The sequence below is a fragment of the Pocillopora verrucosa genome, chromosome 8 (genome assembly GCF_036669915.1).
Source record: "Pocillopora verrucosa isolate sample1 chromosome 8, ASM3666991v2, whole genome shotgun sequence".
NCBI classification, from domain to species: domain Eukaryota; kingdom Metazoa; phylum Cnidaria; class Anthozoa; order Scleractinia; family Pocilloporidae; genus Pocillopora; species Pocillopora verrucosa.
The window spans coordinates 8,856,314-8,918,972 of NC_089319.1; the positions used below are offsets into that span (position 1 = coordinate 8,856,314).

Genomic DNA, 62,659 nt, shown 5'->3' on the forward strand with positions numbered 1-62,659 from the left:
GTAGGAACCAAGCTCTAATAAATTGCTATTTTTTCTTGATATCCACTTTTAGATTTTTTACACGGAACTGGAGTAACTTTCGATGAAGCAAATGTCGGAGTCATCCACTACATAATGACAGAGAGGGGTTTTGTAATGCATTCTGCGTGTACCTTTGGACAGATGTTATGGAGTGTGATCTTTCCTTTGACTGATAGCTTCTCAAGAGATATATAACCTAGACTAAACATGTTTCCAAGAAGAGCTACCTTGCAATATTGTTAGTACATATTGGAAAGTAGACAGGATGGAAATGGGAACAAATTTTTATTCTCCTATTCCACCAGTCTCTTTGAGCGGAATCAATTTTTTCACCTAATCCTATGAAGTAATCGTGGGGAATGGGAAGGATACTTTTGAAAATAGATAACTGGGACTAACTGAAGTGAAAGATGACGTTAGTCAGTGAATAACACAGGTATACTTGGTGAAAAGAACTCCGATTGCTTCCGCAAGGAGTTAAACCTACGACGTTCGGATTAGCATTTCAGACTTGGGACAGGTTAGCTCGTTACGTTTAACCAGGTTCATGGTAACAAACCTCCTGAAATCTGCTGTGATATGTGATGCTTCTGCGCAATGATGATGAATAAAACAGAAGGTAAATGCTTGAACCTGGTGATTTCTAAAAAAAAGATGGTGTTATCCATTGAATGGCACAATCATATTCAGAGGAAAAGAACTGTGAGCGCTCTCATTAGGAGTTAAACCTACGTCCTTCTGTCTCAGGAATTGTAAAATCTGAAATCTCAGGGTGAAGAGGAAATGCGGCGGGTGAAGACTTCGTTTCCAGGGCCTCATCGGAAAAAGTATTTAAACAACATGGCGGCTGTACTGTACTGTACGGCGTGCTCTTACTGTGAAGTAGCTGCTTTTGAGTGCTGAATATTTAAAATGAACAGAACAAAATCGAAAACGATGAACCGCAGAGCACTTATTGGAAAACATAGATTTTGATGGTGGGGTACGTTCCCTTCTCGAGCTAGCCACGGATTCATGTCAAAATCTTTATCAAACATATAGTGGAGATGCTCCAGATCTTCGTGAAATTCAAACCTATCCAGAGTGGAGGGTTCAAATGTGTTTCAGGAATTTGAAGAAGCATCACAGAAAGCGATCTCGACAGAATATAATATATATATTGTCTGTCGGCCCCTTGGCATGGAAGTGTCTCCACTTTCGAGTTGATCAGGAAATTTGTGAGTTGCTACTTTTTCGGAATGACCGTGAAATTTCTGGAAGAGATTGCCGTCACGAAGGTGAATTGTAAACAAAGATTTCATCCAGATACTGGAAAACAGCAGTTGTTAGTAACAGGTCAGAGTATATAAGGCTGTATTATTTACGTTTACTTTACAAACTGATCTTGTCACATCTCTCAGTTATGTTAATTGAAACCTTCCTCCTCTATTTCAACCCAGAGATGAAATATATATCTTACGAACAAAGTTCTAGGTCTGCAGTATAAGGTCTGGAAACTTTTTTTTTCTGCTTGGACTTATGGCCCACATGTTTTTGCTCTTAAGCCATAAATCTGAGCAAAAAAACTTGGTTCATAACAAACCTTGGGGACCTCAAACTTGGTTAGAAAATAGAGGATGGCCACCCGGAGATAAAAAATTTCCCTTCAAGGGAAATTTGGTATCGCCAAGTGGCCATGTAATATTCTAATTATTATATAAACACCAATGAAACACCAATCATTTCACTTTAATATTTTTTTTAAAACAGAACATGGAAAGGTATGTTTTTCATGTAACCATAGCAACAGTGATGTTTTCATGCCTGAAGATAACATGTTATCTTCATGTGTGAAGATATCATGTTTTGAACACATGCAAGCTCGCTTGGTATTTCATCAGTATTTATGTTAATAGAGGTATTATAGAGGTAATAATTAGGGTAAGGTAATTAATAGAGGTATTATATTATCTCCTTGACTGTATTATATATATTTTATATATATTATATATATTACATTATATTATATATATTATATATTTTATATATTGTATTATTGTATTATTATATATTTTAGAAAGTAGTATATTACCACCAACTAGGTGCATGGTCTCAGTTCCAGAATCACTGTACTTTAGGAGAAATTAAGATAAACGTTTTCCCTGTTTTACCCTACAGCTAAAATGACTGAAACTGTATTGAGATAAATAATCAATCAGTGTGTTTACACTTACTCTTAAAGAAAACTGGATACATTATAGTAAAGTCAATGATGAAAAAATTTCAAACTTTTTTTGGGATGTTTTTGTATGAAAGTGAGGCCTCCAGGCTGCAAAAAAAACAGTGGTTCTTTCCATAGAAACAAGAGTGCTACTTATAAAAAAGGCATTTTTGTGCATTCTCCTGAGTGCCTAACTGCATGCAAAATTTGAAGAAGGGTTGAAAATTTTTCATTCCAAAGGTGTTTGATTCTTACAGAATAGTTCCTAAAGTGCTAGAAGAGATGAATGGCAACAATAAAAAGATGCCCCTGTTAGTTACATTAAAATTTTTAGTACAGGTAAAAATGCAATTTCCAGTGAAATTTAAGGAGAAATTTCTAGGTTTCATCCAACTTTTTAATAAGTGCTACCCTTGGCTAAGCACCTAAGTAAGTACCATGATGCATATTCAAGTAAAAATGTTATGTTTACTCTTTTAAGCCAGGAGTGACCAGTTTGTATACATTCTTCCTACACGAAATAAATTCTCAGTCAAGTGTGGAAAGTATTCCAGGATTGCTATCTTTAAATTTCACTTTTTGTCTCTCTGTAATTAGTCTTGAAAATTGTGTGCCAAATTTTCCACCAATCAGATACAAAAACAAAGGCCAATTTCAACTTAGTTACTTGGGTTTTCCTGTACTTTGGGTAGTTTTTCTGTTTTTAGTAGGAGCTCTCAATGGCCTTTTGCGCTATTTCTTTTGATACAACATGATTGGCTTTTCTTACCACTCTGATTTTGGTTTTACAACACCTAATTGCCGATAGAATTAGGAGAAAGGGGGTTAGTATCTGAGGAAACTGTCAGTGATGCTGTGTCTGTGGCTGGTGTGGCAGGCATTTGTTCTGATGAAGAGCTAAATAAATGTAAAAAAAGTCAGCTTTAAAAACTCTTTACAGTGGCCAATTAGCAAAATCAACTCAGTTGATAAAACAAAATCATCTTGTAATGCTAGTTTTTGGCATTTACATGTATTAATGGGGGAATCTATTATTATCCAGTTAATGGGAATAATTAGCTATGATATTGTGGGTCTAAAAGGGAACAGGGCAAAAGAAAACAAAAGTTTAAATTTTGCATTAGTAGTCTATTCACTTTCAAATATAATATTAGATTATTCATTACTTATCTTTCAATGCAGTCCCTTCATTTTGAATTGCAACATTTTGATTGCTTATTGGTGATCTTCTTCAGGTGATAAAGTGGATTGCTTAATATGTACCATCTGTTGAACACATGGTTGGAGCCTTGTAACTAATCCACATCATAATTAAAGGAAAGAAGACTGCAGTAATAAGTTGAAATGTTCCAGTCCATACTGGAAGTGTCACACAGCAAGCAATAAATATTTGTCACAACTGTATCTAATCAAAATGAATGATCAAAAACCTTTTTAACTCTTATTTCAGATTTGATGCATTAATTGAAAACTAATCTCCCTGCTGATGGTTACTGTGTCATTGGTCTTACTTGGGTGGATCTTTATCCTGGTGAAGATTGGAACTTTGTTCTTGGGGAATCATCATGTGAGGAGGGTTGTGCTGTGGTCAGCTTTGGCCATTGAGCCATAGTCCTACCAGAATAGACATTTAAATGATACAACAAGTCAGAATATTGCAGGAGTGCAATGTGGCAAAGCTGATAGAACTATTTCCTCGGTCTCTTTTGAGAAGAATGGCCATCATGATGTAAGCCTTCACCTGGAAGATTTTGCAGATATAGAAAAAGGCAATGAAGAGATCATTTGGAGACTTCTCTGGGTAAGATGTTCAAAGATGAACAAGACCAACCCAACACTATTTTGAATCGTTTCGATTGTTTACATTCTGATGTGAACAACGAGTCGTGGGAGGAGTTAAGAGAAAACTTTAGAGATCGTTGCGTTACAACAAAAATATTAATAAGTGAGACGCAAATTCTTATCAAAATAAACGATATTGTCCTTCATATCACACTTCACACACATAACTTTTTATAAAAATTATGAGGTTCTGAAAGTTCCGCGGTCTGCTGATCCGCGGAGTGATAACACCCGCAGGAAAAGTATGACATATACTTCCTTATTTTACATAAGTCGTACAAAACGAAACTATTTAGGGAATCTTTGCACTTTTATCAACGTTGTTTTCTTGACTTTCTTGATTAAAATCTAGATATCTATACCTCTTGCCAAACGTGTTTGGGAAATGTTTTCAAAACGGTATTTCAGCACAAACAAGGAAAGAACTGGGACGAATGTCATCTTGCGCAACGCTCTTTGACATTTTTGACGAATGGGCTTCGACTAACATCCGTATCTTCGTTCCACAACATGTCCCTTCATCGTTAACTGAATACCGATCCCATCTGTCACTTTAAACAACCAATTCAGAGCTCGATGCAAAGTCGGGGTTGATGTTCCTCCACATTGACAATTATATGATGAAAATATTTCCTCCTTTTCCCTGGAAAGCTCCAGTGATATCTGAGAACAACTGACTCTTTACTTCCCTGGAGATGAACAAAATGACAGCAGGATACACATGCGTAACTAATTCTGCTCATAGTCACCTTTTTTGTGATTTAGTGTACATTTTTATTGATTAATGGCGGTCATATTTGGTTAAAAAATCTTTGCTTCCTCAATAACAAAAAATAACTGAAGCTTCCGATCCGGCTAAATTACCAATCACGGCCCTCTTCATGTTCGTAAGCAACCAATACTTTTATCTGCTAGAGATTACTCTGAAATTATATCGTTCACTTACACAGTCGACCGCGAGTTTTTGCTTTGATCATTTTGCAAGAACTAGGATACTTAATGAAGATATGTTAAGCGAAAACCTTATCAAGTCAAAAAAAGTTTGGCACGTACAGAGTCCGTCTGGATATTTAAATTAGGCTTGAGATTCTTGATGAACAGCATTTTAAAGACTAAACGATCAAAATTTCCCTGGCACTTCCTTAAAACTCTAACTTGGTTTTCTTTCAAGAGATGGTTGCTACCATGAGTTTCCATTAAATGTCGACCGATTTCCGAATGTTTGTGTTCAGCAATGCGTCGATCAAGATGTCGGGCTGAGAACCCGACATAATCTGCATCGCACAGCCTATTTCCTGGAGCGGATGTTGCGATTGGCAGGGTCAATGCTTGTTATGTTTGAGCTACTGTGGGCAAGTCGCCGCCTAAAGCACCTTTACACCCGTAGAAATGGCCTACGAAGTTCACATTATTTGACAGCGTCAATGTTTGTCATGTTTGAGCTTCTGTGGGCAAGTCGCCGCCTAAAGCACCTGTACACCCGTAGAAATGACCTGCGGAGCCGTAGGAGCATGTTCACATGAATTTCTTCGAGAACGACAAGCTGAATTTTCTGATTGTCATTGATGCATACACCAAATTGATTCCAATAAGCTTTATGATCAGTTAATGACAATCGTGGCGATGCTTACTTTGGAGCTTAAGCATCAATCACAATACGAACCACGTGCTCGCCTTATTTTACAACACACATGTACTTATGATGCATGTAATCCCTCTTACTTGTTTAGGGAGGATTGTAGGGGGCTTACAGACCCTTTGCAGACCCCTGGCATTTAGGGACCGTAAGTACATGTGTGTTGTAAAATAAGGCGAGCAGGTGGTTCATGTTGTGATTTGCTTAAGCTCCAAATTAGAAAGAGTTCTTTTGAAAAATGAAGTGAAAGATGATGCTATTCAGTGAATAACACAGGCATACTTATCGAGAAAGAACTCCGAGTGCTTCCAAATAGGGTCGACCCTACAACCTTCTAATTTTTACTGCTATAGGACACTCGTGGTAGGCTAGGCCGTTTAACTATTTTAACCTCCTGCACACTGTTACGATAAGACTGTCGATATGTAAAGCTTCTGCACAAGATGACGTAGATGAAGATGGTAAATAGTTTAAGCTTGGTGACTTTTAAGTGAAAGATCATGTTATTTAAAAATAAAAGCTCAGTTTTTCGTTTGTCTCACGATGTAGTCACGTACGATGTAGATCGCGACGTTTCGACTGCATACCGCTAGTCTTCTTCAGGTGATGAGGTCGACTGGTCATGTGTGATCTTATATAGCATGGTTGTTTTTCAACAGCTCTAATTGGTGCATTTCGATCCTTGCTGATCACTCAGTGATTTGCTCCCTCGGCGGTCCGCTGTCGTGCGGCTCTCCTGCTGTTGTGTTTTTCGGTTGGGCATCCACGCTTCTGGAATTTCTATTCCACAATCCCTGTTGATGTTGTTAGGGTTAAGTCTTATGTGAATTGCCTCTTTGACCCTGCGCGTGTAGAAATAAGGGTCACGATCAATAAACTTTACTTCGTTCCAGAGTGGCTCGTGTCCGGTGTTGTGGGCGTGCTCTGAAACGGCGGAGGTCTCGGTACGGGCGAGTCGAATGTCTCGATCATGCTCCTTAATTATGTCTTGCATGTGTCTTCCAGTCTCTCCGATGTATACCTTGCCACATTCACAGGGAATCCTGTACACCACGCCATCTTGTTTAGCCGGGTCGACAGCGTCTTTTGGTCGTACTTACTGAGATCTTAGCATAGTCTTCGACTTGAAAACAGCGCGTACGCCTTGTTGTTGTAGGCAACGGCGAAGCCGTTCCGACAGATCTTTGACATAAGGTAAAACCGCAGTAGCTTTAAACTTGTTGGCGGGTTCGGCACTGTTGTTTGGTTTTCCGGTCTTGGCAAGTTTCTGCAAGAAAGAAAAAGGATAACCATTAGAAACCAGAACAGATGACAGACGTTTTTTCTCTTCGGAGATGACGGAGGGTTTTGTTACAAGACGTTTGGCGCCAGTTCCCACCAAAGGCGCACGCAGAGTCGCTGAACTCGCATCCATGAGATTCCTAAGGGAACGGATCAGACTGACACAGAAGGCCAAGAGAGATACAAAGAAGGATACAGAATCCACAGCACAGAGTATAACATCCACTCTCTCGACAAACAACGCCAACAGGATACTAGAGCAGATTAAGACCAACACCCAACGAGTCTTCAACACCACCAAAGGCAGACATAAGTAGAAGTTTGAAAGACTCATTCGAGAAAAACAGGCGACTGTGTCACCGGTTGACACATCGTATGTTGACAAAGCTAACTGGGTTGTTAACTTAAGTCTTCAAGTCTTCAACACCACCAAAGACAGACATAAGTAGAAGTTTGAAAGACTCATTCGAGAAAAACATGCGACTGTGTCACCGATTGACACACCGTATGTTGACAAAGCTAACTGGGTTGTTAACTTATCTTCTAGGTCCCTTAGCGATGCCGAGAAAGCCCTACTGAAGAAAGGACTGAACTTTGCCGTAACTCCTGCGAGTATTCCTGCCACAGAGATCATCGCCAAGGTAGAAGCAGCCGTAAGACAACTCGACGCTGAACAAGCGGATACTGTCAGAAGAGCTGTTAAAGGTATCGTTCGACAGGCGGAACCACCAGAGCCTAACATCACGAAGGAGATGCGAGATGCACTTAAAAACCTGAAAGAAGAAGAGTCTATCATGGTTCTCCCAGCGGACAAAGGGCACGCTAGCGTAGTCATGGACACCGACGCCTACCGAGCTAAGATGTCTACGCTCATTGAGAACGGACCGTACCAGCTCCTCAACAAAGATCAGACAGATCGTCTGACCCGCAAGTTGTCCGAAAAGCTGCTTACCTTGAAGCGAAGCGGATATCTACCAGAGGCCGTTTACAACAAGATCAGACCCCGACACAAACAGCCGCCTAGAATCTACGTTTTACCAAAGATCCATAAGGCCGATGTACCGCTAAGACCTATCGTGTCGTGCGTAAACACCTTTGCATATGATTTATCTGCTTACTCAGCCATCCTGTCTCCTTTAACAGGAAAGTCAGAGTACACGGTGACCAATTCAGCCCACTTCGTATCCACCGTCAGCAATGAGACGATCTTGGACAACGAGATCATGGTATCTTTCGACGTAGAATCGTTGTTTACCAACGTTCCTATCGACGCCGCTGTACAAACCGCACTGCAGAAACTCGAGAACGACCCAAATCTTGCAGACCGCACCACGCTAACGCCTGCACAGATCGCCGACCTTTTGACTTTCTTATTGAGATCCACATACTTCCAGTATAACGTATCGATTAATGAGCCAAAAGACGGCGCCGCCATGGGGAGTCCGGTTTCCGCTGTTTTTGCTAACCTCTACATGGAGAGTTTCGAAGAACAGGCGATAACTACATCATCCTACAAGCCTAGGATCTGGAAACGCTACGTGAACGATACCTTTACCATCCTGGATCGTGAAAACGTAGATGACTTCTTACAGCATTTCAACAACCAGAAGCCTTCCATCCGCTTCACCATGGAGACAGAGAAAGACAACAAACTCGCCTTCCTAGACACCGCAGTTTTGAGAGAACCTGACGGCCGCCTCACCACCAGCGTATACAGGAAGCCCACGCACACCGATCAATACTTAGCGTATGACTCACACCACCCTCAATCAGTAAAACGCGGTATTGTTAAGTGCCTTCTAATGGTTATCCTTTTTCTTTCTTGCAGAAACTTGCCAAGACTTTATAAGATCACGCATGACCAGTCGACCTTATCGCCTGAAGAAGACTAACAGTATGCAGTCGAAACGTCGCGATCTACATCACACGTGACTACATCGTGAGACAAAAGAAAAACTTAGCTTTTATTGTTATTCACCACGATGAATAACCACCACCTTTTCTACGAAAATATCATGTTATTTACTGAATATTATAGGTATAGTAGGAGGAAAGATCCCCGAGTACCCCCAACAGGAGTCAAATCCACGACCTTCCGTAGTTCCGTCCCAGGAAGCGGTAAAATCTGAAATCTCGGGGTGAGAAGAAAATGCGCAGGGCTGCCTTCCGACATGAGCGCTTTCGCGCGCTGGGGACATCGTTTCCAGGGCCTCCTCGGTAAATGCTTTTAAACAAGATGGCGGCTGCACTAGCTGCATTTGAATGCTAAATATTTAAAATGAACGGATCAGAGTCGAAACCGATGAACCGCAGAGCATTTATAGGAAAACATAAATATTTTTATGATGGGGTACGTTCCCTTTTCGAGCTAGCAACGGATTCATGTCAAAATCTCTATCAAACATATAATGGAGATGCCCCAGATCTCAGTGAAATTCAAACCTATCCAGAGTGAAAGGTTCAAATGTGTTTCAGAAACTAGAGGAAGCATCAGTGAAAGCGATCTAGACAAAGGATAATATATAAATTGCCTGTCGGCCTCTTTCCAAAGGGCTTACGGATACCAATTGAGCATGGAAGTGTCCCCACTTTCGAGTTGATCAGGCGGTTTGTGAGTTGCTATTCTTTCCGAAGGACAGTCAAATTTCTGGACCAGACTGCCGTCACGGAGGTGAACTGTAAACAGAGATTTCAGATACTGGAAAACTGCAGTTGTTAGATAACAGGTCAGAGTATATGAGGTATTATTTACGTTTACCAACTGATCTTGTTTCACCTCTCAGTTAAGAAGTGCGACATACTCGGTCAATTTAGCTGACCGTATTTCGCCGTACAGTGGGGACCTCAAACTTTGTTAGTAAATAGAAGGGTAAAGTTTCCGTACAGCCCCATACTATTGTAAAACAAATCTGTTTTCCCAATGGAAATGTATTGTTTTTGTCATTGTTTTCTCTACTCAAGAACTGAATGCATAATGTAGTATGGGGCTGTGCGGAAATTTTACCAATAGTAGTTATTACATGTCCACGCGGGGAGAAGAAATTTGGTGTCTCCAAGAAGCCATGTAATATTCTATTTATTATATCAACACCAACGAAATACCAATCATTTCACTTTAGTATTTTTTTTAAAGTAAAACATGGAAAGGTGCGGTTTTTATCTGTAACCATTGCAACAGTGATCTTTTCACATATGAAGGTATCATGTTTTTGCATGTAAGCTCACTTGGTATTTCATTGGTGTTTATATAATAAGAAGTATTAATCTCCTTGACTATATTTTACATATTTAGAAACTAGAATATTACCACCAACCAGGTGCATAGTCTCAGTTCCAGAATTGTTTTACTTTTGAAGAGAAATTCAGATCAACATTTTCCCTGTTTTACCCTACAGCAAAAATGACTTAAACTGTACTGAGATAAATAATCGATTAGTGTGTTTACACAAACTCTCAGGGAATCAGAGTAAATATGAGTGATGTCACCATGTATGGTAGAAGTACCAATTAGTAATTTTTTATTGAGGGTGAGATAGTGAGATAAACATTTCAAACTTTTTAAACAATGTTTTTGTATGAAAATCAGGCCCCAGACTGCACACAAGCAGCCATTGTTATCATGAAAACAAGAGTGCAACTTATAAAAAAGGCATTTCTTTGCATCCCCCCTGAATGTGTAACTGCATGCAGAATTTAAGGGGGTTGAAAATTTTTCATTTCCCAAGATGTTTGATTCTTGCAGAGCAATTCTTAGATTGCTGGAAGAGATGAATGACAACAATCTAAAGATACCCCTGTTAGTGATGGCAACAATCAAAAGATGCCTCTGTTAGTTACAATAAAAATTTCTTGGTTCCATCCAATTTTTTAATAAGTGGTGCCTTTGAATCAGCACCTCCCTCAAATAAGTACCACACTTGAGGTAAAAAGTAGAAAATAAGTGTCACGTTACATCTTTGAGTAAAAATGTTCTGTGTACTCTTTTGACCCCAGGAAAGACCAGTTTATATACATTCTTCCTATGCGAAAGAACTTTTCAATCAAGTATGGAAAGTAATTGGGATTACTTATAGCTAATCTTCAATTTTCATCTCTCTGCAATTAGTCTTGAAAATCTTGTGCCAAATTCTCGACCAATCAGGTACAAAACCAAGCCACTTTCGACTTGGTTACTTGGGTTTTCTCATACATTGGGCAGTTTTCTTATTTTTAGTTGGAGTTCTTAATGGCCTTTTGCACTATTCCTTTTGTTATGACATGGTTGGCTGTTCTTGCCTCTCTGATTTTGGTCTTACAACACTAAATTGCAAAGTGCACTTACTTGGTTTTGACAGATAGCATTAGAAGGAAGGGGGTAAGTTTCTAAAGAAACTGTCAGTGATGCTGTGTCCATGACTGGTGTGGAAAGCATTTGCTTTGATAAAGGGCTAATGCAAAAAATGTCAGTTTAAAAACTTTACAGTGGCTAATTGACAAAATCAACTCAGTTAATAAAACAGAATCATCTTGTAACTCTAGTTCTTGGCACTTACATGTACTAATGGATCTATTGTTATCCAGTCAATGGGAATAATTAGCTCTGATATTGTGGGCTTAAAAGGGAAAGGAAAAAAAGAAAACAAAACAACATTTTGATTGCTTATTGCTGGTCCTCTTCAGGTGGTAAAGTTGATTGCTTAACCCTTTAACCCCTAAGAGTGACTAGTATCTAATTTCTCTGTACAATATCACCACTGGGACACACATTAATGTCATGAGAATGAGGGAAATGATCACCAACTAAAGAAACTCTAGATTGTTAGACAAATTCTCCTTGTCAGCACCTTAGTAAATGTACAGAGAACAGTATGGAGAATATGAATACTGATGCTAGGGTGTAAGGGGTTAACATGCACCATCTGTTGAACACATGGTAGGACCCTGGTAACTAGTCCACATCATGATTTAATTAAAGAAGACTGGTATTAAGTTGAAATGTTACAGTCCATACTGGAAGTGGCTTTGTCATGTGGCAAGCAATAAATACTTTCATAGAAAAGGTTGTGGTCATTCATCGTGATGAATAACAATAAAAGCTAAGTTTTTCGCTTGTCTCACTCAGTAATCAATTCTTTCTTGTCACAACTGTATCTAATCAAAATGAATGATCAAAAACCTTTTTAACTCTTATTTTAGATTTGATCTATTACTTGGAAACTAATCTCCCTGCTGATGGTTACTGTGTCATTGGTCTTACATGAGTGGATCTTTATCCTGGTGAAAATTGGAACTTTGTTCTTGGGAAAATCGTCATGTGAGGATGGTTTTGGTGTGGTTAGCTTTGGCCATTTTGAGCCATAGTCCTACCAGAATGGACGTTTAAATGATACAACAAATCAGAAAATTGCAGGAGTGCAATGTGGCATAGCTGATAGAACTATTTCCTCAGTCTCTTTTGAGAATAATGGCCATCATGATGTAAGCCTTCACCTGGAAGATTTTGCAGATATAGAAAAAGTCAATGAAGAGATCATTTGGAGACTTCTCAGGGTAAGATGTTCAAAGGTGAACAAACTCTGCCAGAGTTTACATTTATGAAATATAAGCAAAACTTGATTGCATCTAAACATACTTTGTTCTTCATGTTCTCAGCCTTCATTAATATTACACATAAGCAACCAAGATTCTTTGGGTCTGTGAGAGTATGGGTGGGTGAGATATGCAAGTTATGTAATATGGTACCCAGTAAAACATGAACAGTTTAGATTGATTCTGACAAGAGTTGTGTTGTAATAAGCAAGCAAAGCTTAAAATTGGATATTTCTGTTGTTGTTGGTTGTTTAGTTTGTTATGCTGGGTTGGCTTTACATGTGAGACTCAAGAGTACTCCATGAATATTTCCAGTGTTCAGGATTATCTGACTCTTTCTGTAAATCACCATATAGTTGATGGATGAGAAGTATTGATTAAAAAACATATCAAAGCTGTGAAAGCCTACTGTTGTTGTTATTGTATCAATATGGTAACCATCTTTTTAAATTCATATTTAGATGGCAAATTGGAAGGTCTTCCCCATAGGAAAGGGTAGCAAAGGGGAAAGGGGGGGGGGGAAAGGGTCCGAATCCCATATCATGTACCAATTTTATAATAATTCATGATGTGTCATGAGCACTATAAATAGTATGTAATCTCACACATCAAAAATTTAAAAGGTGAGGCTTCAAACCTCACCATACCTTGGCTTTCTGTAAAATTCACATATCTCCTATAAGTATTAGGCTTAATCACGTGGCACATAAAAACCCTTTGTCACCATCATAAAAGCCAAATTGAAATTCATTCTCAGAGAGAAAATGGAACTTTGGATTACATTTTAAGCAGTGCTGTCATCTTCTTTACCATAGTTACCAATTTTGTTTGTTTTCAGGTATCAAGCTATGAAATATGTCGTGTTTGGAATGGCTCATTGTTCATATTTTGCTTGTGCCATGAATGATAGTAAATCAGTCCTCCAAGCAGAAAACTAACCTTTATTTCTTTGTCCAGTTTGTCTGCATAAACTGTTGGCTTTGATGTCGTGGAAAGGTACACTGGCTTATGTATTCTTCTGGACTATGTCACGAAGGAAATACTTTCTAAAGATGATTATTGCCACAATGAAGACGCATCGTTACAAAACACGGAAGAATGAAAAATAAATGAAATAATGGAAATCAGTTGGTTGAAATCAGTGGTTAAGTTTATCAAGGGGAACATTGATAAAAAGCCCCACTAGAGATTAGTGCTGTATGGACAAGAATACTCAATCCAGGTCTCAGGATATTAGAAAGTTTTTCCATGAGCGCACATTGGATAAAAGATGGTAGATAGCGAACGAGATCCCTGGGGCCAAGTGGCTATAACCATCTCATATCCAACAAGCGCGAGTGGAATGATTGTTTTATGAAAAATGCTTCAAAATATAGATAAATCTTCCCGACGTTATTTCGTAAACTTTATTTTCCTATGTAGTGGTTCGTAACCCATGATGGCTAAGCCGATGAAAACTCTTGAATTGTATTATCCAATGATCCATTTTTTGATAAGTGAAAGTTCCTCCAACCCCACGGGGATGACGAAAATATGCTTTTATCTTCTCCATTTTTATTTTCCAAAGGCTTATATTTTACACGATTTTTTTCTTCATGTGAGTCATTCACATCTCTATTTATCATTATCACCCTTGCAGGTAGCTGTAATTCTCCTACAACTATTTTCATGGCTTTTTTCTCTTTGAAATGAGCCGGATATAAACTAATACAATTTTTAAAGTAGATTCAAATCAACTAAAAGTATTATCATAGGCATCAATAAATAATTTTTGAGAAACGTGACGTGGACTCTAGATTCTTGTCTTGTCTTCTATGCTATTACAAAGTTTCCAAAGAGTATATCTTAATTAATTTTATCTCGAATCGATCAGAGAGGACTGTCAAGAAAACAACTAAGTAAGCATTCCGTTAACAGTTCTTGATTCTCGCTCAAATTGTGCCGAACGTATGCGTTTGCCTTTATTTGCTTAACTCATTGGTAGTTGAATTGAGTACAAAGACGCACTCGGAGTGAGATGGCTAAAAAAACCGCCTTAGGGTGCGTCCAAAATCGAAAGTTGGTGGATTTTACAGTGAGAAAACCCTTTGTTTCAATACCACTGGTGATTTGACCATGTGTCAAGGAAGACTTCTCGGCTATCTGAGGATAAGTTAGGACCTTCGAAACTCAAACTTTGTTCCTCACACGGAGGAAAATGACTGATAATAAAGTGACATAATAATATTGCCTACTCGATATTGCTAAACTCGCTTATTTCCAGTGAGAGGAATGTTATCTTCAAAATCGCTGAGATTTTTCCAGAAAATGAAAAAAAAAAAGGAAACAGTGATTGCCAGTGTAGGAGGACCCTATGATTATCAACACGACTTTCATATTCGGCGCCTTTAAAACTTCGCCCCAGGACGTAATAATATTTCCTACTCGTTATTTGCTTTCGCATTAATGGCTACAGAAACCTTAGGTAGTTTTTAGGATATGGCTCTTTTCATAGACCGCTTCATTTCCTTCTATTTGTTTGTCTGATTGTCCTATATAGATTATGCTATACTTTTGGCAAGAGTGTTTCCGTCTGTCACCTCTAACGCAAATAAGTATATGTCAAATAAATATCACATATTAATGTTGCTTCAATGAATAATTTCCATTTCCAGAGCGCTCAATCATACGAATTTGATTAAAAATACGTTTGCTTGTAATAATAAATGTCTGTTAAAGCTTCCGATCCGGCTAAACTGCCAATGACACTCTGAATTTGCTCAAAAGCTGCTCAAAAGCTCTTTATGTTCCTAGGCAACCGATAAACTATCAATAAAGGCAGTCCACCGATTTGCTTTGATCAGGAGTGTTTAAACGAAATCATCGGGCAAGAGCTCTGTATTCTGGTAACCTCACATATTCCAAAGTAAGTTTTAGTTTAAAAACGATTGTTTTAATTTTACAATCAAGGCTTAACAATATAGACATGGCATATTGCAAATGGCGAAAATTTATTTTGCGAGAACCGAGATAATTTTAACTGATATCTCAGTTCCTGCAGAATCAATTAAATCAAGTTCAGATATGTTTTTTGAAAACCTTGGTTCAAACAACGGTCGTGGCCTGAAAATAAGTAGAGAATAAGGACACGAAATTCTTTTAGGGGGAATGCGCTCATAATCACAATCATTTGGATCGAATGCAAGAATTAACTGAGGTGAGACACATAGTTACAGCCACAGAAGGAAATAGGGAACGCAATATCATTTTCAATAAACAAAAGTTAAGGTAGGCCCGGTTATTTGAAAACCTTGGTTCAAACGACAGTCGCGGCCGGAAAATAAGTAGAGAATAAGGAAACGAAATTTTTAGGGAGTTCTGCGCTAATAATCACAATTATTTGAATCGAATTCAAGAACAAACTGGGGCGAGAAACACAGTGACAGCCACAGGAAGAAATAAGAAAAGCTTACAAGAAGCACTTTTTTGTTCATAGCATTCAAAAGGTACTTTTTTGTTGATTGAAAGAAGAGAATGGTTTCTTGTTTTGGATTCAGTTCTAATTAAGATTAGGGACCGCAGATTTTGCATTTAATTTTATTAATAAAGTTAACTTAAATTTATATAGCGAGATGATGTCTTCTTCATGATACCTCTTTCCTAATTATGTTAGTTTAATCAAAGTGCCTCACTTTTGCAAATCTTCAGTTTGAATGTGGTCAGTGTTCGCGTACTTTGACAAACCGATAGGGGTTCTTTCAATTCTTCCAACTACCTTGTTTGAAACTCGGTGTTTTCAAAAGTCGGCTCGATGGCTAAGATAGACATGAAATATAAGGCAGTGGTATTCGTTTCAAACTGAGTTTCTAGGGTTTTTATTTAGATTGTTCTTTAGTTGGGTTAAGGTCTTGTAAATCGTCACTGATAGCGTTCGCTCGAGTTTACTTTGACTTCCTTAAAACTCGGGAAAATAAATAGATCCGATCAAGCAGATTGGGGTTTTGGTATAAGTACAAGAATTTCTTACAACATAGGAGAAATGAGCGAAAGCTGTATCTCAAGCGAAATCGAATGGAGGGCTCTTACGGAGACCCTGCCTTTTAAATTGCTGATTATTCGCATTCTGATCTATGACCTAAGAGGAAGTAACAGTTGTTGAGAGTGGTCTTTCAGTGGAGGACACAAACCAAATGATAGCTATATGGGAAACGTTAAAGGAATCTCAGGGTTCCCCGCTTCAAAGGTAACAATGGAAATATCTCTGTTTCAAATCGACGCTTGTCACTTCATCACTAATAATTTATTGTCCACGAACCATTCTTTTTCTTTTATTTTAAGAGTTAGAGCATGACTTTAGCTCACGGCTGAAGGGTTTAATTGAGTTGTGACTGGAATTTTATTTTTACAGTTCTACGGTCAGAACTTGTAAAGTCAAAATATTAGGGGTAACCATAATTTTAATTCTTTTACTGGTCATAAATTTGATCAGTTGCAAATCTGTATTATACAGTATTCCCAAATATCTTATCAGTAGTCACAGATATGCAGCAGCTCACCTAGTTAAACTAACTTAAAAATATGACCTTATCACTCCTACTTACATTGGCTTTTTGTACAGTTAAAGATTAAAGGTTACAGAATTTATCTTAAGAATATTTCTTTTTATTTATTGTACCACGTGCTTACTACGTGACGTTCGTGATGTTCAGGAAAAAATGTCACTAAATAAAATCATATTTTACAAACGTATTAGCTTTCAGAGCCGCTATTTCAATGTTGAGGGAAGAAAAATTACGAAATTAGAAATGGCTCTTTTTTCAAAACGGAGTACTCACAGCATTGACGCCCTTCCAAAAAGTTTACATATTGGAGTTCTCTCGTCTTTTGGAGGTAAAGTCCTCGCGAACACGAGTAGTACTGGTAACTATGATTGTAGATTTTGCTTCGCATGCGTACAAGGGATGTATGCCTCGAGCCTCGTGTTCGGTATTCGATAGGATCATAGAAATATGAATTTTTTTCGTCGATGTTGCATAAGAATGATAAGGCAAGTAAGAATTAGTCGAAGGACAAAGAGGCACGTTGTTCGAAGGCATTTTCCGCCCGAAGCTACCGGAAGGGTGTCTATATTTAGCAATGCAAATCCACCAAACTTCTTCTTCCAAACAGCCCTAAACAAGCTAAGAGAAGGGGAACTACCAGGAGAAATCCATGGCAATTGCCTGAGATATCACATCAAGTTCGATTACATAGTGGGTAGCTCAGTAAATGGAAGTCCAAGCGAGCGTATTAGAGTCGTTTGCAAAACTGGAAAATGTTCTTGTCAAAGAACTTTACCCATAGAAATCAAAACCATTTATCCTGTTTAGAGCCCACTTTGTCATCTCACATCGAGAACGAAAGTGCTCAGAGATATTAAACTGATAAACTACTGGGTAAAGTCGTCAATAAAAAGGAGGAGAAAAGTAAGAGCATATAACTCCATCAGTGAGAACCTGTATCATGACTGAGCTGTTGGCAGAAGATTGGGAGAAAATGCAGAGTTAAACTACTTGCAATATGTGTATCAAACTATAATGAAACTTCATGGTAGCGGTGTTAGAAGGCTTCGAACAGTTCTATTGGAATCAGCTACTTTCTCGAACTGAGGTCTCTAGTGAGGTAATGCCTGCTACTAGGATTGAAACTTGGATTGTGATTAGGGCTGTGAAACAGGCTGATGAGAGCTACGACAAATGAGAATGTAAATACGATTTTCATTGCGGCAATTTCTAAAAATATAGCTGTGTTTTTAGATGCAGTTGTTCATTTGACTGCGCCTTTAAATAAATTCTGGACTGCAATTGTGTTTGTGATTCACAATACGATTGCAATTTGCATTCAGTGAATATGACGTGGAGTAATATGTAATCCACCACAACATTTTCCAAAGGAAGAAGATGATTTTTATACCAAAAAAAATTGATAGAATGGTTTTTTGAGAAACAAAATCCACAACTCCCATTTTATTTACCTCCAATCTACTCTAGTGTTCGAGATGTAAGCAAAATAACTGGATGTTCCCAAACTCAGTCGAACTCGATCATCAACAAAGTACATAACCATATCATGAATTGAGCGCAAGAAACCTCCAAACTTTCCCCTAATTTGACTGAAGTACCATGTAAATAAAGCCTAATTTCTTGTTGTACAATTTCTTCAATACCTTATGGTTTCCCATACCCCCTCTGTCGAATGGACGTAATTTTAAGCTATACGAGATAATGCAAGCTGTAATGGAGCTTAATCATAAACATGTTCATTTCTTGACATCAAGTTCATTAACAGGCATTTCCCAAACATAAACCATATGTAACCAGAGTAAAAAAATATCCTCAATGGTTTGGCCGCCCCTGTTTGAGTTATGCGAAATATGAAATGCTTTCATGGTTAAGATTTCTGATTTCTTTCATTCCTTCACAACACTGTGTGGTCTTCCCATACATGTGAGCATGGCCATTGGATGTCGTTAATAACATCCCTGTCGACAGAAATAATGAAAGAGAGACTCTCTATATGCTAAGTCCCTTTTGCCGCTCTGTACCACTCAGAGCGGTGTAGCATTGGTCTTCTTAATCCAGGGGTGTAGCCGGGATTTTTCAGAGGGGGGAGGAGGGGTCACACTGTGTCAAACAGCGGGTACTCATCGAATCGTCATGTCGACCTCCTCGCGTGAAGGGTCACGTTCACCCCAGGATTCCTCTGGCTACGCCCTTATAATCTGAATCTGTTATCCTTGGTGGTTTGGTGCGGGTTTAGTCATTTACCCGCATGGGTAAAGTCGTAATCATTCTTCCAGAAAAATTGCAGCAACTTACAACTTTAGTTGATAAAACCAATTCATCCTGCACTGCCCCCAGCGATGCAGCACCACAATTCAGAAGCTCACCTTCCCTGTACATGAATTGGTTTTCTTCATCTGAGTCAATAAACCATGATAGTTTGGCGTGGGTTTGGTTTTCTACCTTTATTTGTAAGGTCCTAATCATTCTTCTAGACAAATAGCAACATGAATCTCCAAATATTCTTACACCTTCTAGCTAGGGTCTTTTAGTCATTCACTCTCTAGTTAGCTATATATCATTCACCCATGATGCAGTTTGCCTAACTAAAAAGTAATAACCAGACTCTAATACATTGTTATTTTTTCTTGATATCCATTTTTAGATTCGTTACACGGAACTGGAATAACTCTCGATGAAGCAAATTTCGGAGTCATCCACTACATAATAACGGAGTAACATGCAGAAATGCTTGGACCGTTATTTGAAATCTTAGAGGTTTTGTAATGCATTCTGTGCATACCTTTGGAAAGATATTATGGGGCGTGATCTTTCCTTTTACTGGTAGTTTCTCAAAAAATATATATACCAGATCTAACATGTTTCCAAGAAGAGCCACGTTAATAAGATTTCCTCGCAATGCTGGTCATACATATTGGAAAGTAAATGTGATGGAAATAAGGAACAAATTTTTGTTCTCCTGGTCCAACAGTATCTTTAAGAGGAATTTATTTTTTCACCTAATCCTATGAAGGAATCGTGGAGAATGAGAAGGATACTTTGAAAATAGATAACTGGGAATAATTGAAGTGAAAGATGACGGTAGCCAGTGAATAACACAAGTATACTTAGGAAAAGAACTCTGATTGCTTCCTCAAGGAGTCAGACCTACGACGTTGGGATTAGCATTTCAGACTTGGAGCAGGCTAGTTCGTTACGTTTAACCAGGCTCATGGTAACAAAACTCCTGAAATCTGCCGCTTCTGCGCAATGATAATGAACAAAACAGATGGTAAATGCTTGAACCTGGTGATTTCTAAGAGAAAGATGATGTTATTCATTGAATGGCACAATCATATTCAGAGGAAAAGAACTGTGAGTGCTCTCATTAGGAGTTCACCCTTCGTCCCTCTGTCTCAGGAAGCTGTAAAATCTGAAATCTCGGCATGAAGAAGAATCGTGCGAGGTTGCGTTGAACAGGTGCGCTTTCGCGCGTGGAGGACATCGTTTCCAGGGCCTCATCGGAAACTGGATTTAAGCAAGATGGCGGCTGTATTGTGTGCTCTCACTGTTAAGTAGCTGTTTTTGAATGCTAAATGTTTAAAATGAACGGAACAAAAACGAAACCGATGAACCGCAGAGCACTTATTGGAAAACTTAAACACTTTGATGATGGGGTACGTTCCCTTTTCGAGCAAGCTACGGATTCATGTCAAAATCTTTATCAAACATATACTGGAGATGCCTTAGATCTTCGTGAAATTCAAACCTATCCAGAATGGAAGGTTCAAATGTGTTTCAGAAATTTGAGAAAGCATCAGAGAAAGCGATCTAGACAAAGTATAATATACATATTGCCTCTGGGCCCCTTTCCAAAGATTTTACGGATGCCAATTGAGCATGGAAGTGTCTCCACTTTCGAGTTGATCAGGAGGTTTGTGAGTTGCTACTTTTTCGGAATGACCGTGAAATTTCTGGAAGAGATTGCCGTCACGATGGTAAATTGTAAACAGAGATTTCATCCAGTTACTGGGAAACTGCAGTTGTTAGTAACAGGTCAGAGTATTTGTGGTTGTATTATTCACGTTTACAAACTGATCTTGTCTCATATCTCAGTTAGTAAGTGCGCTATGATTGGTCAATTAAGCGGACTATATTTTGCCATGCAGCTCCGCCAAATTCAAAATTTTTTCAAATTGAAATCTTCTTCCTTTCTTCGAACCCAGAGATGAAATAAATATCTTACAAACCAAGTTCCAGGTCAGCAGTGTAAGGTCTGGAAACTGGTTTTTTTTCTTCTTGGACTTATGGCCCACACGTTTTTGCACTTGGGCCGTTAAAAAATTTGAGCGATAAACTTGGTTCATAACTAACAGTGTGGACCTCAAACTTGGTTGATAAATAGAGGTTATTACATGGCCACTTAGAGATAAGAAATTTCTCTCCAAGGGAAATTTGGTATCTCCAAGTGGCCATGTAATATTCTAATTATTATGTAAACACCAATGAAATACCAATCATTTCACTTTAATATTTCTTATAAACAGAACATGGAAAGGAGTGATTTTTATATGTAACCATAGCAATGGTGATCTTTTCAGGCATGAAGATAGCATGTTATCTTTACATGTGAAGATATTGTGTTTTGAACACATGCAAGCTTACTTGGTATTTTATTGGTGTTTATATAATAAGAAGTATTTATTTCCTTGATTGTATTTTATTTATTTAGAGAGTAGAATTTTACCTCCAACTAGGTGTCTCAGTTCCAGAATCAATGTACTTTTGGAGAAACAAAGATAAACATTTTCCTTGTTTTACCCTACAGTTAAAATGACTGAAACTGTACTGAGATAAATAATTGATCAGTGTATTTACACTTACTCTGAAAGAAAACTGGATGCATCAGGGTAAGGACAATGATAAATAAACATTTCAATTTTTTTTGCAATGTTTTTGTATGAAAATGAGGCCTCCAGGCGGCAAAAAAGCTGTGGTTGTTACCATGGAAACAAGAGTGCGACCTATAAAAAAAGGCATTCTGGTGCATCCCCCCTGAGTGCCTAACTTCTTGCAAAATGTAAAAGGGGGTTGAAAATCTTTCATTTCCAAAGATGTTTGAATCTCACAGACTAGTTCTAAAAGTGCTTGAAGAGAGGAATGACAACAACCAAAAGATGCCCCTGTTATTTACAATAAAATTTTTAGTACAGGTAAAAAATACAATTTCCAGTTAAATTTTAAGAGAAATCTCTTTGTTTCATCCAACTTTTTTATAAGTGCTACCCTTGACTAAGCACCTCCCTCAAGTGCTGTGTAGCATATTTAAGTAAAAATGTTATGTTTACTCTTTTGACCCCAGTAATGACCAGTTTGTATACATTCCTTCTACACAAAAGAAATTTTCAATCAAGTATGGAAAGTAATCTGGAATCGCTCAATAGTTAACTTTAACTTTTTGTCTTTCTGTGATTAGTCTTAAAAATTGTTTGCCAAGTTTTCAACCAATCAGATACAAAAACCAAGGCCAATTTCAACTTGGTTACTTGGGTTTTCCCATACTTTGGGTAGTTTTCTTATTTTTAGTTGGAGTTTTCAATGGCCCTTTTACTATTTCCTTTGTTATAACATGATTGGCTGTTCTTACCACTCTGATTCTGGTCTTACAGCACTTAATTACGAAGTGCACTTATTTGGTTTTGACAGATAGCTTAAGAATAAAGGAAGTAAGTTTCTAAAGAAACTGTTAGCGAAGTTGTGTTTGTGGCTGGCGTGTCAAGGCCTTATAAACTCTCTACAATAGCCAATTAAAAAAATCAACACAGTTCATAAAACAAAGTTATCTTGTAACACTAGTTCTTGGCACTTACATGTACTAATGGGGGAGTCTACTGTTATTTTAAATCAATGGGAATAATTAGCTCAGATATTGTGGGCTTAAAAGAGAAAGGGGAAAAAAAAACGAAACATTTGTATAAATAGTCTATTCACTTTCAAATGTAATAATACAGTATTCATTGCTTGTCTTTCAATGCAGTCCCTTCACTGTGGATTGCAACATTTTTATTACTTGTTGCTGGTCTTCTTTAGGTGATAAAGTTGATTACTTAATATGTACCATCTGTTGAACACATGGTAGGAGCCTCATAACTAGTCCACATCATGATTTAATTAAAGAAGACATAGCATAAAGTTGAAATGTTACAGTCCATACTGGAAGTGACTTTGTTATGTGGCAAGCAATAAATCCTTTCTTGTCACAACTGTATCTAATCAAAATAAATTATCAAATATCTTTTTACTCTAATTTCAGATTTGATGCATTACTTGAAAACTAGTCTCCCTGCAGATGGTTACTGCATCATTGGTCTTACATGGGTGGATCTTTATCCTGGTGAAGATTGGAACTTTGTTCTAGGGGAATCATCATGTGAGGATGGTTGTGCTGTGGTTAGCTTTGGTCATTTTGAGCCACAGTCCTACCAGTATAAACATTTAAATGATACAACAAATCAGAACATTGCAGGAGTGCAATGTGACAAAGCTGATAGAACTATTTTCTCAGTCTCTTTTGAGAGGAATGGTCAGGATGATGTAAGCCTTTACCTGGAAGATTTTGCAGATATAGAAAAAGTCAATAAAAAGATCATTTGGAGACTTCTAAGGGTAAGATGTTCAAAGATGAACATACTCTGCTAGAGTGTACATTTATCCAATATAGGTAAAACTTGATTGCATCTAATCATACTTTGTTCTTCATGTTTCCAGCCTTCATTAATTAATATTACACATAAGCAACCAAGATTCTTTGGGTCTGTGAGAGTATGGGTGGGTGAGACATTCAAGTTACGTAATGTGGTACTCAGAAAACCATTAACAATTCAGATTGATTCTGACTACAATTGTGTCCTTAAAATTGGAAACTTAAATTTCTGTTGTTGTTAGTATTTTAGTTTCTTATGCCCAGTTGGCTTTATCCTTGAAACTCAAGAGTGCTCCATAAATATTTCCAGGATTATCTGACTCTTCTTCTTCACCGTGTAGTTCATAAATGAGAAGTATTGGTGGAAAAACATAACAAAGCTGTGGAAGCCTACTGTCATGACAAAATTTGTTGTTGTCAACATATTAAGCATTGTTTTAATTTCATGTTTAGATGGCAAATTGCAAGGCGTGCCCCATGTAAGAGGGTAGCAAAGGGGAGGGGGGGTGGGGGAGAGAGAGGTCCAGATCCCGTTTCCTGCACAAATTTTAAAACAGTTCATTTATCATGTGCTTTAAACAGTACATAATCTTGTGCATCAAGAATTTAAAAGGTGAAACTTCAAACCTCACCATACCTTGGCTTTCTATAAAATTCACACATTCTCCTTTAGTCTTAAGCTTAATCATGCTGCACATATAAACCGTTTGCCACCCTCATAAAAGCTAAATTGGGATTCAGTCTCAGAGAGAAAATGGAACTTCAGGCTATACTTTAAGCTTTGCTGTCATCTTCTTTGCCATAGATATCAATTTTGTTTGTTTTCAGGTATCAAGCCATGAAATATGTCATGTGTTTGGAATGGCTCACTGTTCATATTTTGCTTGTGCCATGAATGAGAGTAAATCAGTCCTCCAAGCAGAAAATCAACCTTTATTTCTTTGTCCAGTTTGTTTGCGTAAACTACAAAAAGCTGTTGGCTTTGATGTTATGGAAAGGTACACTGGGTTATGTATCCTTCTAGAATATGTCATGAATGAAATACTTTCTAAAGATGATTATTGCCACACCGAAGACACATCATTACAAAATACTGAAGAATGCAAATTTGTAATGGCAATCAGTTGGTTGAAATCAGTGCTTAAGTTTATCAAGAGGAACAATGATATAAACTCCACTAGCAATTAGGGCTGTTTGGACCAAAAAATTGTGTAATTCAGGTCACTGGATATTAAGCCATTTTTCCATGACTGCACACTGGATACAAGATGATGGATGACAAACGAAATCTGTAGGGCCAAGTTGGCTATAACCATCTCATATCCAACAAGCGCAAGTAGAATAATTGCTTTATGAAAAATGCCTCAAAATAGAGATAAATCTTCCTGACTTTATTTCATAAACTTTATTTTCTTATGTAATGGTTCATAATCCATGATGGCTAAGCAAATGAAAACTCTCAAATTGTATTATCCATTGATCCAGTGCTTAAAAGGAAAATATTTCCTCCAACCTCACAGGGATGACTAAACTGAAAAATAGGCTATTATCTTCTCCTTCTTTCTTTCCCATAGGCCCATGTTTTACACGATTTTTCTCTCTATTTAAGTGATTCACATTTTTATTTATCATTATCACCGTTGCAGGTAGCTGTAATTCTCTCATAACTATTTTCATGGTTTTCTTCATTTTTTAATGAGCCAGATATAATTTAATACAATTTTTTTTAAGTAGATTCAAATCAGTGTCAATTAAAAGTATTGTATTAGGATCAATAAATCCTTTTTAAGAAACGTGATGTGGGTTCCAGATCCTTGTCTCGATGCAGTCCATGCCATTCCAAAATTTCTCAAGAGTATAGCTTAATTAATTTTATCTTGAATCGATCAGAGAGGACTGTCAAGAAAACAACAAAGTAAACATCCCGTTAACAGTTCTTGATTCTCACCCAAGTCGTGCCTTACGCATGCGTTTGCCTTTATTTGCTTGATTCGTTCGTAGTTGAACTGAGCACAGAGACGCATTCGTAGCGAGATGGCTAAAAGATCGCCTTATCGTGCGTCCAAAATCGAAAGCCGGTGGATTTTACAGTGAGAAAACCCCCTTGTTTCAAGACCACTGGTGATTTGACTATGAATCCAGGCAGACTTCGCGGTTATCTATCGACGAAATCTGCCCTTTTGATAAAGGAAGGCTTTACTATGGGTAGATTATGACCTTCAAAAATCAAAAATCGTTCCTTGCATGAGGGAAAATGACTGATCTTAAAGTCTGGGTGGATGGTGTACCGCGAGTTGTGCGTGGAGCACACGAGGATACTACATGTGAAAATATTTTGTTCGCTCTAGCGAGTGCCACGGGTAAGCTTGGAAGATTTGCCTTGGTCGAAAAATGGCGAGATCTCGAAAGGATTTTGCCGCGAGAGGCGAAACCGCTCAAGTGCTTGCAGATGTGGGGAAAGCAAGCGGGCGAAGTCAAGTTTATTTTGAAATTAATGAAAGACAAATCAAAAACGAAGGAGAGCAAAGTAGGTGCTGAAGAACACTCCGAGGATGAAGAGAACTTAACGAGTGACCCTTTTCATCGCTCTTTCGAACGGAAGACTTTGGAGAGAGTCGTCGCTAATCAGACGAATAAGTTGAAACGTCTCACGCGTGACCTGGAAATCATACAGTTGCGAATTGACAGTTGTGTCGACAACGAAGAAGATTATCTTTACTTCACCGAAGAGGAAATCACCGAGGATCGTATCACTAAACTCGGACAGGTTCTGAAATTGCAAGCCAAGGAATTATCCGTGGAAGGAATTTGTGCAAACGAACTCGCGAAAGAACGAACACAGGAGGAAAGGCTCCAGTTCGAACTTGAAGATCACCGAAATAAACTTCACCACCTAGATGTTCACATCTCCGATTTAGAAAGCGTCGGTACTAAAATTTATTCCATGCGAGCTCCTCAGGACAGGAACATTGACAATGGTTCACAGCGAATCGGCGTGAGTGATCTGGAAGAACTAGCTCAAGAAATATCGATAACAAGAGAAGAGCTGTCAAAGCAAAGAGAACTCGCTGATCGACAGAGCGAGGAAGTTGAAAATATTAAAAAGTCGTTCTCGGAATTAGAACGGATCGCGCGCCAAAAAACTGTACAACTCGACTCGCTGAAAGGTGATTCATCATCAGAAATTCGCTTATCTTATTACGATTTAGACAAAAATCTACAATTAGACACCGCGAAGGACATTCCGTTAAATGGCGTGGATGATATGCTTTTATCGCCTGATAAAAGCAAATTAACTGGTTCTGTGGCTTCTCAAACACCATCCCGAAATGGGACACAAAAAGATGATTCGTCACATGGAGCTGTTTCTTCTCATAAATCTCCTGTCCGACAGAGAATTGGGGCATTTGATAGCCCTGATGATCCGGGAGTTTTTGTCTAAGAGAAACGTGGTATGTACATCTTTTCCTTTTTCCTTTTTATTTTTTTCCATCTGATTTCTGGATTTATGCTACACAACAATTACATTGATGTGTATGAGAAACAGTTTAGTGTTGTTTAGAGTTTATCGTTCCATGCATGACGTCATAGTCGTGCGGAGAGGTAAGGTACGTCTGGCAAATAAAATATAGTAATTTTCGCTCGTAGACAAACCTGTGTCTTCATCGGCTCTGTCCAAGGATACATCAATATACATATTTTTGTTTTGTATTTTTTTCTTATTCAATAATTTGTCTTTGGTTGGGCATATTTAGTTTCATTTTGTAAATTTGGGTCTGAGATTTTCTAAAAGTTTAACTTTCTTTGTCCAATCCAAAACCTTACCCCCTATTGTGCTACCTGTTGGAATGATATTCGAAACTGATAAATAAATTACTTTTATCATTATTATTATTACTGGCACTATACATACTTGGAACATCAAACAAATATAAGAAATTTTTTTTAACTTGATCCCTGTGATAATAAACTTTTTGACATCACACTCACATCTTATGAAAATCCTATATGGACTAGTTTTATATGAGAAGAGATTTTTCTGGATTGGTAAACAATGGAAATTGAATGTTTCCAAGGGTGTTTGGATTCATTGTACTGTAGATCCCACTTGAACAGTATTCAAAGTTTGGACTGTTCTGTTCATCACCAAATCTGTTAGCTGTCTGCCCTGAACCAGATATCACTATCAGGTCTTTCAGCTGCATTAATTTTAGTCCTGTATGGAACTAAGTTCAATTAAAAATTGTCCTTGAAAGAAGTATATTCACTGAGATAAAAATTATTCCAAGAACCAGAAACAGTTTGTATTCTCCAAACAAAGGCACCTTTGATTGTAATTATTTGGGGTCTCTAGTAAATACTCAGAATGATTGAAAAGGCTTCGTAAGTTTATATTTTGTTAGGAGATGAGGATTGCCTTTTTAACTATGTGAGAAGACTTGAACAAAGAAGGCCAAAAATCTGCAGATTTGCGAAAGAAATGTTTACATTACTAAACTTTCCAGATTGAAAATTGTTTGCACACCATTTAGTGGTAGACCTTAAGTTTGACCCTTTCCATGTTTAAAGAAAGATTTAGTGCAGTAAATACTTTTTTCCTTTCCAGAGTTATTGCTTGCAAAACTGAAGTTCTGTTTTGTATTCAGTTCCACAGGAGAGTTGCTTACTGCTACTTAGAACTTCACTGGGATTTTTCCTGTGTCATTGACCCAAAAAACTGATCATGCCTCCTGGGAAAAATTCTTAAAAGATTCTTCTCTTATCAACCAGAAGTAGTATTCTTCCTAATAACAACAGAGAAGTCATCTTTTTAACTAATGAATGTATCAAACACCAGAGTTATATTAATTATTTAAGAGTTGCAAGTTGATTTAAGTAGATTTTTGTGGTCCTTTTGTCCTTTCTCAAGATGAAGGAGTGTTTCCATGCCAGGATGAGGTGAGACACTTTGGACAAGCCAAGTGAAATGAATTTAAACAAAGTTTTTCTGTCTCAGAATCCTTCAAGGCTGCTAAATATTATGTAAGTAATATGTGCACTCTTTAGAGCTTGTGGTATGTCTGTTTGTTTACATGAAATGCTTGCTTAAATTTTCTTGTTTTCCTATTAATGGAAACACTGCCTTTTTTTTATGTTTGATCAGGACAGTATCTTAAGCATATTACTTTTTTAGACCAAATTGAATATGTGAACTCTTCAATCTCAAGTATCTAAAGCAAATTTGACCATATATTTCTTTGGTGGCTCTTCCTGATGTAATGCTCCAGGCTGTTATTCTAATTGTTGCAACCAAATATGCTGCAAAAGACACTAGTTTGGTAACTCTTTCTTTTTCTGGTGACTATTTTGGTGATTTCAGGTCCTGAAATTTGACTTTTGGTTGAGTGGGATTTGGAGTCCTTTTATATAATGTGTTTTTTTATGGCATTTGAAATTGTAAATCCAAGCAACATTTCTTTGTTCTCATCAGCCATCCAAGTATGTGACTGTGGATTAAACCTTATATTTGAAGGTGAACATACTCATCACAACTGTTGGTGAAATAAGATGTTCTTTCTTCCATGTCAAGAAAATGTTTTAAAGATATAGCTAAATATGTTTTGTTTTTTAAGGGTGACAGCAAAAAACTCATAAGTTGGCAGTAAGAAAATTCAGCACGAAAAAACTCAACATGGAGAGGGGAACTGGTTGTTTCAACAAGGCTTGGAGAGTGTTATAGTACATTTGATATTCCTTGAGTTTTGTGTATCTGTATTGAACAAAGACATATTTGTTGATCTTTCAGTGTGGAAGGTTTCAGATTTGGAGGAAGGAAAATAACCAATCCAGTCTTTTGACATATTTTTGACAGAACTTAGTTTGAGTTTGGATGAACAAGCAAGGATGATAATGAGTTTGCTGCTCTTGAAGATGTGTTTAATGCAAATCATATTGCCTAAAAGGTATTGTTTGTTGCAATATGAAATGATTTCACATGATTGTGATATAGTGGTGGGGGAAATGTGTATGTGTTGAAGCAACAAATGACAAATTTAGAGAAATTTACAGAAACTAGGAAATGGTTGAAGGAACTCTAAGCATTGTTATTGTGTTAAAAGAAATATATCTGCAGTTTTAATTTGATAAAGGCTAAAGTAATATCATGAGCAAGAGAATTAATTATTATATTATGATTCCTTTTAAAAGTTGTAAGAGGGAGAAACATTTTTTTTGTCAATAAGATTTATTTAAATTTATTTATGGGAGGAAGTTGAGTGAATTTTACAATAAATTATTACCTCAAATCAGTCATTTAAAAATTTTCCGTAATTATAGCTTATCTTGATACTCACTGTGTGAGCTTTTGTTAACTGAATTTAAATTTCTGAAATAAAGAAATATGTTTATCTAAATTTAATAAATATATTTAGACTGTAGAAAGTGTTAATCATGTATGGATTGGTGGGATGGGGTACCCAACAGTCTGGTGCCTGGAGTGATATTATCTAATGAAATGTAGCAATCATGGAGCATATTGCCAGCTTCCATTGGTGATGATGGCCAGAACTATTTGTTCTTTGCATCTCTTGCCTATATAGTTCCAATACCCAGCTCTTCTCTCTATCACTAAGGGGAATCTGCAAAGTGTCTGGGAAGTACTTCACTGGGTTAAAAGAAAGGAAAAAGAACTGAATAATACTACATAAATGATAAAGAAACAGAAGAAATCATGCATTTTTTCTGAAATAATAAAGTGGTGCTCCTCATTGAATTTCAATTGTCATGTGTCCAACAAGAAATGGAAAGGAGACAGAATTTTTGAATTAGTCATTCGTTATCTGCAGCCAGTACCCAGGTAGCACCCCATCCTACCCTTCAAGGGACTGTCCATTATTTAGAGGTTGTGGAGGCTTGGTGTGAATGGAAAGAGCTCATGCCCAAATCCTCTTGACCTTATCTTTTGTGAAGCATAATTACTCCTGACTATTCCCAGCACATGCCTACCAATTCATGGTTTTGATCAAATATTCATACCCAATATGAATGCATGAATTTGGCTCTCTCTCTTTTTTACCAACATAGAAGTCAGCGCATGATCCTGTCTTATGTAAAAAAGCTGTCCCATTTGCTAGAGAGAATCTTGATGGCTTAAAGCATTGTGGCTAAAGAAAGTTTCATGTGTCAGCAATAACTGTAGATTGGTGCTAGCATAGAAAAACAATTGCATGTTTGAGATCATGGATTTTGGTTCCTGTAGTCAGAGGTGGTGTTTTTAATTTAAACATCGAATCGCAGATATCATAGCACACTGGAAGTGCTTGTCAGTCATTCAATCATCATCTCTCCTAGTGGAAACTCTTTGAGCTCAAAGAATGCCAATGAAACCTTCACAGGGTCGTAAATCGTCCATCATTTCACCAACAACGCCACTTAATTACACACTGTGAAGTAATTTTTTGAAGTTCTTTCTTTAAATCATTGTTCCAAAATAATATGTTAGATTCATTAGAAGACAATAGCGTCGCGCATGGCTGCCTTTGTATGAAACTTACACCCTGCCTCGAAGCCGTGCTCTGATTGGTCATGCAAATATGAATGTTTTGTGTGTCTGTCTCTTGAGAACAGCTCCCATGTGCTCTTGCAGTCATTGCCTAGATACGGTTTCGACGCTAAGTAAAAAAAAACACAAGAGAGTTTGTAACGATTGGCGATCGATCCTCTTCTGATGGAAGACCACTGCATGGAATCACAGTGAAATCTTCCTTCCGTTGGCGCGTGCGTTGGGAGTAGTTTTTTTCGTGAGAGGTTCGAATTCCATCACTTGTTATTCCCTAAGAGTCCGCGAACACTTGGGCAGACAACTTGTAATGTACTTACAACTTGAACTTTAGTGCCCTACGATCGAGGAACTCAGCTCTACAGACGAAAAATAACTTTGATTTTCGTAATCTCGTCGGGATATCAACGACTTGTTGGCTTTTCGGTGAAAGTAACTGCAAAAGTCAACGTTTTGTTTAACTTTGACTCTCCCTAGCGACAACATTTTGTTACAAATTGCGGAGGAATCTGATTTGTGTGTACTCATCCTATTTACGGCTCGTGTTCTTCTCGGTGAGCTACACAGTAATATGCGAAATCGGCTTTTCGAATAATTGAGAGAACTGTCGAAACTACTTCTAAATTGTGGTCGACAGGATATTAAAAACATTCAGTTATCGCGGCAGGGATTCCGCAGTTGTTAACATTCGTCTTTAATTATTAAATTTGTTTGCTTGGAAGGTCTAGTTTACTTAGCGACTTGAGGACTTGACCATTTAGTTGCCAAGACACCAACGAGGAAAGATGACTACTCGGGGTTCGCCGATTCTTGTGCCTCGTTACATGGAGAAAGATTATCTCCAGAGTTTAAACGATCGCTTTGCTTCGTACATATCTCGCGTGCGACAAATGCGCGAGCAAAGCGGCCGTATGGAAACAGTAAATCTTACAAACACGACCAAGATTCTAGAGGATGAGATGGTGGCTCTGAAGGGCATGTACGAACGTCAACTAGAGGAACTGAGGAACAGACTCGAAGAAATGGCTCGAGAAAGAACACAGCACCAATTGGCTGCAGCGAAGAATTCTGCCTTAGTGGCAGAGCTTCAGGACAAGTAGGTCTAAAACTTAAGTTTGATTGTAATAAAAAAGTAAACAATAGTTTCTCCCCACATTTTCCGGTTTGATACGCTCACCAAAAGGTAACTGATTTTTTTTTAATTCAATAATTTATTGACCCAATCAATCAGTTACTTTTGATCTTTTAGGGGATGTGATGAAAATGCCAAAATATAAAATTTCAGGATGGGTGGGGACAAAACAGCTCTCTGCTGACCTCTTCCCTTGCTCCTAATATGCTTAGGATGGGAAAAATTTCATCATAAGTTAAACCGTTTTTTGGTCAATCTAATCATTTATTTTCCTATTCATTTAGTTACTTATAATGTTTTTGGGATTTGGTGAACTTGCTAAAGAAAACTATACATGGACTGTGGGGAGGGGTGGGAACAAAATAGGTCCTTACCTCCCCCATTCCTTTAGCCCTCTAAATGGTGTTCCTAGGATGGGAGAAAACAGAATCAGTTAATGAAAAAAAAAAAAAGAAGTAGATATCCTTAATTAGTGCTCTTGGACTTAGAGCCCCTCAGCACATCTTATCTGTGCACCATTTTATCTAACAAATTAAATCTCTTGCTAGGGTGTGCTTTAGCAGGCAATGTAAGTAATATACAGATTGTTGCAATTTTGAATATTCTTTTGTCTGAATCAGATTAGGGGAAGAGACCAGTGCCCGCCAAAAGTTAGAAAATGCTCTAGCAGATGCCCAGCGAGTTATTGCAGAAAAGGAGGCACTGTTACAGGATGCTAGAGTCACCACCACTCAACATCAGAATGCCCACATGGATACAAAACGAGATAGAGATGGGCTTCAAACTGCCTTGACACAAACTCAGCAAGCCCTAGATACTGAGGTAGCAGCAAGAGCTGATCTCCAGACTTTGGCCAATCAGCTCAGGGATAAACTCAACTTTCAGCAGCAGCTTCATGAAAAGGTGAGAACCAATTATAAAATTATCATTGATTTTTCATCGATAATTATCTGTTAGATACCATGTTTCACCTTAAGCAACAAGATGCAAATTAGTGTGCTTGTCTTTTAGGAGCTGCACGAAATGCGTTGTCGTCTGGATGATGCTGAAAGGACTATCTTGTTGGCTGAGGAAAGATTGCATGAGCACAACATTATTGATGAAAACTTGTCAGCTATGTTGGCCAAAGTGAAGCTGCACAGTGATGCAGAGTTACGAAGATTCAAAGAAGAGGCAGAAATCTCCTATCACAATGGGGTAAGTACAAAAAATCCTTCAATGTTAACTTTTATATCACCTACATCACTCTTAGTGGGCTAATGTATTTGTTTAGTACAAATAATACTCCACCCTTATGTTGAGAAGAGTTGATGAAGTGTCCCACCTGGAGAATTCAGTTTAGTTGAACTATCTTAAATTTGTAATTTATTTTTAAATTATATGACTGAAACCTCACCCCATACCACTGTGATATCTTGTGTAAAAGAGCTGAGTCCAACTGAACATAACCAAATTTCATGTTAGCCATAAGAGATTGAAACTGAGAAATATTTTACTACTTTAACGGCAGGCCTCCTAAAGTTCATGCCATATACATGTAAAAAAAATTTAACTTGGAAAAGGCATCAGTAGCAATATTTCAACACTGATGTTATCAAGCACTTGCAGAAGGTCTTTTTGTGACCTAAAATTCTAAAAAGTTTCTAGAAAAATTTAGTCACAAAAATGGTGAAAAAATATTAAGGAAATTTTGTGAAACATTACATATATTTTTGTGCCAGTGTTTGTCTCACTTTAATTTTAGACTTTCAAAACACTTCCTCTGAAACTGGTATCTTTTAGCTGCATATGCCGTCAACAAATTTTTTTCCACTCACCATGATTAAAAATGGTTTCAGCTTGGAGTTTGATGCAGGTACCATTAATTTTGATGTATACAAAATTTTTTCCGCTTCGTGCAGATGAACCAGATCCGAGCACAGTTGGATAATGAAAGCAGAAACCTTGCAGCTGCCACAGACGACAACATCCATTTGAAGGCTCAAGTTGAGTCTCTGCATTCTAAGAACATCAACCTTGAAGCTAAGGTATCTATAGTAAATATCACAAATACCCTGTACCTTGAACTTCCTTCATTACCATTAATCAATAATTGGCTGAAATTTTCTCAGTAATTTTTTCAATCAAACAGATAACAAAGATTATCTAGTAAGTGAAAGAGTCTGTGAATACATACTTGTAGGTCCTCCCCATTAGTGCTTTGGCATGAGTTTGCCCTCTAAGATATGAGGTCCTGAGTAACATAAACCAGTGAGAGGTTTGCAAGGAGTCAACTCTTTAACTCCCAAGATCTCATCAGTAATTCTCTCTTCTGTTTGCCATACAATTCTTATGATGTTAGTTTGAAGAATTTGGTATTGGATCAACTAATAATCCCCTAAATAATCTTTTCTTTATTTTCATCGCTTGTGTCCTTGATATTGTAAGCATAGGATATTGTGAGGTGAAATTCTATCTTGGTCACTCATGGGATTTAAAGGGTTAAGCACTGCTATTAGTGCCAAACCCTCAGTGGCCAACCTCTCCTCAACTCTGGTGACTCATCTCAGATCATCCCACTGGTGACAAAGCAGGCACCCTGCAGCACAAGTAATAAGAGCTTGCTCTGAAGCTTTGAAAGAGACTTCTCATTTGTTTGCTGTGGTGACATCGCTGTTTATGTTCAGCAAGAAATTTAAAAGCTCCATTGTTATAAATTTCTGACATGTGCTTTTAGATATGCCCTGTCAAAAAATATTTGATTCTTAAATGATAAACAATGAAAATAACTAATTGAACTCATTTTCTAGTGTTCCAGTTTGGAAGCCCAAAATGCTGGCCTTATTCAAAACCTGGAAATGGAGCGCCAGCAGGCTGCAAACACTATAAAGAATCTGGAGGCTAAGTTGCGAGAGCTGCAAGAAGTCCTAATGGCCAAGGTGCGGGAGCTGGGGCTGGCATACAATGCCCATCTACCACTTGACTTAGAACTGGACGCATTTGCCACTTTACTGGAGGCTGAGGAGAGAAGGTGAGCAAAATTTCTTTTCCAGACCTGCAACTAGAATGTTACGTAAACCATGAATGAAAGGGCGTATAAAAAAGCCATCATGTTGTTGTACCATGCTTAGAATCATTAAATTTTAAAAAACTGTTGCAGTTTGCATGGCGAGTCTAGTAAGTAAAATGTATGGTGACCTAAGCATTAACTTTCCAGTGAGGAAGCAAGGGCATGATACCATTATGCATCTGCCCTTTTTCACCCAGCATCATTCTCTGCCTGAATAAGTTCTCAGCCACATCCCTATTTTCTAACTATGACTTTGTTTCTTTTGACAAAAATGTTTTTTACAGTTATTGATTAGTTAAGACTTTTCCCATGATTTGGTATATGTGCAGTACAATATTATTGTGCATCAAACTTTTGGCCCATTTCTCATCATTCCAGGTTAAACCTGGCCATGGAGAGCAAGGTACCTCTTACTCCAGTACGCTCGCGTACCTGGCATGCCACTACAGAGAAGGTTCCTATCCCAACTGTCAAACGACCAGCTACCACTCTGGGTATCACACATCCCCCTGCTGTTACAAGTACTGCAGTGATAAGGCGTCCTGTGACACGACCCAAGACTACAGCAGGTACTTAATGCTGATGTAAAATAATGTTAAGTCTTGAATGATTATTTGTTTTATGTGGCAATTATAGCTTAATGCTTCAAAACTTTTGTGAGGTTTCCTTGGAAAAATTCCAGTTATTTTTAATTGAGTGCTGGCATTGGAGAAAAGTACTTAAATTGAACCAATGAAATTCAGATGATTGTCTGGACTTTCTTCAAGTTTTGGAGTGAATGGATGTTTCTGAAGCAGGGTGCATAACCCTGCATTAAGTCATTGCCAACCACCAGCTTGCAATTATATTTCTGTTTTGTGATGGGTGTATATATATAATTATATAGAAAGATCAGTCAAGCTTTAATCTAAAGTTGGCACTCTTCTTCAACTTGGATATATTGTCAGAAATAATGTAAATACATTTAATTCTATGCTCACTAAAAGAAATCTATAAACTTTAAACTTGAAGCCAGGAAGTAACTTCATGTTTACTGTGATTAAATGTCAGGCACTTTGACTGGCACAAAAGTAAAGCCTGTAGTTCAGCCCATAACAACTAGCAGTCCATACCGCCACTCCTGGTCCTATGTACCAAACTTTGTGGACTATCACAGCCCTACTTCAAGGTGATTTAAGTTTCTTGTATTTTATTATAGATGTATGGTCTGTATGTGTGTGATGTATTTTAAAATGCTAGGCAGGGATGATAAATTGCCTGGTTTTGCGGTGATTCAAATGCATAGATCTTGAAAAACAGAAAAAAATTTCATCTCTGAGGAAGATGCATACAGACTTAAGTCTGGGGCATTCTCTTGATGATTGGTGATTATGTTATGTCCATGCACTGTCAAATCAAAGATTATCCAAAGCAAGTCACCTTGGTTTTAATGCTACTACTGGGTATTTGAAGGAAAGAGTGATGAAAGCACTACAGTGACTGTAGACATTACAGAGCAACAAGGTCTTTGTATTTATACAGACCACTCCTCCTTTTGTGTACTCATGCATCACTAGCTGTGGTGCCTCACTCTTCACTAAGAAGTTTTTGAGTCACTGAGTTGAAACTATAAATTGGGTCCCCTTAAATTGTTTCTGATGGTTAACAATGCCAATTAATATACCAAGGGTAAACCAATAAAATATTATTTGCAAGGGAGTGTTAATTTTTGTAGGCTTACATGTATTTGCTACTAACATGATTTATATGAAAATGCACTGATGTTAAGTAACAGCTGCCTTTCTAGCAATTAAGCATTTTGTTTTGGATTAAACCCTTGATAGAATGTTAGTTTGAAATATTGGTTGAATTTTTTTTTTTCATTGAAAAAAGTTCCCAAAAGGCCAGTTTGTAACTTAACAGTTGAATCCAATTTGAGGAGAACTAAATCAAAGTGTCTAACACAGATCTTTTCCATCATTCTGGGCCAGTTGATGTAAACAGTTATTGTTGTTCCCAAAACTGTTCAAAATCAAATTTCTGAATAATTTTATACCACACATTCACCAGTCTGACTCTGGTTATTCTGTTTCTTTTGGAGGTCTCGCTTTCTTCGGAGCCTTCCACGCACACTGGCCCAGTATGACTTCTTCAAGATTTACCATTGAGAACAATACAGTGCCACATGATGACAATTTTTTTTTGCTCATTACTATTGATATGCAAATTTGCACTCCCCTTTGAAACACAAAGTTCAGCTCAAGTCAACTATGGTTTTGATTATTTCAGATCCCCATTAAATTTGTATCTAGTTCATGTTTTGCTATTGCAGACAGTGGTTCTGCAGTCCAATTAGTAGACTGAGTTTATTTATTTTACCAGGTACCATTTGGGCAATATTTTATGGATGATGTTTTATTTGAATTTTATTAACAAGACAAAAGAGTGGATTTTAAAAATTTTTATTTTATATCTGTCAGGGCTTTTAAACGCCACCAGCTACAAATATTTTTTCACGAACATTTGACAATTTTTTTATTTTTAAACTCTGCGGTGCAAACATTTATACAGTGGAATTTAATTGCCACTCTTAAATTTTTCCGGTCCAATCTAGTAGAGCATCCCCTTGAATTTTGTCATCAAGTTTGTTTCTTTTTTTTTTTTTTAGTTCATTCAAGTTTCCTTTTTTTTTTTTCTGAAAATGTGAGTGTTGGTTATATGATAAGCCCCTTAATGCTTTACTCAGAGTCTATTGTATCCAATAGCACAACAATTTTAAATGAATTTTTAGATGAACAAAAGTTAACAGACAGTGATTATTATAATATGTCTCTTTTGATTTAAAATTTTGGAAGTGACATAAATTTGATTTAAAAACATTTGCTTGATGTTAAGTTTGAAAAAAATATCAGATTTTACAAATAGGTAAAGATTATGTTGAAATTATATCACAGTAATTATTATTCTGGATATTGTTGATTTAGGAGATGCACATTTTATTAATCTTTATTATTTATTGTTGAAATAACATAATTGAGAAATTTTATTCACTTAGATATATTCCTAATGTGGATTTTTATTTGATTGAATTACCCAATAATCTTATTTATTGCAAATTAGAAGTAATTACAGGAATCAGACATCATGATAAATTACAAATCACCAATAAGAGTTTAATCAGTTATCTTAAATATTTCCTTTTTGATATTCAAGAAGATTTGGATATTTATATGTATCTAGTTTAGATTCTGCTTCTTTCCTTTTTACACTGACAACACTGAATTTCTATCTCACCGTTTACAAGAAAGTATGGGCATTTTTTCACTAGTATGCCGACAAAAACCTTATCACACATGTTGATGCATTTTCTATTATGATAAAATTTTCATCAATCGCTTTGTAACACATTAGATATTACAATGATTTTGTCAATAAAGTCATTTTTCACTAAATTATGCAGGATTTTTAAAGTTGTTGATGTTAAATTTTTTTTATAAGATTTTAAATACTTTCACCTGATGACTTGGATTTTTCAACCACATCAATCGGCAATTTAGCTACTTACCCTCATTTAAGAGTTGGTGCGACTTTCATACAGTAAGGAAAAAATAATTATCCTAAGGATAAACAAAGAAGTTATTACCATGTCTAAGAATTGAGTAGGTACCAAATATGTTGAGATATGTTTCTCGACAACGAACGTCGCTGCAAACTAAGAAAACCCTTAACTTCTATCGACCAAATTTAAGATGGCTATCAAAACGAGCGAGTATAATAAGGCCCCTTTATGTTCAGCGATCTCATGGTGCAAAAGAGACCTGGCTGAAGGGCCAATTTGCGCCTTGGACATCCCAACAAAGCGATTTTTTTTCTGTTTGGATCCCACTGAGCACAGTTGGTTCTCATGCCAGGTTTTTTTTTATCACGTGATCACTGGCTGCGAAGGGTATATAACACTCATTCTGTCTTGCTTACATTATCCAGTCATACAGGAAATGTCCGTATCTTGGAGGTGAACCCCGATGGCAACTATGTGAGAATCTTCAACACATCCGGATTCAAAGTGAGTTCATTTCTGACTTTTAAGGTCCATACGTTGATCGCTCTTTAGAAAGTGGTCAAAACCGAGTCTCAATTCTTGCCGATGAACTGTGCCTCATATAGGGTTTTGCTGATTTCAGAACTAGCCTTTCTCTTAACTTTTCCTCGATTACTTTAACGGTGACGTGCTATTCCCAACCCTAAGAGTGCTGTGCGCGTCGTGGCTCACTATGTCTTCCTGTCAATAGCTCTTTCCTCTAACGTCCCGTTATCCTGGCCGGTGGAGATTCATGTATAATATCTGAGTTGCAAAGCGTTGGAAATTATCAGTGGGTAACAAAGTCACGAAAATTCTTGCTATCTTCGTGACGTATCCTTGATTTTTTTCCCAGGATGAAGAGATTGGCGGGTACATGGTTCAACAGAATGTAGCTGGTAGGCCTGTGACAGTCTTCCGTTTTCCTCCAAGAACCCGGCTCAAGGCATTGTCACATGCTACTGTAAGTATCTCCACCCACAAATGGAGTACATACTAAGGTGGAAAGCAGTAAAAAAATTAGAGATTCGCCCATCGATATCAATGATTTACACGTTATTATGTCATTGGTAGGTATGTTAATTTGCCTCAAACTGAATGACGTGCATTGTGGCCTCGCTTGGTGATTTATTTTTACGAAAATGATAGCTCAACACAGCGGCATAATATAAGACCACAATTCTCCTTTGGATATTCTCTCTGCCTATCTACGTAATGAAAATGATCTGGTTGAATAACGCCTTGCCCTTTGCTGTTGCCCGTTATAGGTGTGGTCAGCTGCTAGCTTGACCAGGCACAACCCTCCATCAGACTTCTTGTGGAAAGAGCAGCACAAGTGGGGAACTGGACCGGAATGTACCACGATACTTTGCAAACCAAATGGACAGGTAAGCCTTCACTTTTTGTATTGTGGTCATCGTCTTCATTGTTGCAAATTGTTTTATTATCCTTTAAGACAATGGAACTCGAAATATATTTTTTCTTTAAATTCTGTAGGCTGTGGCGTGGACAACTGCGGCTTATCCATTTGGCGTCCCGAACCAAATTCCCACGCGGGACACAGGACTGATTACCCTACCAGAGACTGGGGAGCCTGCTAAGGAGAAGACATTTCCTCGTTCTCCAAGGCATGCATCAACGTATTCTCATTTCTCTCCACAACATACACAATTACAGAAAAAGTAGACAAATTAGTCCGGCATTGGAGTTTTCAGTTTCTTGTGGTAACTGCGTCTGTTTTTTTCTCAAGTGTGGTTATCAGCTTGTTGACATATTTAATTGCTATATGAGCGACCCTTGAAAGGGTGTCGGTTCTCCAATTTTTTTTTTGGTTTAATTCCTTCACTGTTGTCACTGATGAGCTGCGTATGCAACTCAACGGATGTTTAATCTGCTAAACATCCACTTGGGCTTGTTGACTTCAGGTGCCCAAAAAGGGTTATAAATGGCGACCATATTTATTGGAATGTCCCGTTTCCTTTAGGTCTAAAGTTCCTGACCCATTGCCAAAAGAAACAGAAGGTAAACCTTTCTCAAATCCCCCAACTGACCCTCTCCATCCACACACTGTACAACCCAGGACCAAGATTGGCGGCCATGATGCCATGAGCATGCACCCACAAGCGAGATCACAGACTGAGAGGCCGGACCCTTCTGGGGCTAGTCGAACTGGAGGAGCTCCTCTAAGAAAGTTTACTGGGACTTCTCTACCAAATAGCAAGGTAGGTTTTAAATTTAAGGTTGTCCAATAAATACGTACAAATCTTATGGTAAATCACGGGGCGATGTAAAGTAGAAGCAATCCAAAACTTGATCGGAAATTGGTCTTAATACCTTAGTAAGTGATCCTATTAGAAATCTGTGATGAATTGAGATAATGTACGTTGGTTACTAATATTTGCTAATGCATCATTGTCCACTTAGAGTTCGACCTCTAAAAATGGCCAGGGAGGGTCCATACGAGTTCTACCTGCAACAGACTTCAGTTCACCGTCACAGCAACATCAAGACAGACTAAGTCAAATCAACAGTCATCAAAGAGTGGAGTTCGCACCGCCAATGCCAAGGCCCTACGTTATTGCTGACACATGGTAATGGATTGGGAAGAAATTGTTTTAATGCTATCGAAATATTGAACTAAAACCGTGCTCTAATGAATCAGATTTATAAATTCAGGGTTACAACTCAAATTAGCTTTTTGAAATACAGTGTATTTCCCTCCGTTTCCAATATTATTTTTAGTTTGATGGGAATTGGAGATTTCAATCGCCCCCTTTTCACTTTCCACCATTCAAACTCAGACTGGGAGGTTTATGGAGTTTTTAGTATTTTCAACCACAGAAATGCAACCCACCTCTCTCTTGATATGCATGTAGTCTTCCTTTCATTTTATTATTTTTTTAAATTGTTTCTTTTTTTCTTCTAAATAGATTCACACATTCCCAAAGGAAAAAATGATGGAAAGAATAGTTCGGAGTGAAGTAATGATGACATTTCGTTGTTCTCACAGGAATTTTCGCTGCAATAAATTTTTCAAACTACACGAAACAAAAATTGTAAATAAACAGTCACTATTACATATATGAAGGAGCTAAGGGCATTGTCATGTGATGTGTGCACTATTTTTCAAAGTGATAGATTGTTACTTAGTTAAATGTCAACAAAGTAAGAGGATAAGATTCCTTGATCCTCGTTTGTGTAGAAAATGATAATTGGAAACTTTCTCTTTGCGATGAAAGTATGGAGCCCCTCAGAATTTCTTTTTAATCTAACTCCTAAAATAAGCTCTCAAAGTACCTTAAACAATACTTTCCATTTATCTGGATCAAATGTAGTAAAGGAAATTTGATCGTGTACGAGATACACCCTATTCTTCAAGTATAAATTCTCTTTTTCTAGGGTGAAGACTCAGAAAAAATTAAAAATTATCCAAAATTGTTTTAATCTTGGTGCTTATGTTTCATACTGGTGGAATTTTAAAAAACATTCTGGCGAAAAATTTTGATACGTGTGGTACTTCTCAAGTCGGAATTGCCTTGACCAAAATCTGAGTTGGAATGTAGATTTCATGGTTCTGTTCGAAAAACAGTTAATGTCATGTCTAAGGATTTTTTAAACGTAGAAACATGGATTACTTCGCTTTGGCGCTGCATTAATCATCGCCTCAAGGATAACATTCAAGGAATATGGTACAGGGTCTTTTGCTCCTTTCGTTGTTCTCGTTTAATTTAGTTATTTTCCCCTTGCGGAATGGGTGGGACGTCTACAGACTATTGTTATTTATGTGGTGTGCGTGCGTGTAAGATCACGTGGGTTGGTTTGAGCTTTACAAACTGCTGAGTTTCTAACTTTTTTGGAACAAAAAATACAATTAAAATTAGAGCAAAACTGAATGTGATCGTGGCCGTTTCTTGTAATTATTTTCATTCTTGAGTCTTGAAAACAACGCTTGTGATTAAAGGTAGTTACGTGGTTCACATCAGGAGTCAAAAGGACCAAGAGAGCCAGTTTGGTAAAGCTTAAAAAATTTATCACATTGACGTGACGTCACATCGGCTGTTTTGGTGTTCCAAAGGAATAAAAAGGTAAACAGGTACGCATTATGTACATGTAGGTACTTCCGGTTTCCTACTCCCAAATGGTCATTTTCGGATTTCCCTTTCCTGAATTTTTTCCTCGCTATCACTCCGAGACCGTACCCTGTTCTTGAAATTCCATTCCCGATCCCTTAAAACGATTCTCCAGTCTGATTCTTTACTTTCGATTCTCTATTTCCCATTTCCAAATATATCTATCCTGGATTTCCCTTTGCTCGCTAGACAGTCTAGACAGCATGGATTTTTCACGCACTGTATCAGTTCAATACTTTTTTTTTCCACAATTATTATTACACTTACTCTCACACCCATGATGACATAGAGGGAAGAGAACCATACAGTGTACCACCAACAAAAATTAGTCGATATTTTAGGGAGAAAACCGTTTGGCTGGAGCAGAATCTCTTCTAGATCCGCATCCTTTCTTTGGTTTAAAGAAACGAACGTTGTCATGGCGATTCAAGAGGGTGAAGTGTTTCCATTTATTTTTCTAAACGGTTACCATGGTTCACGGAATCATGAGGGTTGATGTAGGCTTGGAGTGCCCGGGAACCATTTGCCCTTCACTCCCTTCTCGGTAAATGTTCTAACACCTATACAGATAGCTAAGTCGTGAATAAATTAATCTGAGTTTGCTTTTTGTTCTTCTTATTGATGGTATATGTGCAACACACCCTCTAGCAGAAACTCATGCGTGTACCGTTGCCAACAATATGACAACGAAAAGAAAAAAGAAGCCGCTTCAATGCAGTGCACTTTGTGTTCCATTAGTTCTGAGCTCTTCGTGGGAAAACGCCGAGACAAGACGAAAGTGCTTTTAATTTTATCATTCTGTCCTTTATTTCTTCAGAAGTACGTGACACAAATCAACTCTCTATACATGACACGTATCTATCAAATTACAATAATATAAAAAATTACACAGTAATTATATTATCCATGAATGAACAATAAAAAATTTACCTTATGAGCAAACTCTTGTCATTCATTTAATAATTTGTAAAACTTTCAGATAACTTTATGATTTAGAAACACAGAACAAATCTGTGTTCTCTAGAATAACTACTAATAGTGCTCTAAATCAAAATTTGAATTTCTCACACTTATCCTTGTAGCAGGCGTGTAGTGTAAACCGAACAGCGGCAACAATTGAGAAAATAGCCCCTAGTCCGACCAAAAGGGAAGTTTGCTATGTATAAGAAACGATTTCCTTCGCAACCATCAAAACGTCTGCGTGAAACTACGGTAATGACCGTGTTTTAAGATCTCAGAGTAATTCAACCTTTTGAAAGTTGTTTTCAAATGAGCATAAAATTCTACTATGGACGCCACCATTTGGGCACTTGCATCTATATATCAGCCGCTTACCTTTGACTAAACTGAATCTCAATCTTCTTTTTTAAAGTCTCTCGGCGGTCTGTTTGAACAATTTTAGGAGCCAAACAGAAAGCCATACTTCACGCAATGTTTCTTAGCGAAAACTAGAGCAATTTTGGTTTACGAACAACGCGAAACCGCGCATGATGTTTCTGTCATCTTAGTCGAACTCTGGGACTCAATATTTGCAAAATGGCGGTGTCCATACCAACGTCGTATATTGACCACAATTGGGCTACTTTTGGCTTTTAAGAAACACTGTAAAAAGTAAATTTTATCATGTAGCTTTTTTAACGACGGAGATGTAAATTAACTGCTCGCCAAGGCAAACTAGGAAAACGGCAAACTAGGAAAACGTAAGTGGAGTAAAAATATAAAAATGTTACATAAATTTTCGAACGCTTCAGCGTTTATCAAAGGAAACTCTGGAATTCTACTCCCTTTTAAACATTTACAGTGATAACTTCTCGACTCCTCCTTAGACCTCAGATGATTTCTAACAATACGTGGCTTTCTCTTTAGACGGCTTTTCACTTTCCTCTCTACTCGATTCAGCACCACCCTCTGAGCTAGGCTTATCACTTTTGTGTTCATAGTGCGAAGCACCACGACTAGAGGTATATAATTCCTGCTGAGAAGGCGTGCAATCTTCCTCTGGAGTAGGTACAACCTTACTTTGTCCAGAGACAACCCTTTCCTTGGAGCTGGGCGTGTCTCTTGTCTCTTGTTCGGGCTGAGACTTCGAAGGTGTTGAACGCTGTGATAAATATTCATCCCCATTTGCATTGCAGCAACAACAACCGAGAAAGACCGCCCACAAGATCACCTGTAAACCGACATGGTGTGTTTTAAAAACTGATTTTTTTAAAATGAGCCTCACTCAACCGAAAGGTTAAAAAGGCCATGCCTAATGTTATTGTACTGCTGTGATATACAAAGCAAACATGCAAATCAGAAGTGCTAGGCTTCATGATAAAAAATGTCTTTGTGTCTGTAACTTTTTCTGCTTGTCTGTCTCCTTTTTTTTTCTTCTTCTTTTTCGTGACTAAGCCCCGTTTAGTTATCACTTCCTATTAAACTGGCACTATCCATTTCTCCATATGGTGGCTGTCTAATAAGCATTCGTCTAACCTGCAAATCGCAGCTCTTAAGCTCTTAAGCGCTCAAAATTAATGACTAGTCGTGTCAATGTCAAGATGTCTAGATCTGACTGGTTCTTCAAAATGCCTTCTTCATTACTTAGCTTCTGCGGTACAGCCGTTAGAATGTTAACTTAACATTGTCTACTTAATTAATGACAGACTCGCACTTTAATTTTTTTCTTGACAAAAAAGTTTCAATCCTACTATTCGAGTGTAATTGACGCAATTTCAAATCAGCTTCGAGTTCTGCCAATCTAAACTTGGCCGATTATTCCATGAATTTCAATCTGTTCAGCCATAGCTAGCTACTAACATGAAAAATAATCGAAAAAATTGTCATTATACTGAATTATCCGATTATCCGAGAAATGTAGCAATTGCGTAGTTTTTTGTCAAGGTAGGACTTGTCTCGAAAACGTTTCAAAGCATCTGACCTTACAGGTGATTTAACACGATATCAAGAGTTCCGCAGCCTTTTTGTCGTTATGGGCCAGGTCTTGGTTTGTTTGCCATCACGGGATATTTGTTAAGCACGTTTCGCTCGAATGTCGTGAAACCAAAACGGAAGCCATCACAAAGGCCAATGAGAACAAAGGAAAATATATCACAAGGAACCAATGAGAACTCAAAGCAAAAACACAGGCACCGCCTAAGGCGTGGGAAAACGCGAGCAACCAAGTAGCAATTGATTTTAGCTTCAAATCAGATTGGTCGAAAAAGTGGCGCGAGTTTTCTAGACCAATTATATGACGCAGTAGGCCAAAACCAAAGTAATCCCAGTTTTCTTTTGTCACTCCAATAAAAATTGATCTTTGCTAAGTTAAGGTGAAATTCCTGTTACCCACTACTTCCTAGTAAGTTACTACTTTACCTCGACTATACCAATAATGATTCCAATGACACCTACAGTCAGCAAAGATTTTTTCACTTTTTCCACGACAATCGAAGCACAACCCTGCAAAGGGAAACATTTATCCAGTAATCATGATTGCAGTTGTATCAAGGATTATTCCAAAATTCATTTACAGAAAACTAAATAAACTGTGACTAGCAGCTCCGGTAGCAATTGAAACTTAAATGACAATAGCGTATAATAAAACTATTAGGATGCGGTCGAAAAGGCGAGGTCCACATCAGAATGACAAGGTCGGGAGACAAATGACTACTTTGATACTAGAATTTGAAAGATTTAAAAGCCTTTGATGATCACAAAATATTTACTTAAACTGGTCATTGCTCATACCAATGCTTAATACTCTTAATCAAGGATCAAATTTTTTTAAAGTTTCCTTGTTTAACATCATTCACGAATTTCACAGATTACTTTCAGCAACCTTACAGTGAGCCAAAAGTGGGTGTAAAACTAAACATTGATAGCTGAATAAGATGATGTATGAAAGGTGTGGAGGTGAATAGTCGTTTTAGTACATACAAAAAAATGAGGTAACATTACTCAAAAGGATTAATTTAATCCATTTATTCCTGCAACGACCACATATTTTTCGTCCGCAAATCCCACGCGAGTTGCTCGGAAGTGAATAGTAAAGTATATTCGGAGTAGCCAATCAGAGCGCGCCTTCAACACTATCTAATGTTTCAGTATTTATTTAAAAAAAAGGTTATTTATACAGTGGAAGTTCAACTGTAGTTAAGGATTGTGTCTCTCTGTAAATTAAAATAAAAAGAGTAAGAGATATTTAAACTGTGGTAAAATTTGGAGTGGTTGGTTCCTCTTTATATTAACAAACAATCCACCTTTCTGTTAAGTGTTTTATCCGCATCTAAAAAGCAGTAACCACATCCAAACGTCTCATCTTTACAGCAGGCATCTGGGACTTTGTCGTATCTACGTCCTCCCCAAACAGTAATACGCCAGTCAGCAAAGGTGTTCACCCCACAACATTTATACTATTGATCATAAGTAATGATAAAACAATAATTAATGAATGAAAAACAGTCACTGTGATAGCCTATGTGTCGCCATATCGTCCCCCCCCAAGGTGAAGCAAAGCCGAGGGAACGTGTTACCTCACTTCTGTTTCACCTTGGGGGTTGGGGAACAGTACGGCTACATGTTGGCTGAAACAGTGGATGTTAATATAGACTTATTGCAACAGCTATATCTATATGTAATGAAGGAACTTTTAACAAATTTTAAACTTGTGTATAGACAATTTCAGCAATTCATTTTCCATTGTAAATATAGAAACAACTGCTTGAATTCTTAAACATTAGAAAATAATCTTTAAAGACTTCTGTGTGAGAAATCTTTGAGGAATACTTATACTGGTAGAGATATTTCTCTTCCAGGGTAGCAAAAGAAATCTGAAATAACAGAAAGTTAAAAAGACAAATAAACAAACAAATGCTCTAATCATAATTTATGGCATGACCCAAGATTCCCCTCCCCCCCCAACAAAAGGTAATTGACTGTTGTCCAAATTTGAAAGAAACTTAATTTGCTGACAGTACCATATTCAATGCAATACATTATGCTATCATGTGACAGCTCAGCTAAATGGCAAGTTAGAATGAACCCTGATTACTTGTGGAGCAGGAAACTGAACATTTGTAGCTATTTGACGGTCATAATATTCCTCAGAGAGTAGCTATTTGCAAACCTTCTCAAATAAGTTACAAGTAACTAAATGAAACACCAAAAACAGGTTTCTCAATAAAAGAAAGAAAATTGTCTAAAAAAAACAAAACAAAACAAAACAAACATAAAAATAGTACTAAATTAAGCTTCTCTGACCTCTTTCTGTAATTTATTAACATCCTCCATGGAGCCCCCTGACCTTCCATACAGTTCAAGTTTTGTCTTTAGGTCTGGTTCAAATGTATTTGTGACCTAAAGTTTAAAGACAGTACAATGTATATTCCTGCATTATACAACTGAAATATCCTATATTGGAATAATCAACATGGCGTACAAAGGACACCAATGACTTGAAAACACTGCAGTATTGCAAATACCTAAATTGGTAAACTTAATACCTCAAAGGAAAAGGGTCAGTTCCTGGAGATTGTGAAAGGGTCATGTGAAATTGAAAAAAGGCTTGAAAGCCCCAAAGGGTTGAAAGGGAAGAGGCATATTCACACACCCCTCCACCTCTTATTCCTTAGATATAATTAGGGGAGAGTTGAGTGTACCTGTATTTTATAATTGATTGCAATCAAGTGCCACAACTACATAAACTGCTATTTTTCTAATTTTGGGGAGGATAATAAATCTTCATTGTGGTCCACGGGATATCAATTGCAGTTAGAAAATGCCTAATTCAAATGTACTGTCATTTCGTTCATCTGAGAAACAAAATGATTCAGAGCAGCAATATGCTTTTTCACCGATAGACTTCACTGATGAAAGAAATCATCCCAAATACTACTTCTGTCTGAAGATTTACCAAGCAAATCAGCAGAGCAAGCATTTTAATTCTTTCTGACTTCATATATTACCTGGTCTTGGAGAAATGCCAAAAATTGTTTGAAATTTTTGGTAATTATAGCCCTTACCTGGAAGTATCACATTATTGCTGCCCCTCCACCCCTCCCCCCCCCCAACCAACAGAACCCAAATAAATTGATCAGAATCAAGTGAGATAAATAACAAGCAATTTGAATCTCCCTTCTAGATGCTATACATTTCCTTGAATTCCTTGAGAATTTGGTGTTATATTAAGATAACATCTTCCACCTGATAAGTTTGAATATTCTCATTACCTGTTTGCTAGATAATGTATAAATATTTCAGGGAGAAGTAACATGTTAATCACTCCTGGGAGTTAATGGGTCAACTTTTATTTCAATCTGTCACTAATGAATCAGTGTGGCAGTGGATACCCATCAACAATGATTAAATGCTTTAACCCCCAATATCTAGTTGTTAATTCTCCCTTCAACTGCAACACATTTCCTTGTAAACTAGTTCCAAGAATTTGGTGTTACATCAAGATAACAACTTCTTCCTGATAAATTTGAGTTTTTTTCTCATAACCTGTTTGCTGGATAATGAATGGGTATTAAAGGGGGAGGAAATGTGTATCTTGCTTACAGAGATGTATGACCAGTCTCATAAGCTTTGTCTTCAATGTAAGAAACAGTTAAATATTGAGTATTACCTTGTTGATGTTACCTAAACCAATTCCACCACCAATAAATGCCGGAAGAAGGGCTGCCACACCAAGGATTATGAACTGGAAATTATAACAACACACATTACAAAAATAGAAGGTCAGGTAAAAGTGACTTTAAGTAAAAACACCACTCAGTCTGTAACATGACAGTAAATTAGCTCTCAGCTGCTCCTTTAGTACAGTGAATTTTCTGCAGTGCAGTGAATTCTGAAGCCAACATGAAGTTACTTGAGCATCTATCCTTCAGTGCTACAGGGTCAATTTCTAATTTTTTTGCCAGTCAGGCTGGAAAAGTGAGTTGTTACTGCTGGACATTATTGCTAGCATTTCTTTATCTTGACAGATTGATTGCAATAATTCCATTTAGGCAAAGTGACGACTAGTGAGTGTATGACCTAATTAATAGAATTCCAGCAGAGAGAAATTACCAAATGGTTGCCCAGTATCATTGTTATTACATATTACACAGGAAATTCAATGCTGTATGTACTCACTGTAATTTTAAGTCGTTTCCTTTCTCCATTCTCAATAGGTGATTTTTCACAAATAAAAACAAATCCAAGAACTGCCACTAGCAAGCTCCAAACTCCAGCACAGAGGAGTAATATGGGTGCTGTTTGAATGCTTAGGCTTGTCAAAATTTTTGCAGGAGTTATTTGGTTCCTCATCACGTGAGCACCAACCCCAATCATAATGACACCTGCCACCTAATTACCGAGATAAATATTATTGTTAGCAACATAATTAACAAGTAGCTATTTCACAAACCACTTTCATTCTATGACCATGAAAGGTAACGATAACTTTCCCCCATCATGGATGTACTAGTTACAGGTTACTGTGACACTGACCTCTGTCACAATATTCTCTGTACTGTTTCCAAACCTATTGCTAAGATGGCAAAAATTCAGAGTAGTTTGAATTTGTTATTATATGTATTGTAAGATTTTAATACAACGTCTACATACTATTCTTGATGTCCCAAATGAGTAATTGTTAGAGAGAGATGTTTTTTGTCTTGTCACAAGCGTGGGACAAAGAAAAAATTTTGAGTCCTCATTATCTAAGCAGTCTCCTGGACATGTGTCATATATGAACTTCGTAATCTGCCTTGCTCACCATCAAGTCTCTGTGGCTCAATGTTACAGCATCAGAGTGCAGAATCTGAAGGTCTGAGGTTTGATTCCTCATGGGGACTCAGAATTTTTTCTGCATCTCAAACTCATAACAAGATGAAAAAAATAGATCTTTCTCTATTTCTTTACCAAAGTTAAAACTTACCATCTTTCCTATTCCATTGATTAATTGTTGTTTCAACTTTTTTTTTTTTTTTGTTTTTTTGTTTCAACTTGCTATTGTAGTCCCAATTCATAGCCAGAGGTGTCCCAGTGGCTTCAAGACACCTATCTTAGCAGTCTGAATTTGCACTAGCTATAATTGCCATGGTCAGTGAGTAACTAGACTATGAGTATAATTTCCTGATATCAATGAACAAGACCACTCTCTTGTATACTGTCTGCCTTCCAATATTTTACATTTTCATAAGCTGTTTCTCTAAGGTCAATAAAATGTCTATCAAGTTACAGACTGAGACAAATCTAATGCATACTCATGCAAAGCCTGGGTGTAAGCAAGGAATGCAGTTGTCTCTAAATGGCATATCAGTAACATATTGGCTATGCTTACCAGATAAAATCCTGCTATGAGAGGAATCAGTTTCTTAATGATGAATCTCTCATGGCAGTGGCTTGGGGCCATTGTTATCATATGGATGAGCTTCAACCTACAATGAGAGACAAATAATTAAAATAAAACTACAACTGCAAAATGGAAACAAGGTATTAAAGTGATTTCGTAAACCAAAAAATATATACATATGCCTTTAACACTTAGTTAATTAAGTATAAAATATGTAACAGAAATATTTGATATATAAATTTATTGTTTTTTTAGAGGGCACGGTAACGAATCTTGCAATCTGATTGGTTCTTTACCCGGTCACTATTTTCCTATCTCTGCCCACGGGCCACGGTAACGCTTTCGTGAGTCGCCGAGTACATCCCAACTTTCGTTGTCATTTATCATAAATATACCTCGTTTTCCGGCTGGGCAGTATTTTTAAGCAATCACGTCGGTCACTACCTCAAGCCGATAAATAACTTATGAATCCTCTCTTTTCTCTCTATCAAATCACTTTGGTTGACAGAAAAATTTGGTTTCAGAATGAATTTGTATAAACAATAGTGTCATTACGTTGGTTGACAAGCGGCCTAAAAACCGTCTGCAATTAATTTTAATCGTTCACAAAAAGTACCCAGAAAGTTGAAACGTGAGGTATTTGGTTACAGTTAAACTGAACGATGGAACTTTCATTCATTTAATAGCTAAATTTTCTCGAGCAATTTGTTCATAATGAAAGAGCGAGCGAAGTTTTAATTTAAGTTCTACAACAAATATAGGCTCCCGCCGGTGAGTCTTTCCAATTCCGTTCAATTTGGACATTTGTACCGTAAATTGCACAACAGAAATTGAAGGAATTTTTTTAGAAAAAGCCGCATTAAATTCCCTTGTGTCTCGTTGGAGTGTGCCGTTCGAATTTAGTTTTTGTGAAGGAAAGACCAGAGTTACACACGCCATTACAGAAAACAAACGAGCAAACTCTCACAACTTCAAAATAAAAAAATTGAATTTACTCACAATTACTTTCCTCGCCATTTACTTAATGAACAGAGGTAAATCTTTGTACATGAATGAATGGTCGATGAGAGTGAATAATACTTTCCGTTAGATCATTGACTGATTTTGAAGAAAACATTGTCATGACAGTCCTTGCCAAACTAGTTCTGTTGGTTTTCAAATGTTCCTACGATTTTTTTCTTGCGCGCTCTCTAATTGACAGGTGTCAGATTGTGACAGATACTTGTAAAAAATAATGTTTCAAAGTTTGTTTGGAAGCCTTTTAAATCACCTTTATCGTTACGGAAATGAAAATGTTTCGGTGAGGCATCTCTCTTCAATTTGCATCACCTCTATTTTAACTACCATTTACTCACTCAAAAATTGTTCAGTTTATGGAAGATCTTGCCGTATTTACAGCCATAAATCATTCGGGTTCTTTCGGAAAGAATTTCGTCAAGTTTAAAAACAATGAATATGTTGTTTACCGGCTAAGGGTCGGTCCGTATGGTGAAAAAATGTGACCTCGGTCATAGTTTTTCACCATACGGACCTCCCAGCCGGCAAATAACATATATATATAATTTTAAATATATAAATTTCAGAAAGACACCAAATTGTATGAAATAAAACTGATGCCGCAGTCTGGCGGGTGTAGGTTTGAAGCTAGCTAATGATTAATAACCCTTAAAGTCAGGAAACGGTTTATCAAAAAATATACACGATGACTTTAAATACTTTAAAGAAAGTAAATTGAAAGATATGTAATTATTGGTTATCAAATCTAGAACATTATGTATTTTAAATGGTCTCTGTACAACTACGCCTTCCTATATATGCCATGGCAACGTGAAACAACATCGATCAACATACAGGGAAATCTTAAATTGTAATGTAAATTTTGGTAAGTTAATTAGCTGTACGCTGTACGTGAAAAACAGAACAAACCAGCTATGGAGGTGATCTCAGTTTAAATCGAGCCAGAGACAATTACACATCCCGCGTGATATGAAACGAAATCCATGATGCTCTGATGATGCGACAAAGCTTTCAACTTGTCTGGGTCAATTGATTCACCTCCCTGACGGTTGCCCAAGAAAATTGTGATGCATTTTCCTACAGAGAATACTGAACTGTAAAATGAAGTAATGACGAAGACAACACCAGTGCAGAGATTAAACTGTGGGCTGAGAAAAAGCAACAGAAATCTTGTGGTTCCGCGACAAGAACGGGATCATTCAAAGGGCATCTCGATTACACATTCTTGTGTTTCTACTGTCAAGTCTGTCAAGTTTGTATCATATTACTAAAAGTTTTTGAATAATTAATAACAAGTTGTCATTTCCGAAAATCACGCTTGAAAATTATATCGCTTTAAACATGTTCTTGTCTCGTCGACGCCAGGAAGAAAAAATCGCACATACTTTGAGACGAACTTTATTTTCAGAAGAAATGCTTAAAACTTAAATTTGGTCCATTACCCATAATATCTTCAGCTGCTCACAGTATGGCGTGATCCAGAAGAGTGCCGTCCTTGTCGATACTTTTTAGTTTCAGTTTCGCTGGCATTTTATAGAGCTGAACAGTAATTTCTCGAAGACACACAGATTGTGTGACCAATACCGCTTACATCTCTCCGTACCACATCGATGAAAGAGATACTCAAACATCGGAATCAATAGAGAGGCACCCGTGTCAAACCGAGACTTAACTTGTCGTAGTAAGCTAGCCTGAAGGCGTTTTCTCAAAGCAAGAAACACGGAAGTGATCACCAAAGTTCTCCTTTGTAAGCCATAATCAGTACATTTTAAACTTGCGAGACGTGACATGCTTTTAATGTCTTTGTCTTGTATTCTTAAAGTAAAGAAATCTTTTTCCTAAATCACCTTTTGTGAGATTTTTAGTTGACTAATACTGATCGGTTGTGGGAGCAATCTTTCATACATCGGTGAACTCAGTTAATGTCGCTCTCCTGATCCCACAAAATTGCCGTACAAACACATTTAAACTCTTGTAAATGTCATATGGAAAAAATATACTTCTCGCAAAGAGAAGCCTGTTAAATGTGGCGGAGATGATCATGAATGCGACGCAAGAAAATCTCGGTATCATTTGTCTATCTATTTTAAGTTCTCACCGTTGATTCTTTAACGCCCAGTTGAACTAAGAAATTATGCTCATAGGATTCAACCGAGTGAACTCCACGAAGACAAAGGAATCATCTGTTGATAAGAAACAAACTAGCATTACTTTTTCTAAACCTTGCGAAAGCTCGACAAACCGAAACTCACCTTATTTCCGTTTTGTATACAGAAGTATGCTGAAAGTCACGGGTTCAAATATACTTTCTCGCTCTCCCCAAGCTCGCGCAATAAAAAATGTCACCATTTTAGTCTGGAAGCCCGTCTGGGGATCTTATATCAGGAAAAATTTGTGCTTCAGTGCACTGAACAGTTTTCCGTGAGAGAAGGCTTAGGAAAAGTGAAAAACTGTGAGTCTTTCCAATACAAAATACATGTTCAATCAAACGTGTGAAAGCCTGTAATAGTTTCCATTTTACTGAAGTAATTGTGTATCACACAAAGAACTAGCATACTGTGTATGCTGTTATACCTCATGAATAAACAGTATCATAGAGTGAAATAATTACACGTATTTGGGCTGTCAGTTACTTAGTGTTCCTCCAAAATAACCGACCCTTCCTCGTCTCCCTAGCCGGGGATCTGGGGGAAGTGGGGGAACCATAACAACGTTTTAGGGGTTGTGTTAAGCCAAGAGATTATAGTCTCTTAGCTTAGCTGATCGTGATTTGTTTATGCTGCGAGAGAGACTCAACGAGTATGTAGTTATTATCAATAAAAGTGCCTCAGTGCCTTTATCTAGTGGGAAGTGTTAAAATATGGCTGATAATTTGTATAAAGCGAGAGAATTGAACATCGAAAAACTGGAACTGAAAGAATCGGTTTAGCTCCAAATTTATCTAGGATCGAGTTTGAATTTCTATCAAATAGAGTTATTTGCATCTCTCAGCTACGATTCATCAACATTTAAATAAGCCGACAGTTAGTTATCTATTTCTCCTCTACCGTTTTGAGTAAAAGTGACACAAAAGCTTGTCGACGACTTTCGGACGGTCTTTCACAGTTGTAAACTCATTTGAATTACAAATATATTTTTTGAAATTTTAATATATTCATATTTACAATCAGGCTTGCACGTGGAAGAAGGTTCTGAACTACAAGAAATTTGAACATCACTTGCAGCTTCTTTGAGACCAGGAAACACGTCATTTTAAACCTATTATCTTGTATATTGTCGGTTCTGTGAAGGGCCACAGTGCGTTTATTCGGCTAGCTTGAGGGTTGCCAAAGTAAGTGGTTCAAATTTAACGTTGAGGATTGATTGATCGGTCGTCTTGTCGCTAATTTCTCCTTCAAGGTATGTGAATAATTTACGTATAAACACATTTGTAACACAAATTAGCGTTTGCATTTCTCTATGTTGCACTGGAAAATTAAACTAAATGGTCTAAAGGAATAGCATGTGACACGCAGTAGCGTGATCATGAAAATACAATCCTCAATATGGCCACCACCTTGACATAACAGTTCTTATCAAACCGCGAGATTTTCACGGAAACAGCAACAAATTTTCTCTTTATCGTTCGTTTATTATTTAATCCCATCTTGTAAGTTACGGTTGCGGATGGTACAATGTTCTTTTTACCTCGAAAATTTATCGAATATATCGAGATGGACTCTGCAGGAGAAATAACTTGCATTTCCTGTACACGTTGTCATATGCACAAGAAATGCATTCATTTATAAATAACCAAAGACAAAAATAAAGGAAGTTGCATACATGATAATCCTTTTTTTTCCTCCGAATTTTCTCATCACTGTTTTTTAAATTGACTTGCAGTCATGAATTACGGCCTTTTTGCTTTGATGAAACAGTGCTAGTGCTCTGAATCTAGTGATAGCGAACCACTGTTATTAAAGACATACCAGGTCACTGTCTTACTAAGTTACTCTAGCAACGGTTTCGCTTACCAGGTTCCTATGTAAAGTTGAGGTGAAGTTCCAATATTTAAAGTGAGCTTTGTGATCCCTGTTTTTGTGTGCGAGAATATTTACAACGTCAGTGAAATAAGTTTCCTGTCGAAACTGTTGATACACAGTCTGTAGGCCGTAGGTGAATTTATCTGCCAGGACTTTGACCCCATAATAGACGAACAAATTATCCGTTTATCAACAAAATATTTAACTTTGTTTTCTACAGAACAGCGCCAAGCACAAAATGAGAAGATCGTATCTAAATCAAGGAAATCATGATTTGAATGGAAAATAGGATAACCTCAAGGTTGGTTGTTCAGTTTTTGTTTTTTCAAAACATAGCTTAACTTTCTGCGAATGCAAGACTTATCTGCACTGAATGGATGTCTGAATTTCAAAAACAGACAGGGTCAAAACTAATGTAAAACTGCAATACCAAAAATATATCTGGTTTCTTTAATATTTGATTGTTTTTAAATATTCTCCTGTTGAGATAGTTTTGAGCAGAGAATGGAACCGCAAGTTTCACGAGACAGAACTATTTTCTAGTTTATGTTGATGATGACACACTAGAAATGTCATACGATTTTCATACGTTTTTTTGACCTTTAATCTCTCTTACCTTGTTACCATAGCAACTGTCAAGTGTCATATTTCTGAAAGTTTTTCTGGGGTTTTTTCTTTAATTTTAAATGAATATGGCAAAGAAACCATTTGAATTTTGGTATATGACCAATGAAAATAATTTTTTCGACCGATTTGCTTCGTCCTTTTAAAATCCTTAATCCCCAAAGCAGAGATAATTATGTAGCCAATATCCTGTATGACATCGAATAGATCTTGTTTATTTGAAAAAACTAAAGTTGGTGATGATGCAACGTTCAAGTAAAGATAGTCTCTAGTTCTGGATGTCATCGCGAAAAAGACTTCGTATCAAGGACTGCTTCACGATATCGATTTTTTCATCAAACAAAAAATGTAGCTAGAGTCATTAAAATCTTTACGAACAAAAACTACCGAATTTTTCAAAATATGTTTTTCAAAGATTTTGACAGAAATGAATAGCAATTGATGAAAAGTAGGTGTTGAATTTGCAGCTTTTCAGACCACGATTTACATTACATAATTCATACTAATGAGACGATGATTGTTTTTTTTTTCTTATTGTTTTCCCTTTCCCTTTTTCTCGTAATAAGTCTTGTCACGAGCGCACTATATCGTCGCCCTATTGAGTAATAATAGAATATATCTGTACACAATTTACATTATTAACAATTTACATTATCAACTCAACTGGTGCACCGTTTGAATAACTGGATGACTGAATAAATGACTTACTAAAATGATTGAACAAGTAAGAGATATTTGGACTGAAGAGCTCACTGAACGATTGACTGAAAAACTCGTGAGTGATGGACACACAGAGAACCACTGAGTGGCTTGATGCATGATGGCCGACCGATTGACCAGTCAACTGACTGATGGACTGGCTTCGAGTTACTGCATGAGACTGCCCAGCTGGAAGGGTGGCTAGATGGCTGATTGACTAAGTGTGCATTTGATTGACTGACCCTCCCCCAACCCCCACTATCCTCTCCATAGGCAAGCAACTTGAGCAGTGTGGATGTAAAAGAAAAAAACCGGCGGAGAAAATGACAATGTGTTGTCTCAGGAGTGATGGGCAGATGAATCTACAAAAAAGAACCTAAATATTACCCATTTAGAAACGCTTCTGCAGATCAAATAGATTTTCGATTCAAAGTTTAAGCTAAGATTTGAATTATTGTCGGGGGGGGAGTGAGGGTAGGGGGTGGGGTGAGGGTAGGGGGTGAGACAATTGTCAAGGGTAGTAAAATGGAGCACAGTTGGAGACATTTATTGCAGAGACATGTTAATTTGAATTCCACCTCCTTGTTATCTTTTTATTTCTGTTGTAGAAATACCGAAAAATTGCCGTGAAGTATAGGGTGTATTGGTTTTGTTCTCGAACTATTTTTTTGCAGATAGACAATTTTTCTTGTAAGGCTGTAATCACGAGGAAGTGTTAGTGGTGTGAACGTGGATTTGGAAGTTTCAAGCTACACTCTGTAATTGAGTTTTTGTCGTGAAACTTGTGATTACAGGTTAGAAAATTATGCATCTCTTTTGTTTTATAAAGGAAACCACCATATTGACTTTGAAACAATTTAAAGACAATTAGTACATAGGTCAGATCGCACTTCAATCATAACTGGGACGTTAAAACGTCCCAGCTAATGAGAGGTTGATCCTAGCCCTAATATTAAATCAGAGTCGAACGACGATTTGTCTAAAAAACAAACCCTGCTGTTTGGCTTGGATAGAATTTGTTGGATTTTATCTTCCTACTTTTTTTCGCGTTAGTGTTTAGTCCAACCAGCATTATCCAACGATAAATGTATTAAAAAATTATCTTTAAAATATTGTCTCGATGTGCTAAGCACACAGTTTGCAAGCCAGTCGTATGCTAGTGTAAAAATATTGTTCCGTCAGGGTATGTTTTTTGTTGTTCTCCTTCACTGTTTTAAACTTGTGGTGTAAATAAACAATTCAAAAATCACGTACGAACGCAAGAAAAACATACAAATTCGATACCAAGAGTGAATTTCACGCACACTATCTGACGATAATGAGAAAAAAACAAAAAAAGTGGAATAAGAGAAAATTCAGAGAAATTGTACTTTTATTGCCTTCTAGTTGAGGATAATCCTCTCACCTAGTTTTAAAAAGTAGCTCAATTTTTATCAAATGGTTACTCAAATCCCCTCATTCTGGGTTTTACTTTTCTTGCGATTTGACTTAGTGTTTTTATTACGTGTAGTTTGTTGGATCATGTCAAAACTAACCTTCTAATTTACACAGTGTTTTTATTTTTAATTTTCAGTGTTGAGAACTTCAAGACGGTTTTAAACCTAGGACCATAAACGTTAGTTTCCCGCCAGGTAGTCGAGGAAAGAAGGGGTTGCAAAATTACTCTGATAACTTTTGTAGATCTTGATACCTTGTAAAAGAATAAAGTATTGGGAAACGTTGTTATTTAGACTCTTTAAATAACCCAGGAACAGAAAAATGTTAAAAATCTCCCGTCCTCCATCCCCCACCACACCCACCTCTGACAGACAGTTTCCTAAGTCTTCATTAAAGTTGTCTGCCTTGTGGTAGTAACATTTATTTGAAACGCCTACTTTTTATGTAACCAAACGTCTGTCCAAATAAACATGCGTATTAGACAGATGTTGTTGCCACAAGGTAGACAACTGTCATCAATACTTAACAAACTGTCTATAAGAAGGGGGTGTGGCGAGGGAAGATGGTGGTTCGGCCCCCCCAATTTTCCAATTTTCTGCTCTTTCCAAGGATGACATTTTTCCCTCTTGATGCGGTCTTTTCTCATAAAATCTGCGAAGAGATGGAGAAAGAACTACAAATGAAACACAATGCATCGTTAAGATACAAAATATGACCGCAAACACATTCGTTTAAACTGAGCCCCATAAACACTAGATTCCTTAGCTATTTCTTTAATTCTAATCATCATCATAAAGAAGTATTTTATATCAAAATTTTCGTCAAGAGGAAGAATAATAAGACTGCAGAAAGACTCATTCCAAAGACCACGAAAAAACAGAAAACATATTCACATGATGTGGTCGTTTCCGTTCAACTATAATTACACTTACAACTTGTTTCCCAAGACATTCTTTCTAAACTTGCAATCTTCACAGTACCTGAATGAGAAAAAATACGTCCAACTCGTGTAGAAACACTAAACGGTACTGAAAACTTACGTAGATGCACTCAACGATATCAGCAATAGGAAAATACCTATCAACCGTAGACTTCAAAAATGCTCTATTTTGAAATGATAACGCTTTCCTGTACTATGTTAACTATCAGCCGTTTTCAGTAAAGATTTCTTTATCTTGGCGACGGATGTATGTTACGTACGTCTCTTAACCACATTTAAGAAGATAAAAAAAAAGAAAGCGGCTTATTCATCAACTTAGTAGGCGACAGTAGCGCTATCTTGAATCAAATCATAACCCATCTGAATCTTTCTTCCAAAATCACAAGAAGAAATAACGACATGGTAAGTAATGGAATATTTTGGTACTGTTGTATGTAGTATTGTAAAAAGGAATGGCTAGTGATATTAACATCACACAAAAATAACAATATTTTCTCTAGAATTCCATACCATCTTTTAAAACAGGCCGTGAATCAACTACCGTTTCTTGAAAAATTTAGCCCACATTTTCTTGGAAAATTTTATTCTTCGATATCCTTTGATATCGTTTTTTTTCTAACTAATGATTAGTTTGTATTCATCTCTTCAAATTAGTAATTTGTTTAGTGTCTGTTTAAGCTATTCAAGTGAAATTCTGACGTTTCGTACAAATTTGAGACCATTTTGTGCGCCGCAGAAACACGATTCAAAATACGATGATGCTCCTTCATTTACATTTTAGCTGAGGTTATCCATTGATGAAACTCGCTAACAAAATTGAACCCAAGGAAAGGCACCTACTGGTACTTCGTTAGTGGAAGTGAGTTAAGTCGAATTTGCGAAGACTGAGGTGGTACATTAATCTTAAAACAATCACGACAAAGTTGAACGGAATGTGAAAACACACGATCCAAGATAAACACAACCGATCATTGACTAATCCTTCAAATCTCCCTACAGCCGTAGCTGTATCAATTATTCTTTATCTTAATCGCCTGGTGTGTCAGCGGTCTACAGTCATGCGTGACCTCTCAAATAGTGTAGTCAATAAGGAAATCGGAGGTACAGTAAGCCTCATAAAACACAAGATCTGTTTCTGGAAACATGAATTCGAACAGCCCAGAGAATATTCTTTCAATGTGCCAGAAAAGAGTTTTGTGTAACTATCACGGTGAAATTAAAAGCATCACGCTATCACTCTTGCAAAACTGGTCTGTCATTTTAGCAGGATGCTAACTTGAAAGGGAACCAAAATTGTGGTTCAGAGGGGCACGTTAAAAAGGCTGGCTTAAAACGACAATAATTCGCCTCTAAACAATTGGAGGACAGAAGACTCGTTGGATTTTAATCCAAATAAGAGCTCTCAGGTATTCCTCGATCCGATACCAATGAACCTATTAACCTAATATGTATCCTAGAAGTGTCTAAATTCTCCTATATTTTTTAAAAACCAAGCTTGGGTTTACTAGACCACTATTCAGAATCGCGAATGCATCTTTCTTTAAATATGGAATCACAGCTTCGAGCACTATTTTGCCTCGTACAAGCTCGAGACTACTTCCTTAGGAGCCACAAAAGTTCACAAGAACAAAAGTTTGGGATACCATCTTCGTCGGGAAGTAATGGATAATGCGTCGATCAGTTAGAAGCTTCAACATCCCCCTCCGGGCAATCCCCCGAGCATTTGAACATTTGAAGATTGGTTTGTTAAAATTTTCGCACCCTCCCCCCCCCCCGGCAAACGTGCGTTAAAATTGCCCACTCCTGCAAAAATCAGCGGATGTCGAACAATTCAGTAACGTCACGTGCTGATGTTTGGTTTTTCGCTTGTAAGCATCGTTCTACGATAAGAATTTTTTCTTCTAAGTCGTTTGTTTACGAACAGATACATATACAGTCGACTCAAATGGTTAGCTTCGTTGATATAAAATTCTGAATGGCCAGCCCAACCCTGTAATAGACCCAGCTCTGTCACATACCTACAGATCGCGTCTATATCGTTTGCTTCTGCTTAGTCTAAGTAATCGAATGGTGCCGAGTAAAACTAGAATAAAATTCACGCGAGTTTTTAGAAGCTACAGGAATTTCTCAACTTCCGAAAACGCAAGTGAATCCTTAATTCTACGTGGAAACAAGCAATTACTTGTTTATGATACAAAGGGAAAAGTTTTCTTTAGAACGAGGCCCAGTTGTTCGAAGGTTGATTAGTGCTAACCCAAGGTTGAATTTTAATCTGGATTTCTTTATTCCTTTACTCAAATGTCTTGTCGGGATAGTTTTCCGTGTTCTTCATAGAGCATCAAATAATCACATTCTAGACAAAAAGAATTCGACTGAATTTTCTTTTAAAACTGTCAGATCTGAAATCAGATTTCACACTAACCCT

At 37.3% G+C, this 62,659-nt stretch overlaps 5 protein-coding genes, 2 long non-coding RNA genes and 1 pseudogene across 14 annotated transcripts; 7 read left to right on the forward strand and 1 right to left on the reverse strand.

The window, feature by feature from the left end:
• Positions 1-933: 933 nt before the first annotated feature.
• On the forward strand, positions 934-4,350 carry LOC131778927 (archaemetzincin-2-like; annotated as a pseudogene).
• Positions 4,351-7,033: 2,683 nt separating this feature from the next.
• LOC136282967 (uncharacterized) lies at positions 7,034-8,872 on the forward strand. The gene is made up of 2 exons (XM_066171129.1): positions 7,034-7,293; positions 7,528-8,872. The coding sequence occupies exons 1-2, from the start codon at positions 7,034-7,036 to the stop codon at positions 8,870-8,872; spliced, it is 1,605 nt and encodes a 534-aa protein (XP_066027226.1).
• A 360-nt stretch (positions 8,873-9,232) lies between these two features.
• Positions 9,233-14,271, forward strand: LOC131778926 (uncharacterized). The gene is made up of 3 exons (XR_010718520.1): positions 9,233-9,706; positions 12,156-12,509; positions 13,506-14,271. It is a non-coding gene; the product is annotated as an uncharacterized lncRNA (long non-coding RNA).
• Positions 14,272-15,395: 1,124 nt separating this feature from the next.
• LOC131778978 (archaemetzincin-2) lies at positions 15,396-25,583 on the forward strand. 2 transcript variants are annotated; one of them, XM_066171023.1, is made up of 4 exons: positions 15,396-15,453; positions 19,734-21,124; positions 23,382-23,734; positions 24,600-25,583. In XM_066171023.1, exons 2-4 carry the CDS (start codon positions 20,665-20,667, stop codon positions 24,957-24,959), a joined length of 1,173 nt encoding a protein of 390 aa, XP_066027120.1. In that variant the 5' UTR covers positions 15,396-15,453; positions 19,734-20,664; the 3' UTR covers positions 24,960-25,583. The 2 variants fall into 2 exon arrangements, with proteins under 2 accessions (XP_066027120.1, XP_066027121.1); XM_066171024.1 differs by lacking the exon at positions 15,396-15,453 and adding an exon at positions 15,660-15,744.
• Positions 25,584-25,654: 71 nt separating this feature from the next.
• LOC131778896 (ras association domain-containing protein 8) lies at positions 25,655-30,511 on the forward strand. Its single transcript, XM_059095379.2, has 3 exons — positions 25,655-27,223; positions 28,681-28,793; positions 29,557-30,511. The coding sequence occupies exon 1, from the start codon at positions 26,026-26,028 to the stop codon at positions 27,211-27,213; it is 1,188 nt and encodes a 395-aa protein (XP_058951362.2). The 5' UTR covers positions 25,655-26,025; the 3' UTR covers positions 27,214-27,223; positions 28,681-28,793; positions 29,557-30,511.
• An 897-nt stretch (positions 30,512-31,408) lies between these two features.
• LOC131778992 (lamin-B1.S) lies at positions 31,409-42,293 on the forward strand. Of its 3 annotated transcripts, none has more exons than XM_059095500.2 (14): positions 31,409-32,404; positions 33,061-33,343; positions 33,452-33,637; positions 34,342-34,467; positions 35,230-35,450; positions 35,868-36,058; positions 36,540-36,657; positions 39,453-39,531; positions 39,902-40,009; positions 40,314-40,433; positions 40,543-40,673; positions 41,030-41,267; positions 41,470-41,636; positions 41,976-42,293. In XM_059095500.2, coding segments are annotated over exons 1-14 (2,280 nt in total). In that variant the 5' UTR covers positions 31,409-32,093; the 3' UTR covers positions 41,977-42,293. The 3 variants fall into 3 exon arrangements, with proteins under 3 accessions (XP_058951483.2, XP_058951482.2, XP_058951481.2); XM_059095499.2 differs by lacking the exon at positions 41,976-42,293 and having other exon boundaries at positions 31,409-31,556; positions 32,031-32,404; positions 41,470-41,640; XM_059095498.2 differs by lacking the exon at positions 41,976-42,293 and having other exon boundaries at positions 41,470-41,640.
• A 1,670-nt stretch (positions 42,294-43,963) lies between these two features.
• On the reverse strand, positions 43,964-56,670 carry LOC131778884 (CD63 antigen). Of its 5 annotated transcripts, XM_066170568.1 has the most exons (10): positions 56,526-56,670; positions 54,611-54,695; positions 53,422-53,589; positions 51,484-51,580; positions 50,292-50,504; positions 49,783-49,857; positions 48,417-48,512; positions 47,417-47,569; positions 46,533-46,616; positions 43,964-45,345 (listed from the first exon to the last, which is right to left on the reverse strand). In XM_066170568.1, exons 4-10 carry the CDS (start codon positions 51,562-51,564, stop codon positions 45,016-45,018), a joined length of 1,032 nt encoding a protein of 343 aa, XP_066026665.1. In that variant the 5' UTR covers positions 51,565-51,580; positions 53,422-53,589; positions 54,611-54,695; positions 56,526-56,670; the 3' UTR covers positions 43,964-45,015. The 5 variants fall into 5 exon arrangements, with proteins under 5 accessions (XP_066026665.1, XP_058951347.2, XP_058951349.2 ...); XM_059095364.2 differs by lacking the exon at positions 53,422-53,589 and having other exon boundaries at positions 56,526-56,669; XM_059095366.2 differs by lacking the exons at positions 53,422-53,589; positions 54,611-54,695 and having other exon boundaries at positions 56,526-56,664.
• On the forward strand, positions 54,854-59,578 carry LOC131778885 (uncharacterized). Its single transcript, XR_010718417.1, has 5 exons — positions 54,854-54,964; positions 55,683-55,911; positions 56,755-56,835; positions 58,532-58,651; positions 59,431-59,578. It is a non-coding gene; the product is annotated as an uncharacterized lncRNA (long non-coding RNA).
• The last annotated feature ends 3,081 nt before the right edge of the window (positions 59,579-62,659 follow it).

Coding starts and splice junctions, on each gene's coding strand:
- LOC131778978 (XM_066171023.1), top strand. CDS start 20,665: ATGTTTAAAATGAACGGAACAAAAACGAAACCGATGAACCGCAGAGCA. Junction 21,125..23,381: donor ACTGCAGTTGTTAGTAACAG/GTCAGAGTATTT, acceptor CTCTAATTTCAG/ATTTGATGCATTACTTGAAA. Junction 23,735..24,599: donor TCATTTGGAGACTTCTAAGG/GTAAGATGTTCA, acceptor GTTTGTTTTCAG/GTATCAAGCCATGAAATATG.
- LOC136282967 (XM_066171129.1), top strand. CDS start 7,034: ATGACGGAGGGTTTTGTTACAAGACGTTTGGCGCCAGTTCCCACCAAA. Junction 7,294..7,527: donor ACCACCAAAGGCAGACATAA/GTAGAAGTTTGA, acceptor CTTATCTTCTAG/GTCCCTTAGCGATGCCGAGA.
- LOC131778884 (XM_066170568.1), bottom strand. CDS start 51,564: ATGATAACAATGGCCCCAAGCCACTGCCATGAGAGATTCATCATTAAG. Junction 49,858..50,291: donor GGAAACGACTTAAAATTACA/GTGAGTACATAC, acceptor TATAATTTCCAG/TTCATAATCCTTGGTGTGGC. Junction 45,346..46,532: donor TCATTATTGGTATAGTCGAG/GTAAAGTAGTAA, acceptor GTCGGTTTACAG/GTGATCTTGTGGGCGGTCTT.
- LOC131778992 (XM_059095498.2), top strand. CDS start 32,094: ATGACTACTCGGGGTTCGCCGATTCTTGTGCCTCGTTACATGGAGAAA. Junction 32,405..33,060: donor GTGGCAGAGCTTCAGGACAA/GTAGGTCTAAAA, acceptor TGTCTGAATCAG/ATTAGGGGAAGAGACCAGTG. Junction 36,658..39,452: donor TATCACAGCCCTACTTCAAG/GTGATTTAAGTT, acceptor TACATTATCCAG/TCATACAGGAAATGTCCGTA.
- LOC131778896 (XM_059095379.2), top strand. CDS start 26,026: ATGACTGATCTTAAAGTCTGGGTGGATGGTGTACCGCGAGTTGTGCGT.